Here is a 72,089-nt window from a genome sequence, read left to right as displayed (position 1 = left end):
TTTGTTAAATCTTTTTCTTATTGTACTTTTTTTTTAACTGTGACAATAAATCTTATAATGCTGAATTATTTTGTATTAAACATGTCAATTTTCATAAATGAATTCAATTGTTTTTAGGTTAAATTTTTAATTTAAAAAAAAAAAATTCATGAACGTCAAGTATCATTTTGTCTGTGATTAAGAAAAAAACTATATGACATTAACACAAAGTAAATAAAATTACAATGTTAAAATGACAAACATAGAATACATACTTAAATTATGAAATGAACTTCATAAATTAAAACTTAACAGCCGAAAATAAAAAATAGTTTTATATTATTTATTTTCTGATGTACTCAAGAATTTGTACAGGTGTTTATAAATGTATGCAACATATGTTTAAAATGTCTTATTGACTAAAGATCAATATAATTTTATGGTGCAATAAATTAAACAGTAATTTCTCCATTACATCCCTTAACAGATGTTGAATCTACGCAATTCAGCATTAAAATAACCATAAATTCATTCATTTATGTGCAACGCAACATTATTTAGAATTTCTTTCCACTATTTTTTTTCAACTCCTGCATTGTATGTGGGCCGTTATTGAAAACACTAATAATGTAACTTACACTATTTAACCTACAAATAAAAATCTGATCTAGGGAATATAGAGGTCACAGCTTCATGAGATATTACATGGTCACAAAAAATTCACAGTAGCATGTTACTACTTTGCTTTGAATTCTTGCTCATCAATTACCAACAGTGGAAGTTCATGATAACTTCATGATAATGTATATATGAAAATGTATGTACTTCCTGTTAATATTTCCTAGATAAAAATTCATCCATCTTATAATCAAACAATGTTAATTGAGAAACTGCATATCTTCCATTAATTTTCAGATAATGAAAAGGATTTTCATTATCTGAAAAGGATAAGAGAATATGGTGATTGCTAAAATAAATATTATGTTGCTTAGAAATGTGCCTGAGGAAATGAACAAAAATATCCACACAAAAATACAACAAAATACAAAAAAAAATACAAAGGAAAATATTCAATGATATGTTTATGTCATTTATAATTCAAACTTATCAAAATCAGTAGGTTCTTCAAGTTTGTGCATTACTTGAATTTATAATGCAACTTCAGTTTTTTTTATAGTTTTGTGAACGAAACACAGAGTTTAATTTCACCCTGTTGTGAAATAATTTCAGACTATTGTTGACTTTTGTGAGGGTTGTTAACAAGCACTATTGAATGTTTTGTAACATATAAGACTGATTATCATGAGTACACACACACGCGTGCACACGTAATATTTCACAAAATATATTAATTAAGTAAGAAACAGTTATTTTTATTTGATATTGCATAATCAGTTTAATGATTTTACTATTCTCAATATAACCAGGTTATTAAATAATGCTCTACAATCAAAATACATAATGTATTTATGATTTATCATGTAATTTATGTAACTATCATTTGTACAGTCATATAAAATTGTCTAGCTTTGTCTTGCCTGTAACGGATAAGTAACAAGATTAACTGATCTTCATCAACACTCTGAATATAAATCATTTGTACGTGTGGTACATATCCTCCTAAATAACTGAAAACAAGCAGTTATCTGTTGTTTAATGTGTTTAAGTGTACAGTTAAACATTTTTAAGGTAAAAGCGAACGAACATGAAAATATAGTAGTTGTAATAGTCACAGAAGTACAAAATACTCTGCTTTTAACTGAATCATTTACTGTTTAACTTACCCTTTATTCTTACGCAAGTTTTTGTTATTAATGCTGATAAAAATAATTTTTTAATTATATTTATATTATTTTGTGTAGATTAAAATTGTGTGTAAGGGATTTGCTCTACTTTCTTTGTCAAATAAATATGTAATGAATCTCTTATCTGGTATTTGACCAGTACCTTCTCCTTATCTCTTAGTCGATTAATAAGATAAATATTATTTAGAAGAAGTAAAGTGTTGTGTGAAGAAATACTTTTATCTAATATAACATACCAAACGTTATGGATTTTGTAGTATTCTGCAATCTATAAACAGTTTGTCAGAATTTTTCCACATTGTATAAAATGTTATATATTATTGTAGTAAAAGATACATATCTATTCTGCCATGTAATATATTAATACAAGTGTATGAATTCCAGTGACAAATAAAAATTATCCTAGAAATTCATTTTATTACTGTCTGCTTTTTCACTGATGAATGTACCCTTCATTATAACAAAGTTTGATATCAATAAATAAAAGTAACTGCTCCCTTATTTTTCCATGTACTTTTTGAATTCATAAAAATTCTAGTAGGTTTAATTGGAAAGTCCACATCCGGTTATTTTCATACCATCATTTATCTGCAGTTCCTGCAAAATCATATAATATTATATAATTATTATTCCACATTAAATTAAATATGGATATCTCAATAATAAAGCCATGCTTATTTGTATTGTTTATCCAAGGGCTGCCTTGGATAAGCGAGAAATTAGATAATTTGGAAGTTAGTCTCTCTACAGTTCATGATATTTGTTAATTATTACTTCATGCATATTTTATTTTTAGTGGATTACTAGTATGCTAATTTTATTATTTAGTTCATTTATATTTATTTTTGTGTTATCTGATGTGGTGGTGTTTTTTAAGCGTAGTTGATCCTGCCAGGTTTAAGGGCAAATTGAATGATTCTTCACTATTACCTAAATTCTACTTGCTATAATAGTTTATTCTATAAAATAACTTTTATATATACAAGTACCGCTTTTAAAAAAAATGTATTTTCTATGGGTTTTGTAGTACTTTGTATGTATTTTAGAACAATATTACGGTTTGTTAGAATATTTTTCCACATTGAATCATTTGTAGGAAATTATATATATTATTCTTTTTTTTATAGATTATACTGAATAAGCTGTAATTAGAGGCCTGTATGATTAATATTTATCTTTAGGACTAAAAATATTCAATAATCTTGATTGTGATACTTATTTATATAAAATAATGAAAAATTGATGACAAGGAAAAAATGGATAGATAATCCAGCTCTATGGCAGAGTGGTACCATCTTGACCTTTCATTGGAAGTGTGGTCCAAGATCTGAATCCTGGTTAGGCATGGCATTTTTTTATATACTATAAAATGTCATTTCCATATTTCCATGTACAAGCTTCAATAACTTCTGTGGTGAATGTATTCACCATTCTTCTGTGTAATGTATTCATAATTACCAAAAAAAATTAAGGTTAAGGGTTAAATTATATTTAAAAAAAAAATAAATAATTATCATTATTTGAAAACAAATGTTTAGATAAAAGGAAAGTATCAAATAAATTGAGTTAATATTCTGTGATTTTTTTTTAACGTTGAGTATTTTGTTGTGTTTTTGAGAAAATCAACTGGAAAAATGTTCAACTTGCTGATTTTGAAATAAAAGCCTTGATTGTAGGTGTATGTATCACTAATCAATACAGATGAAATTACTTTTAGTCATATTTATAATTATTAACAAAAAAAAATTCACCATTGAACTATCAAAATAGCAAGCTTAACGAAAACTTACCATTTCATTTGAAAATGAAAAACTCTTTGAATCCATGGATTCATTAACAGCTGCTATTAAATACTAAATCGGCCATAATGGATTGCATGATCAACTGAATCTATGTAATGATGGTACGCATTACACAAGACAATAATTTATAACTGATGATGAATTCATGAATTTAAACAGCTATTTAGATGAATTGGTTAATTTATATTAAGCTTACTATTTTGTAACGTTCATAGATGATTTTTGATAACATATATACTGGACAACATATTTAATAAAACATATATTTGATAATAACTTAAACTGAAATTATAATTATAACTGAAAAAACAAAGAATTACATATCAAAATCTTTTTTCAATGAGTGTTTTATACTACACATATAATGTAAACACTACCTGTTCTTACATTATTTAATGTGTTATACTTAGTTTATTAATATAAGACATTTTATAAATAAGATTTATATATATATATATAATAAGTACCATAAACTTTATCCTGTAACTTATTAAAACTATAGTATGTATTTTTATTATTTATGGTACTATACTGTTTTCATACTACTGTGTTAATGCACTCTGAAGTTTTTCTACTAATACATCTTGTATACTGAAATTTTTTTATAATACCTGATTAAAAATAAAGTTCAGGACATTGTTCCCAAAAACAGAAGCAGTTATGTTCTCATTGATCATTTGATAAGTTAGTAGTATTATGAGGTTTATACTTTAAACCTCATAACACTTATGATGATCTCCATTATCTTTCCATTTATCCCTTTTATAGTTTTACTACATCCACAATCAAAGTCAAATAGTGCAATAACATATTGTTCTGAAAATTTATTTTAAAGTATTCAGCTAAAAACGTTTATTTTCTCCAATTCATTTAAAATTTGTGATTTTATATTCTATTATCCTATTGGAGATCAGAATTTAGAGATATATCACTAACCTACGAACTTAGTAAAATGACCAGGTACAGATATGTACATGATATGTACAGATATGTCATGCCATTCTTAAAATTATAAAAACTTTTTGGAAAATCCATTAGTTATCATCGGCATACAAAATTCACTTTAAAATTTAATTATGAGTCTGGCTATATAAACAGATATTATTAATTCTTTACTATTTTTTTTTACAGTGATTAATTTTGTATTGCAGTTTTGTTATTACGTCATGAAGATTATGTTGATTATTGCATTATGGATTTATTTTATAATCTCTTCACAATGTTTAATTTAGAAATAAAATATACATATATATATATATATATATATATATATATATATATATATATATATATATATATGTTATATTTTTTCCTTAAAATTTCATTAATTTTATTTTACCAGTTTATTTATCATACTACACTGTTTCATAGATGGATAAAATAGTTAGATGTTCAATTTGATACCAAATTTTTTAATCATAATACAGATCTAACTGATAATTTAGATAGTAGTAATAAAAAAAATTAGACACTGGTATAAATTAAAATGTAGTTGTTCTGAAAGCCCTTCTCTAACTACATAAAACTTAAGTCCATACATAGATACACAAATATTTTTTTTAAAGTTTCAGGTATAATTCACTAAAAATTGACTCCATTATCTTATCTTTAAGTTTATCATAAAAATTTTACATGTTTTTGCAGTACAGTTAAAAAAAATTTATGACTAAAAAAAATTTTTTACTGTAGTTCAGTGAAAACCTTTAACCATTATAATATTCCAATTTACTCTTTTTAAAATCCTAAAAACGTTTTATGGGATAAAACAGTTTTTAACTTTAATTTAAAATTGAGTTTATTAAATGTATTTTAAAAATGTATCACATTTTTCTTAAAAGTAATTTGGCTATTACATAGACGCAGGGTAACAGCTTGACTTTTTAAAGAGTTAACTCGTTCATTGTTTCAGTACGTCACGGAACATTTTGTCAAGCTTTACAGAACAATGTTCAGATTATCATTAAATAATCTGAATATTATTATAATCTAAATATATTAAAAATTATTTATAACTCATTCCAGAACAGGATGTAGCTGCATTGCATTTCATCACATGGTAGATTTCTAAGTATTAAGTGATATGAAAAACACGTGGCTTATGGAATGAAAAGAGTCAGGATTTTACTGTAACATAACTTATATGTACATACACATTCAACCATAGAATTTTCAGCATAGGATCAAATTGGTTTTTTTCTTTCCCTCATCAAATGACTCAAAGCAAATCACCAAAAATATCAACTAATTGGACGATACACAATATAAATGAATTGAGGAACTTACGCTGCCCCTTTCAGCCAAATTGATCTTTTCAGTATGATCCGATATCACTGACTTCAGGAAAATTGCTGATAAATTGTCTAACTGTTTACACAGGCAATGTAGTAGGTTTCAGTAATCAGCCAGCAATCACCAAAACAACCTAGATTCCCTTTCCTTCCTACAACTTACAATTAGTAGTTAGTACATGTAATGTCTGTAAGCAATTGCCTACAGACTTCATCTCAGCAAAGTGAATGCATTGAACAAACTCTCCACCAATCTACAATCCCCACCAGACGCATTCCTTCTACATCTGAAGACACTGTCCCCAAAAAGCCTTCAGTAGACGGACTGAAGGGGAATCACTTAGGGAGAACCTAAATATCTTCTTAATCTCACATAGAATAACCTGAATAATATACTTTGACAAACACAATCTAAAAAATCAGACTCAACCTTTGTAAATGATAATAATAAATATATAAACGTCTTTAATAAAAAAGCAGGTCATGTGATTAGAAAGGCATTAGCAACAAGGAATTGGTGTCCACGCACGGCGATGATTAGGTGGGTAAAATATCCCCTGATATTGTTGCGGTCATTCGTTTCCAGTCACCAGAAAGAAATCTTAAAATACTTCATTACAGTCCTTGTCACTTCCGCAGTTGAAATTTTGATTGTTATGATGAAATCGATCCTCTAGATTACCCAATACACATATTAATTTCAGATTTACCTCTCTGACACGGTGAAGCTAATATTTTAATGAACTTTTCTTCCATCACACTACGGATTTCAACCTATACACTTATACTGTCATCCTTTGTTGTACAAGTACACAGTTTTTTATCAGAATTTTTTTTCAAATAAAAAAATTCTATAGCTTATTCTAAGTTCTATACCTTAAAATAACTCATTTGTACATCCCGTGCTATGTTTTTACCAATTTTGACATACTATCTGATGAACGTTGTGTATGGCCCTATTCATTTCGAACTTGTGACATTATAAACAAAAAAAATCCATTTATTAGACTTATACAAAATGAGAAAATAGAATTTTTAAGATAATTTTTTCTGTCAAATATAATTAGTCTTCACTCTTTCCAGACTGAACTCAATTTCAGTTCCCCGAAGGGGAGTCTTATTCTTTAAGACTTTGGGGGTTGGCGTCCCCACGGGCCTAGCCTCTGCAGCTTTTCTTCCCACTACACACTTAGCTGCAGAATATTTTTCACCATACACGTATACTACACCAGGTACGCTACATGAATTACAACATATGCATTTACTCGACTACACAACAACATCCAACACAGTTTTCTCTTTCACTTACACTTGATGGTGTTACGACATCGTACGAAATGCAACAGTACCCAATGTGGGAACTATCGTGCCGATGGGTGAATGGTTCTACATAGTGAGTCTCGAACGATGTCCTCTGGGCACCAGAGCAAACCCAGTTGTATTTAGCTCTAGCTCCAGTACGCGTCCGCTCTGCTGGAGTGGTCTATTGTATCACCGGTTCTCATGGGACCAAAATTTCAGTTCCTACAGCCAATTCTATGATAGTTGGCGGTCCATCTGAAAAAACCACCACTTTAAGTCTGGTGAAAAGACCTCGGTCAGCTTCGTCTGATGAGGATAATTTTGCTACAGCCAATGAAGATGGTGTTAGGTGCAAGAATGTCCGCTTTGTTGTTATTAAGAATAATCAGGAGGGTGGCTCCCTTCAAAAGGTCTCACCTTTCTTGATTAGTAAATGCATCACAGGATGTATTGGTTCTCTGAAGAACATAAAAAAATTACGTGGTAGGACAATTCTGGTGGAGACATATAACGACGAGCAGAGTCGTTCTTTGTTACGTCTGACCAATATGGGCGGCATTATCGTAAGTACGGCATGCCACAAAACACTAAATACCAGCCGAGGGCCTGGACTTGGTGGCATTGCGCCACCCAGGGGAGTGTCTTTAAACTCTAATAGGCCTTCCCGCCTACCGGCTATATACCGGCATGGCAGGTCGGTCTACCGGTGCAGCTCTTTTGAGAGTATCATACTTTAATTATTGCCCAAGTTTTGCCACAACATACTTGGTATGGTGTGGTGTGGTGCCGGGTCTTTTCTTATATCACTTATTTTAATTTACCCTATCTCATACCCTTGGACTCCTCAGCGGCTCATCGGGACCGACACATCTCAGCATGCCGACGCTCACCGCTGAGGCTGTCCACCCAACCCTAACTCTAACTAATAGCCCATTCGTCGCTCATCTTCATTCTTTTTGGAGATAACTCTTTTAACGAAGTCAGTGACTCTTCTCCAGTTTTCTTCGCTAACTAGCATAAATTCCACTATACTAGTTGGTTCCAATCCTGTAAGAGCCGCGTTATACCTTAGCTCCGCCCACCTGTTACAGTCAAAGAAAGTGTGCTCGGCATCATCCAGTTCCCCACAGTACATGCACCCCGGATCTTCTCTTTTTCCAACGTTGTGGAACTAATTATTAAAGCATCCATGTCCTGTGAGGAACTGGGTCAAAGAGTACTCCACTTCGCCGTGTTTGATCCTCAGGATGAGTATCTTAATCCACCGGGCCACTCCATCTTTTGCCCATCTCTCCTGCCATGTATCGGTGATAGCACCTCTTGTCTCTTGATCCGTCCTACCATTTGTCTAATCTACTCGTTGCTTGGCAATCAAGTCAATTGGTGGCACGCCCGCCAGGACACATAGGGCGTCATAAGAGACTGTCCTGTAAGCCACTGCCCCCCCAGAAGAACTCTTCTGTGTGTCCTCGCAAGCTTCTTTCTATTCCTCCTAATAGAAATAGAACTTTAAATTTCAAAAGAAAGTTAAAGTTCGTAGGAAACACTTATAACAGGATCACAACCTCCGTGACTACTCAGCCGTTCACCAGAAAGTTTTCCAGTTCGAATCCCGGTCAGCCATGATATATTTTATAGGCAACAAAATATTCCAGTACCTGTTATAGAATTTTCAAGAAATAAAAAAAAGAATTGATTTAGTTATTATTTTACACTTGTTTTGTTTTCTACTCCCTGTATCTAGAATTGCATTTTGTTTATTGTTTTTATTCGGGACTAACGAATTTTTGCAAAATCAGTTTATTACTTACTCGTAAAGATCTTTTTTATTCAAAATTTAGAATTTCCGATGGATTGCCATTATAAATAAACCATTAAAAATTAGTTAAAAATGAAAACATCATTTACACAGAAAGACAAACATAAATATAATTCGTATTTATACAAAAGTATCGAATCAAACATTTCTGCATGTAGAATTCTTTATAATTCCGATACATTTATTTTTTATTTCGCTACCTACATTTTGTTTACCGTTTATCTTCTATATAATTTTCTTTGTAATGAGATACGTATTCTTAAGCGTTTGGCAAAGAATATGCAAAAATCGGTATTTAAATCCAGAACACTTAGATTGGAAAGTAAAGACTCTAAAACTATGTTTAAATTTTTGATTGAATTTAAAATCAAATTTTGTACTAATTTTTTAATTACTATTATAAATTATATATTATTTTTCATGTTTTTAAGATTGAATAGGCTAACATGCCGCAAGCAAAAAGTCGTTTGAAAAGGCGAAAGAGCGTGAACCCGCTTTTACGTCACAGCTGAGCCGTATAAGTGCATAAAAATTTTTTTATCATGTTATTTGTTACCTATATTATGTTCTCCAATAAATTATTTTGAATTTTTCTTGAATGATATCAAAGAATGTTTGAATGATATCAGGGTATACGTCAAAAGGTATAGAAATCCAATAATAATTTATTATACTGCGAAAAAATAAAAGGTATATTTAAATAATTTTATTAAACATAATTATTTTTAGTTAAAAAAAAAAAAAAAGTTAAAATTTGTAGGAAGCATTTATAATAAAAATTATAACCTCCGTGACTACTCAGCCGTTCACCAGAAAGTTTTCAAGTTCGAATCCCGGTCAGCCATGATATATTTTATAGGCAACAAAATATTCAAACCATATTTGCACGCTGAGGTTTAATCTAATTTACTGACTTATCAATCCTTCCCTCACAAAAATAATAGAGAAGCATTTAAAAAATCAAAAATAATCGGAATAGGTTAATTTGAAGATAGTTCAAACTAGCCGATTGAATTGTGTTTTTTTTTTTTTGGAATACAATTAGTTAAGTTTAAATAGCAAAATAAAATTATTAAAATGTAAAACACTAAAAAAATTTAAATAAAAACATTAAAATACTATTTGACGCAATAGTGGCGGCTTGCAAATAGGAACTGTGGATATATATAGTGCTGTAGCATTCTATATGCGTGTGTGTATTACTTTTTCCAGTTACATGTAACCCTGTAATGTGATTAATTAATTTAATTTTTCAATTAATTGGCCTGCCGCTCTTATTTATGTTATTATTACATTTCCATATTATTATAAATGGTCTAATGGACTGTGCCAAAAATATCTTATGGTGAAATCCCACAAAACTTAAATCTGACAACAGTTAAATTATTTTGATGAAAATGTAAAAAAAATCTTGTTTAGTTTATGTATACAAACTTACGCCCTCTACTAAGACAAAATTAAAGGTATTTCTTATTTTCTTGTAAACAAGAAGAGATGAATGAGAATAAAAGAAAAAGGAAATCCTCTTAAATTTCATATAATTGCGGAGAGCGTAATTATGTGACACACAGCATCAAAAACGGACCATCAGGATGACCAATGTGTTAGTAAAATTGTATTTTTAATTCTGGAGATAAATGACACAGTTCTACGAATACATGATGGACGGTGATGGTTAGCAGATACTGAGCAAATAACTTTACAGAACAATGAAACTTACGTACCCATTTAATATCGTGCAGGACCTAGAACTTTTTTCAAGAATAGTAATCGAGTTTGGATTCCTATAAAAAATATTTTAAGAAAACTACCAGTACTTGAATTTACCACAGCAAATGAGGGGTCTCATTTTATTTCATGTAAACAGTCGAAAGAATTAACCGTATTCAAAAACAGTCATTAAGATTAGAAAAAACCTACGAAGTAATTTCTCTTAATTCTGTAACTTCTATACAGTTTCAGAAAAATAAATCTGTGGTTTTATTTTTAATAGTTTTATTAAAATATCACATTTTTAAAGAGGACCTTTAATTTCTTTAGAAAATCAATCACCACCATGAAAACTAAAAACTGTTTTAAAATTCTACATATTTAATATCTAAGTCTTAAATTTAATTTTTAACTTACATGAAACAATTTGTTAGCGTACGCATTAAGATTAGATAAATATTTTTTTAAGTTGAGATGTAATATTGGATTATAGTTTTTTTTTTTAAATTTAAAGAGGGTTTTCTTGAAATCTTTTGGAATTATTTAGTTAATCCTAATACAATGAGAAAACCTGGCGAGTTTTTTAAGAGCCAAATTAATACTATTTGTGCAAATTTTAAAAATTTATAAATTTGTTCAAAGTAAATAGCAAAGTTGAAATTTTTATCGTAGTTTGCTTTTATGTAGATTTGTATTATATATAAAAATTAAATTACTATCCCAAATCTCATCAGAGAAATGAAGCGGTTAAACATACAAAAAGCCTTTTTATTTTTAAAAATTCATATAAAAGTAAGAAAGCCTTATCAATTTTCCTTCTTAACTATGTTGATTATGATAGCGTATGTATAAAAAAAAACCGTTTTGATAAAAAAATTATCAATTAATTACGTAAGTAGTCAACACCACTTCCCTGCAAATTTAAAATTTATTAAACTTTTATATGACACCTTTGAGGTCATTTCCAATAATTAACCATTCTTAAGGCCATAAATGTAAAGAATGCAAATTAAAGAGGAAAATTTATTGAAAAAGAAATGTTGTATGTTGTAATGTTTTTACTCAATTCAGTGCAAAGATGTTAAAATTTATGCTAATTTCTACAAAGTCAAAAATTAGCAAGCGTCGCTAAGAAAAAATTGTGGCCACTCCCTACCGAGCTGAGATATAAATTAAAAAATATTTGTCGTGGACATATCTAAATAAACTCTTTCGATAATCTACTCGTACAGTCTTACGTACAACTGCTGCATAGACCTGATAAACTATACCGCGTATTTTTCACAATTATTAGTGTGAATAAGCTTTTAGGAGAGTTGTAAAGTAGAACCGAACCGTACTACATATTTTTCATAAATGAAGGCTTGACAAAGATTCTTTATTGCATCACCTTTAACATAAAAATAGAAATGAATATTTCGTTCTGCGTATTGATCGCGAGAAAACGGAACAAATACACGCATGAATTTATAAAGGCAGGGAAACAATATATTTCCCTAGAAATAGATATTCTACCTTTAAAATACATATACAAAGAAGATACAAGAATAGAAAAAAATAAAATATTAAGTATATCTGAAAAAAGAAATAAGTAAAAATGTTTGTATTTCCGTATAATGTTTCATAGCATTTTTTTTAAAAATAAACTTCGTCAGAATATCTTCGTTTTCCGATTCCTTTTTATTCAGCTACAGTTGGACTAGTACGTTGTTTCTATGTTTCTTCGTTGTGAATTTAACAAATTCACTTAAATACATTCATAAAAAGTTCAGTATTCTAAAACTTCAATAAACTTTTTTTTTTTAAAGAAATTAATGAAATCATAAGAAAAAATTATCAATTAATTACGTAAGTAGAATTATATTCGATTCATTGTAAGTATTTAAGATGTTACTTACAATGTTGCAAGTTACAGTTTATTAATTGTATAATTCTTAATTGTTTGTTTACAAGTACCTATTCAATCGTTGTCAAACAATAAAAAATTAAATTTTATTAATAAACAATATTTAAATTGAGCAGACTGGTCGTAAATTTTAATTTTTTTTCGAATGCAGTTTGAAGAAATCTATTTAATATTAGTTACCAATACTTGTTTAATGTGTTACTGTTATAATCCACTTGGATAAAAGGAGTTTTTTTTCCGTTATGGATCAACATTTTTCTTCTTTATTCCTTATATTGTAATACTCATACTTTTGTTTTATTAAAATATTATGCTTTATGTTTTACACAAAAAATTCTTTTAAGAAAAATTATAATTTTTTGAAACGACTATAACAGATTTATTTTAATATATTTAAATTACAAGTATAACAAATAATAAAATCATTTATTTTGTCTGTGACAAATTAATTTTATTTTATGTAATAATCAATTATTTTTTTTTAGTTTCTAAATTATTTATACGGTTAAAAATATATTATTTTTATTAATATTATAATTTTTAATGCCTAAAAAACATTGATAATTTTTGGACTGTATAGATAAAATAAAATAGTAACTGCATTTTTTACAAAAAAAAAAAATGCCGCAAATTAAACAACGAATAAGAACGAAAAGCACTAATTTATTGAAGATTAATATGTATAACTATAATAACAAAAAAAAAAAACGAAAACAATAGTAATAATTGACTTATAATATAATATACCCTCATGTACGTAGACCCGCCTTAATAATTCGATCACCGTCCATTCAATTCGAACATAGCTTCGAGACTGACTAATAAAAATAAAAAAGAGACCAGTGGGGGGAGAACGGCCGGAGACTAACCGGCCGAACATTCCCAGAATTGTGAAGATTCATCGTTCCATACATATATACATCGGTAAACTAGGAAGGGTTCAGAATAATTTTTTCTTCTGGCTGTGGTAAATGTATCTCAGTATCACCGAACTTCATGTGTTCTGTTTTCCTGTTTTAACAGCTAGAATGTACTCCTCTGATCTTTTATTTTATTAATATTTTCATCGACGGAATCCTTCACCTGGTGCTGTTTGCGCGTTCCTCATTCGAATTCTCGCAACACACGTTTCTGCATCTTGCAAAACCAATCGATATAACTTTATGACAGATGTGTTTATCCAGCGACTCATTTATAGAATCGAATTGATTTCTTTTAGCCTCTTATAGAATTTTTCAGAAATAAAAATAAGAATTGAGTCGACTTCAGTACGAAATCAGTGGTTGCAGTGCAAGATTTGTTTCGCCGTAAGTACCCGGATAAATCAGCTCCTAACAAAACATCAGTATTAAGGTTAGTCGCAAAATTTAGAGAGACCGGTTCTGTTAATAACAAGGAACACAAAAGATCTGCGTCAGTGTTGAATACAGATACAGTCGCTGAAATCAAAGACCGATTACTCGCCTCGCCAAATAAATCGATCAGACGTTCGTCTCCTGAAATTAATTTGTCTAAATCGACTGTTCATCGGGCGACCAAACGGTTACAATTACGACCTTATCACATTCAAACGGTTCATCGACTTCTTGAGCCCGACAAAGAAAAACGGCTACAATATTGTCAACGGTTCCGTCGATTTCTGCGTGAGGGAATTAATGTTATAAATTCGTTATTTTTCACAGATGAAGCACGGTTTCATTTGGATGCCTACGTAAACAGCCAAAACAGTAGAATTTGGAGTGCTGAAAATCCCCACGTTTATCACGAAAAACAATTACGCTTGCAGAAGTTGGGCGTGTGGTGCGCGATATCGCGGAAGAAAATAATCGGTCCTATTTTTTTCGAGTACACCATTAATGCAGAACGATATCAGGATATTTTAATTCAGTTCATTGCAGTCTTTGAAGAGAAAGACAGACACTGCTGGCTACAACATGAGGGTGCGACATCGCAATACGCAGGTTCAACTTCTGATTTCGTCGAGGAATTCTTTGGTAATCGTGTTATCGCTCGAGGCTTGTGGCCACCAAGATCTCCAGATTTGACTGCGGCGGATTTTTTTCTACGGGGTAATCCAAAAGAAAAAGCCTACAGCGACAAACCACGAACACTTGAACGATTGAAAGTCAATATTAAACAAGCTGTATTAAATATCCAGCCACAAACTTTGAAAAAAGTTGCAAGAAACGCTGTAAAAAGAATTGAAGCTTGTATTCAAGAAAATGGCGGCCACTTCCAACATTTACTCTAAATGTAAGGTAATGGATGGTAATAATAAAAATTACATTTACATTTAACACATGCCTTTTTATTATTTCAATACATACCAATATAAGGTTGGGTTGCGTTTTATATGTGACACTCTGTAGTTGTAAAAATTTAAAGACGATATTCTTGTAAATTTGTGGAACTGTATCGTTTGGCTTATTAAAACGAGAATACTCGGCGAGTTTTTAAGAGCCAAATTTGAATTTGCCACTATTTGTGCAAATTTTAAAAATTCAAAACTTGTTTCTAGTCAAATAGCAAAGTTGAAATCTTTATTGTAGTTTGCTTTTATATAGATTTGTATTAAATATAAAAATTAAATTTCTATCTCAAACCACATCAGAGATAAGGATCGGTCAAATTTACAGAAAAATCAATACATTTTAATTTTCAAAGTCATAAAAAAGTAAGAAAAACATCATTGTTCGTACATAAAAATACGTTGATTGTAATAGCACATATATAAAAGAATTCACTTCGATATATCACTACTTCATGGCAAATTTAAGTTCTAAAAAGAAAAATTTATTAAATTTTAATATCGCATATTTGAAGTCAACTTTCCACCAATTAGCCATTTTTAATACCTTTAATATAAAAAATCTAAATTAAAGACAAGAATATATTGAAAGAAAAATTTTGTATGTTGTAATGTTTTAGCGTAATACATTTCAAAAATGTTAAAATTTATGCTAATTTCTTCAAAAATTAGCATGCGTTACTAAGAAAAAATTGCCGCCACTCCCTACCGAGCTGGAATATAAATTAAAAAAGATTTGTTACGTTCTGCCATTGTATAAAGGAATAATATATAAAAACTTTTCAATTAAAAATGGTTGAGTAATCCGCATTGGTTCAATTCAAATGAATTTATTCTTATGTAACTATGTGGAAATTGTGTACAACGTAATAATATTATAAGTCGGCCTTTTTTAAAAAAAATATCTGGTGGTACACGAACTGATGGGGCTTTCTTTTGATTCACATATATTTCTTTATAGCATGCTAAGGAACCTACAACCGTTGTTTGCTCATTAAGGAAGTCCGATTAGTTCGTATCCATTTTGTCGAACCGAGGGAAAAATAAACTCGGTCTGAAATGCAATCGTCCTTTCTTTCGTAACAAATCTTTTTAGCTACTTTCCGTTCTGATTCTTCAGTTTTTTCGTTAGCAAATTTTGCAGTTTCCAGCACTATTAAATCAACATTCGATATTCTTTATCATAAGATTCTTTGAGTCATGTACATCCACTTTCATTTCTATTTTACTACCAGTTCCACCATTTCATTTGCTCAATTCCTCGAGCGTCTCATCGGCTTCCAAATGTGAAACAAATCTTCCAAACTTGTTTCACACACGTAGATGTCACATCTTCTAATTTCTATAATACAATCACGCGTTACTTTTGCCAGACACACACGTAAGGCACAGATTGAATGATTGAGCAGGTGCAGTGTATCCCAACGAGTTTGTGGCAAGTTTAGCGTTGCAAAAATTAACACGTAGTTCATGCCTTCCTCATTAGATGGCTCTCAAAAGAGAATTTCGAAATTTAATACTACTTCTTACTTCAAATGTAAATGCCGTTCGTAAATTTTATTCTCCCTGAAATATCTTGCATAAATATTAATTTACGCATGTTGAATTTTCGTAATTCGGGGACTATCTGTGTTTATTTTCAATGAAAAGAGGAGAAGGCAAATTTTTTGTTTTCTAATTTTTCTACCCGTAAAATAAACAAAGATTTGGAATTAAGTTCCAGTTATCGAAATCAACTACTTAAACTTAATTTTACGTAATATTAAATATTTTTAATTAACTCTAAATTTTAATTTTAGTATTATTATTGTTATATATTTTCTTGTTAAAATTTTAGATAAAAAGAGTAAAATGATTAAAAAAAATAAAATTCAAGTGATCGATGCAGTTACTGGATTATTAAAAGTATTAGGTAATACGATATATTCAACAAAAGATAATAATTTTAAAATGACATTACGAGCCAAAGTTGTAATGACAATATCATTGTCATCATTTTTATATGTACTGTAAGTTTATACGTAAACTGGAACGATAATCATCGAAGGTTATTGATTATTCACGATATCGTTGACGGGGGAAATACTATTGTCGCTGTATACGGTTTAATTTATTCGCCTAAAATATTCACCACGTTATTAGATATAATAAAATGTTCAATAAAATTTAAAACAAAACAATATTACCAAACCATTAATCAAAGTATCGTTGATAATATTAATAACGAAACGAGTAGATTATCTTGGAACATAATACGGTAAGTAAAAATTTATTTTGTTTTAAAATTAATTTCAAACAGATTATTTAAAACTTTTTCAAAAATAATACATATTGAAAAACATTAAATATGGAACATATTGTTTCATAATAGAAAGTGTTACTTTATTCTGATACTTCATCTATCTGTTTTTTTCTAATTCATGATATATCGCGGCTGCGATATATCATGAATTATAAAAGGAACTGACCCGAGGTAATAGTGTTCACTAAACAGCCAGTCCCTTCTGTATTGTGGAGTTATCAAAATAAAATGACCATTGTACGCCTCGATGTTAGAAGTTTGCGGGGTGTCTCTTGGGCTGTATGCTGCGCCTGTCTGGGCTAACCGCACGGCTTTTAGGTATTGCGTGGACATTATTCTGCGTTTAGCTGGCTGTTATAGGCGGTTATAGAACAGTCTCGCGGGACAGTCTGTGTTATAGCCGGGGTCAAACCAATAGATATCTTCGCTAATGGGCGTAAGGAACGCTACATTTCCAAGGTAAATAACCTATTGAGTCAGAACGAAAGCAGGAGATTGAAGACCGGGGCCTAGCGTCTTGGCAGGTCAGGTGGGACAAATCCCCCACAAGTGCTACACGCATAGTATATTTCCTACAGTGTCTGATTTAGGTGCGATTGGATGGGTCTCCGACAATCGGTGTACCACACAGTTTCTCTCCGGGAACGGTGCTTTTCAGGTGAGTTTAGCAAGATTTCGTTTGGTGTATTCGAGCCAATGCCCGAATTGTGAAACTGATGACAAGTGGACCACGTCCTCTACGACTGTTCCCGATACGAGGTCGAACGTTCACGAGCTGTTAGGAAACTTGAGAGAATACATTCCTTTCTGGATCTTCGTATTAACTGGATGATTCGCGAGGAGTGGTCTACAGTGGCTGGTTTTCTTCGCGCCCTTGCGGGGTTTGTCCCCGGCTCCTGCGTGGACCGGAATAAAGTTACGTTCCCCTTGTTAGGTGACCTAAATTGGTCGACTTTTTGGGTGTAGTTCTGAATTTCTATTTTACGTAAAATATAATTTTGATCGGTATGAGTGTAGCACTGATTTAACTTTAAACTCGTTCGTTTTCTGAGGCATTCACAGTCATGAACGGTGCTGTCAAATCTGGACTAGGCGCGGGGTTCGCGCTTCCGTGTTTTCGGTCAGTTAGTTTGAGGGAATGTGAGGATGTCCGTTTCAGGCCTACGTGAAGGCGAAATTTTATTTGTATTTTACTGATGCAAATGTCTGCCGAGGCTTTTACATCGGTGGCATCCCGATCGAGGCCTGGCTGATGACTGAGATGTAATCAGTTACAGGGTCTAAAGACGACCTCCGGTAAAGCCCCTGAGGACTCGGGAACGAAGGGCGTGATTTGGCGACCGATAACATCACTAGGTGGGTCCTCTACAGAGTTGTGATGGTGTCTACTGGGTATGTCCAAATAAATATGTGACAGTTTCTTTCTGGAAAAACCAGGCCGAGTGGAGTATAATAAAAGAGTTTATAAAATGTTTGGTTTTGGAGTGAATGCTGAAAGCTTTTTAGAATATACTGAGTCCCGTTTGGGCTTTTTCTCCTATTATATGTTTTTAGTTTATCTGTTTATGATTTTTTCAGTTGTCAGTTATTTTTCCCGTATAGGGTGAAGCCACATCTTCTTATTTGAACCCATATCAAAGAACGCAATAATAATGATTATAGCGTTAATCAAAATAATCATTACTATTAGTGGTAACCAATTTCTAGATTGGGGATCACATTAACAAAAGGCTAAAACTGTGGAGAATTTTTTTGATGTTTTAGGGAATTTATATGAACATATGTTGATTCAAACTAATTTTTTTAGATCATCCTTTTAGCAACGTTTTCATTTTTTTGTTTTTTACAGGTTTATGTTTATAGGAATATTTTCATTATTGATACTTGCATGTATTATTCCTTTTGGTGTATTTTTATTCAATGCTTTTAATAATGCAGAAATAGATATAAATGATTTTGATTCGCCGGTTCCATCGTTTAATACAATTATAAACAAAGATAATAATTCAATTATATTAATAATAAATTTCATAATTCAAATAATAGTTTATACAATTTTGTGTTTATTTGTTGGAACGTGGTTGTTATTATTGTCTTTATCATTGGTACAATTATCTTACGAATTGAAATTACTAAGTTGTATAATTTCAAATATAGATAATTATATCCTGATAATAAATGAAACGGGAACAGATAAATCAACGGTAAAAATTGAGTCGTACGATTTAAAACTGAAAAACTTCATGAGAAATATTTATAAACATCATTTAAGGGCGATAGAGTAAGTGTGAATTTTCATCTTTTTCAAATTTTTATTTCTTTAAGCAACTCAATTTTACGATGCAGTATTTATTTAACTAACAATGAAATGAAATACATTTAAATACATTTATTTATTAAAATTAAATTTAATCATTCTTATTTTTAAATATCTACAATATCGTTTTAATATTTCGAACAACCCTTTAAGTTTACCTCTTCCTATTTCTTAAGTAATCTAAATAATTAAATTAGTGTTTTAAAAATAATCTGAAAAGAATAAAATTTATTTTTTAAAAGAAAGACATCTATCGAAGAATTATTTAGATATTTAACCGACCGTGAGAATTTCTTGAATAAAATCCCCACCAAGAAATCTCTTCCTGTTATTCTTGCTCAATTGCATTAAGCCAAATCTCATTATAAGCTAAGAGATAATTATATTTTACAAGAAAATTTCTTGGTAGTAGAATTTAAAACGGAAATACGCTCAAGAATTTTTCAACGAGAAAGGTGTACCACAATAACCTTATTTGGTAGCAACGATTGCGGGTTTAAATAAATAAGGATCATCATCAAAAAGACTCCACTAACGATCGTTCCAGCTATTAAATAATAATTTTAAAATAACACATATTTTAAAACCAATATTTTTTCTGAGAACATACCAGGTGAACGATTAACAACCGCGACACTTGCATACAACAGTCGACATAATTTACTTTGTAGTATTACAATTTCTTTCTTTGTTTAATCTTTATTCTACCGAAATTTAATTTTTATTCCTTTTTTTTAGTCCTCAATAGAAACTTAGGTTATTCGTTTTATTTTTACCTTATCAATTTTATAATACAATTTCTTTTCTTTTTAATTTTGTAATTTAAACTATTAAATGAGGAAAAACTGACAATAAGACATAAAAAAAAGAAAAAAATAGTTTTTAACTTATCATGGTTTTACGAACGGAGTTTAAGAATATAAAAAACAACAATCAACAGAAGAACCTGAACAGTTAAAACCTAAGATCTCTGAAAAACTTCAAAAAAAAAATTACCGTATTTTAACACCTTAATTTTGTTATATATATATATAGTTATAACAAGATATATTTTATTTAAAAATATCTTAATTAATCTCTTAGGTTAACCAATCAACTATACAAACTTATCCTTTACTCCCCTGGGCCGGTCGTACAATCAGTCCAGGAGAGCGTCCTTCAACTCTAAGTGGGTACTGCCTCACCACCTACCGGCATCGCAGTTCAGCCCCCCCCCCCCCCCAACCAGTGGATCTTTTTTATTGCCTGCCTCTAATCACCGAGAAGAGGTGTACCGGACCCGACTATTTTGTTCCCGGGCCCCTCCCCGGAAAACGTATCTCGGTTTATTCTTTTTAATGCCTCACGCCTTTAAACTCTGAGCAGAGAGAACCGGGCTTGACCAAGTCGTCTCAAGCCCCTCAACCCAGCAGCCAGGTCTGGGTCTTTTATTTAGCCCCATCTCAGCCTAAGGACTCCGGAGTTCCCGGTCGATCATCGTAACCGACACACCTCGGCATGCCTCACAACCGGGGCTATCCGCCCTTCCCTAACTCTAAAATCTACGCCGGCGCCCCACCTCGAATTTGTTGCGTAAATCTTTAGTGGCCAACGAATTGTAATATAATTCTAATTCTAAATAATAATAATTGTAGACACTATTAATCTTCTCTTGGAAGCTCTCGGAGCAGATTGAGTAGAAAGAAGCATGTCAACGACTTAAAAGTCTTCTCAGATCTAGGGCAAAAGTCAAGCATGTGTTGCGTAAACTTACAGGATATATCATTCCTGACACCCAACTATACAAACTTATAAATTAAATTCATTACGTTTCACTCAGAATTCTCTAAGCTTCCTCATATGACAATACATATTCATACACACATCATACAAAATTCTCTTACCCTAAGAGTGAACCAAGTAAGATAATTTAGATGTGCGTATAAATGTGTATTATCACCTGAAAAAGCTTAGATAATTCTAAGTGAAACGTAATGAATTTAATTTATAAGTTTGTGTAGTTGATTGCTTAATCCAAGAGATTAATAAAGATAATATTTTTAAGGAAAATATGTCTTGTGATAATTAATTCCATCCGATCATGAGGAAAATAAACTTAAATAAACTACATTGAAGTTAATTTTTTTTTTTTGTTGCTAAATAACACAAAACATTTTGAGAAACAATGCTTAGGAGAAATATTTTTTACAACTTTAAAAAAAGACGTTTTTTAGTTTAATTTTAGTGGTAAAGGATGCATCTCTTTTCTGGTTCCGTGTTCTACTTAGTGTTTTGAAAAAAATTATTTCGTTTTCACTTAACAAAATAAACCAATGCTTATGGGAGGTTATAACTTTTCGATCTCCACGGCCAAAAAGTAATAGCGATTCTTCAGTCTTTGATTCGGAAAGCTTTGGGTTCGAATTCGGATAAAGTTTGACTATTTTCATAAGCCGACAAAATTAATTCTTCTCATCACACATACACACAAAAAAAAATGTATAAAAAAAAGAAATTTAAACAATAAATAATGGGAAAATTTAAATTAACACACGGGTTTCAAAATTTACATTACACATTCTTTAATGTAGAAATGAATTTAAAATTTTTTGTTGTTTTTATTTAATTTCAGGAAAAGAAATTATACCAATAAGGTCTTGAGCGTTCCCTTATTGGTTTTTAACCAGTTTATATGCTTACATATCAGTGTTACGTTATACTGTATATTCCAGGTAAATGTATGCAACATTATGTATATTACTACTACGTATAATAATCGTTACTGAATATAATGTACGCTAATTCGCTTTTTTGTAGTGGATGATACTTCCTTCAGTAAAATAATGTACGAGAATCATTATTAATTATTAATGAATATTAAATTTTATTTTTTTAAATTATTAAGTTTCTTAAATACAATTTAATTATTTTAAGTAATCGATTGTTCCCGGTAAAATGTTAAACTGCGTCTCCTTCTACCACGTTGGTTTTATTACATCTAAAGTGCGTAGGAGAGTATCTGCCTCAGAATATTGTGCGTTGAAGTAGTGTAAACGGTTGGCCTGGATGAGGGTCTTGAAGTGTACGATGGTGGTAATAAGATGATGATAATTAAACATCAATTAAAGCACATGACAAAGAAATCAAAATCAACAAATCCTGTCCTTTATAGGTAAAGGTGATGACTAGAGACCGACGTGTAAGAACGAGTACATATTCGCTACGGAAAGGAAATCCTCGACTGAAAAATCCTAGTCCTTCAAGACGGGTGTTAGGAGGCGTAATTTTGTCGACTCCATACGGTTAAAAATCTGCAGATCAGGAAATAAACAAGAAGCCTCGGTTCAGGACTGGATTTTACGTGGATTTTTCCATGGTCATCAAAATGGAAATGTAAAAAGAAAAATATTTTGAAAACGGAAATACATAACAGCAAAAACATGGAATGTGCATACAATGTTAAAAGTAAGGAAATTGGCAGAAATTGGTGAAGAAATGAAATAGTAGAGCGTGGTGCTTTAGAAGCTAAGGAGGTGACAGAAGAGATAAAAAAGATTATAACATATTTACAATGATGTTAAGGGAAGATCTGGCCTATATAGGACCGATTTTATGATATGTGCTGATGTAATAAAGGGTATCTTAATCTTTGAACATGTTTCAGAACGTACTTGTAGAATAAGGTTAAAGGGAAGATTTAGTAATACATCTACGATTTCTGTATATGCGCCTACTGAGGATGCCCCAGAAGAAGTTAAAAGTGAATTCTACGACTGTTTTGTCAGGGAATGTGAAAAGATACCAGAATACGATATCCGTGAACTTATGAAAGATTTTAATATAAAAGTGGGATACTAGGCAATTAATTCTATGTGAAGTTTCTTGAACGCGTTCAAGAAATTCGTTTCATTGTATAATGAAACGAATAAAACGGAAGGATGATGGCTGTATTTGCAGGTGAGCATTCTCTAATAATTGCACTTTTTTGTGCTCAAGAATATATAACTGAGTTTTTAAAAAATACCTAAAAGCATTAATGCAAACCAGATTGATCATGTGCTAGTTTCAAAATGACATGTCATTTTAGTGGAGGATGTCAGAGCGGCTACGGGTCCGAACAGTGACTCCGACCACTAAATGGTAAATCTTAAAAAGAACAACATTTTCAGATAGAGGGCATGAACGGAAAAATCCTAGTTGGAATATAGAAGAATTTAAGAAAGTAGGAAATAATTTATAGGATTAAGTATTGACTACTGTAAAGGATGAAGAAGAAGTAGACAGGGATGTAGGCAGTGTGTGGAACGCCATAAAGAAGACAATGATTGAGAAACTGAGAGTATAGAAACGCAGAATTGTTTGTTGGTAAATGCAGGATAGACCCACTCATGTAGAAGTGTTGATCATTAATTTGGTTCTTCACAAAACGGTAGGGGAATTTAATATTAGAGCAAACTTCATGAACAGAATCTTACGAGTGCTCGAACATGCAGACGATATTGTTCTAACTGCTAGGAATAGGTCTTAGGAAGACGTGTCTTATAAGCATATGCTCAGCAAGAAATATTTTATCCATTACAGACAATAGAGCGTAAGATGGGTAACAGGTGAACGAGAGGAAAAATAAGAGAATATGATCTGAAATAAGAATACAGACGAATGTATAACTGCTAAGTTCTTATTTGAAAACGTGCAAAACTTTACGTAACTTGAACAAAAATGACCAAAGATAACAGAATTTCTGAAGGAATAAGATATACGAAAAAGATGGGTAACAGCGCATACGTTCCAAACAGGAAAATTTTACAGGCCTATCGGCCACAAAGGGAGTGTGGAGAAAGAGATGTAACAATGAAATAGAATAAATAGTCTAAAATAAAAACATTATTAGGTATGTTAAATCCAAGAGATCGATTGGTTTGGACATGTGGACAGAATGCTAAGTAACAGATTTGCAAGAAAGACGTTGCATGCCACGTTGTCCAATCAAAAAGAAACAGATGACTAAGGTAGAGTTGGTTGGATGAGGTTCTGGAAGACTTGAGGTAAATGAGAGTGGTAGAATGTAGAGTGAAGAGGTTCACAAAAGGGGGCATTGGAAGCGCGAGAATTGTTGAAGACACCGAGGTTCACATCACACTGCTCCGTCAGGTTAAGTAATTTAAATACGAGCCAAGATGTATAAGTACGTAAGTTTAATATTGAGTACATACGAAGTGAAAAGTTCGATCGATAAATCTGTCTGTAACTCCTACGTTCTCCGGTCCAAGTCTTCCCCTGATCACAAGTCTTTTTAAACATCAGTTCATGACTGTTCATCTGCTTACGGTCTATCTTTCTGTCGCATGATGTTAGCCACGAAATTTTCTATTGTGACGAACCATTCTTCATTGTCCAACATTTTGGAGATTATGTTATTAACTTGCAGCGGGACCACGGACGCTTCATATTCCGGTCTCTCATAGCGCCATCTTCTACATATATAAAATTTATTGTTCTGAACTGATCAAACTGTTCTCTTAAGAAATTCCTCGCCCAGTTACTTTTTATTAAATGAAAGCGCTTTAATTCTTGTTTTATCAATGTAATTCTCACGGGCATGTCGATAATGAACATAATGGTGATCCGAGGAGCCATCCCACCATATAACACCTTGCACACCGTTTTTATCGCAAGACCTTTCGGGCTCTTTCAGAAATTATTTGTTATTCACTCGTTAAAATTCTTATCCTCATTTTCATAATAAACATTTAAATATAAGTAACAAACAAACTTTTCCGAATTTTTAAAAGTTTTCTAGTCCCCGTATCGTCAGTTCTGTATGTTTTCCTTTCTTATTTATTTTTTATATTAAGATGTTTATTGTTCTTTTCTATAAAATATAAACAAGTTTGTTATTATGTTGCTGGCATGGTTACCCAGCTATTTATATTTAATTTTGTTAATATGCAATATGTGAACCAGACCTTTCACCCGGAGGTCCGGATTTCGAATTTCGGTCAGCCATAGCATTTTTACACGCTACTACAAATCATTCTTCTAGTTCTCTTAAGTAATACCTAACGCTGTCCCGGAGGTGAAAAAGAAAAATTAGTATTTTTTTAAGTTGTAAGTGTTTAGAGTTGAAACTGCAACACGAACAGTAACAAATACAAGTATTACACGTACACCAGTAATCAATAATGAAGAATATACAGTATAATACGACTAACTGTGTTCTTAATTAATATCCGTCAACCAGTGCTACGATGTGAATTGATGAAACGAAATTCAATTAAGTGGATTAAACATCGAATCAATGGAACTTTTACTGATTATAATCATAACCAAAATAACATTTAAGTATCAACATTTCTAAATTTCAAATAAAAAATGTTTAATTTTGTGGTTTCCCTTACTCTGTAGATACAATGTAGTAAAACATTTTTTTAAATAAGTAATTCTGTGTAAAAAAATTTAAAAAAAAAATCACATAAACATACTGCAAAAATAAAATATAATATTGATGATACCTATTAAACTTTTATAGCATACTTAATGAGTTATAAATAAATTACTTAAATTCTAATAAAATTGAATTATTTCCCTAGAAAAATGAAGTTTCGAACAAAGGAAAACATATTATAGCTTATTTAACAACACTAATCTGCTATGGAATGTTTTGTATCGTAGGACAACTACTAATTAATAAGGTAAGGAAGACTTTTGTTGTATAAATGAGAAATAATTGAAAACAAAATATTAAATATACTTTACAATGATTAAAAACCGTTTTTTTTTGTTTTTTTTTTTTTATTTTAACAAAATCTTTAATGGTAATTTTTTGCTCTTCACAAATTGAAACGAAAGTAAGTAAAATGAATGTGATTTTAATTAGTGTAATAATAAAAAATATATTCTATATTTCGGACGGAAAAGATTAAAAAATAAATATGGAGATTGTCAGGAAAAATCCAAAATTAAAACAATATATTTTCTTTGGTGGTGATATACAAAAAAAATATAAGTATGTTTTATACGAGGAATATTATATTCGAATTTTGACCGTAGTAAAAGATGAAGGAAAAATCCAGACAGCTGATTGGTAACATAAAGAAGGAATGAAAAATATATATAGTAAAGTAGAAGAAGTACAAAAACATGAATGGATATAATTCAAACTGTTTAAGTTGGCTTAGATAAATAATGAGGCTTTGAATGCGAGGAAACTGAAAGAAATGTAGTCAAGCTGAAAAATGGATGAAGACCATAGGAAGCTTTGCAAGAGTATATGAGGGATGATTCGAAATTATTACAGGAAGTATTACGGAAAGATAAGAATAATCTATTGATTTGTTTCTAAAGGGTACTATACATATAAATATCTAGAAAGTTTTACCTCTGAGATGAAACATGAAACACAGTGAAAGGGTTTGGTTTTAGGAACAAGTCTGGATTTGGGTTGATGTGCAACAATATATTCTATTTAACGAAGATGGCAAAGAACTTCCCTTAGCATGAGATAATGTTGATCGAGAATATAGCAAAGATATGATTAAATGTGTCTTCTATTTGCTACGTGATAACATGTAGCATTCCATAGTTGTAACTAATAGGAATCTAAAAATCAAGCGTTTCATAGGCCAAATATTAAGCATACAACTGGAATATATTCCTATCGGTTTCCGGCTGAAACGCCAGAAACCTGGCCGATTATGAACCCTGAGGATCTTACGAGCTAGGTTTTTAACAAATGAAAAAATGATTTTATTATTAAAGGTTCTATTTTTTCATTAAATTAAACATAATCAACCCAAATTATTACTGTATTTTTAACCCGATAAACTGTTCGATTTGGTGGATAATTGGAAATTACTTGGTACAGGCCTTGAAACTGCTGTTGGTATAACTAAAGTAATCTCATACGGAGTTTTTTTCTTACTAGCTTCTTTTTTCTTTACTTAGGTCCCTTTTTCCTTACTTTGAGTTCTGCAGGTGTACATCTGATTTCCACTCAATGCATATTGAGGATTTGGGGATCTACACAACTGGTGATCCCTGGAATAAATGTTCTCATTGGACACGTGTTTAAAGATTTTTTTTTAGGACTGCCTAATGAGTAAAAGTAATAAATTTCTATTAGAATTGTACTCTTATAGTGCAATGTAACATTATATAATATTATGTAATATTGGAGATTTAATCTGTAATTAATTTTTTTTTTCAACAATCCAAGAGTGAGGATTTATGGAATTCCATAGCACTATGTTCATGGCAAAATAAACCGTTATGGTTTAAACAGAGCATAAAGATGTTTTTAATTGCCACAATGAAACCATTAAAATTGGAACCAGCTGGATTATACGGATTGGATTCAAATTTTTTATTGAAGGTAAGAGAAAGAAGAGTTATTTCTTTAATTAATTAGAAAAAGTAACGTATCAAGTTTCTACGATATATTTTCTGTTTAATTTTTTTACGTGATTATCTAGTAATGTATTGCACAGGGATGTATATTATTCTGCATTTACGGCATTGAAATATTCATCAGAAAAACATTAACGTAAAAATAAATAAAATAGAAATAAAAATAACAATGAGTATAATGCAGTAGTAACATTAAAATAACCTTAATGTTGAGCTCCATAAAAATATTGTAGTTTCTTTAACTTCATAACAAAATGTATGCATATCGTGTATACTTTTATTTTCTCATCTTACATGGCCATTTTTCTTTATCATCTCGCAAAGCGACTTGGAGAATTTCATGCGCTTTTGACGCGGGTCTAAATTTCGTCGTTCCTCCTAAAAATAAGTAGGATGTATTTCATCTTCTTACTGAGGTTGTCCTGCTTAACTGAATAACGAGCTCGGTGGTGATATTCCCGTTAGACTTGATAACCACAGTCCTCGCGGCGTCTTGCACGGCAGTTCCTCCGAATATTTTCGGACTGTCTGTGTCCAGCCTCTCCAAAATATCGCAAACTTTCTGTCCAATAGGTATCACCAAGTATTCTATGAGGCGACGATCAAAAACTTGATCTTCGACTGAGATTCCAACAACGAACATGGCCGTAAACGAAGTATCCATGATCGTGAAAAGCTTCTTATAAACCTCCCTGACGCCCAGTTTCCAGCTCTCTTGGAGTCTACGAAGTATAAATAGAGCGATGCAGTGAGGTCCCGATTGCTTCGCCAGCGAGGAACCAGGCTTCCAGAAGACTTGACGCGGCTTCATCTGATCTCATCAAAAAGGTATCGAAGCCAAGGGAGTCTGGTGAAAGCCATCTGCACGTACGTGTAAAGTATTCGTGCCGGTCGTAACGTGTCCGACGCATCTGAGTTACCAATGGATTTCTTCAGGAGCTCCTACTTTTTGATGCAGCCATCTGTGAAATAAGGGAACTTACTAACTCCTCTCTTCCTAGTTTCCTTGTTGTCGGATGGCAGCTTCCGCTGTTTCTTTGGTCTGACAACATATCCTGATTTTTTGAATGTGGAAGGCGGTCATAAATCATTATGAGGAGGCAAGCGCTGCTTTCATTCATATCCCGCTTGGCATTGGTGTTGTAGGTAACCGTGATTACTCTTTTGTTCCCAGATTTTAATGAATATTTGGTAACTTAATCTTTGTTCATCATTTCTGTACACAGGGCCCAGGAATTTCAGTCCCCTCCTTCTTCTCGCTTCTTCTTATGTATTTTTCGAAAATAGATGTTCTTGGTATATTCGTACAGTTAAATAGTCGATATCTTAATACAGTTTTCGGATCGATTTTAGTCTCTATTCTGTTGTTTTCTTACGGTCAAGGGTTGTTCTCAATCTATTTTTTTAACGGTTCCAGATCGGTAAGGTGTATTTTTTCACTTCCGTATAGTACCGCTCAATAGACTCACTACTGCGGTGTAATGTTTGAGTTATTAATATTTTGTTTAATAAGTTTTTAAGTACAATTTATTAATAAATAAATTTATGTTTCAGCTGTTGCAGGTATCATACTCATATTGTAATTTGATGTTACAATTCAGTAATAAAAAAAAATAACGAATAGATTTCCTTATAACGTTATTTAAATAGTGTATTTTTTTAAATACAAAATTATTAAATGATATTTATTTAGCATGTAAATATTGTAACTTCATTAAGATACCCCAAGATACTTTAGTTTATTCCACTTATTTAAAACTACACGGGTACTAACGCCAGCAGGCTATTCTACGAAGGACAGCAGCACACAATATAAATGACTCTTCCGAGTTAGAAACTCATTAGAGCACACCGACCTATCCACATATTAACGGCATTGTGCGTTGAAGCAGCCGGCTTAAAACTATCTTATTCATAATGGATGCGATTAACTAATAACGCGATTTCAGTTAACTGGATAAAAAAATAAAATGAACAGTAACAAAACACAGTTACAATACAGCGATGATCAGAGGTATAATTCGAACATGGATAATCTATTTAGTGCATCTACAATTCCCATTCATGAAGTACTGTTATTCATTATTTATTCGTATTCGATACAAACTATCACGCATAAATCAGCCTACGAAAAAATATTTTAAAAATTATTATTTAGTATTAAATGTTATTTAATTACCTGTGATTTAAAATGATTACACATAAACACAGAAATTAGATCTAGAATTTTAACATTTTAAGAGCGAAAAGTTAATCAATCTATTCGGCTGTTTTTAATGAAGAAAAACACAAAATAACAGCACATTAGAATATAGAAAAACAGTTTGCAATCCTTTACAGTTTGTAAAGGATTGCTTTTATATGTGTTAAAAAAGTTTGGCTGCAATATCTCAATCAACAGATTACTGATCTTCTTCAGATTCCGTATAATAAATATAGTCTAGGTAACATTTGAAAAGCTACTCAATACCATGTGATCAAACAACTGTTATGATTGTGGGGTTACAATTCAAAACGTATTATCTCTCAAATTTCAAAAATTGGGTTACGCATGGTTTTATATGTTTTTCAGTGTGTAGAATACAATGATAACGTTATTTTAATGCATAATTGACTATATGCTAAGAAAATCGCGTTTGAAAATTGCGATTTTTGTCCAAAAGGAACTATTTCCACCCAAAAATAAAGGGGAATTTTTGGTTAAATGTACTTTTTTCAATTTGAGACAAAATTAACTGTTTCCTTTTCAGTGCCATAATATAACATATATTTATTATCATCATAATTATTATTATTGAATTTTTTTATTTTAATAAACTTTGTGATAAATTTTTGAAGTGTTTACTTCATAAATTTTATAACATTGAAATCAAAAATAAAATTCAGTAAATTATATTGAGTCATATGATTTTTATTCAAGGTTCACTACTTCCTGGAATTAGCTGTTCACATACTTCTTGATATATATAAAGGTGATTCAAAGTAACGGGAAATTAAATAACGTTAATGAAAAACTTTTTTTAGGAAATGAATTTTATTTCATGTAATTGTACAAATGTTGCCATTTTAGGATACATACATTTTCGTTTATTTTTTAAAGATGATATCTTGCAGGTGACCTCCTCTTCTACGTAAACACTAACGAAGTCTCTTCGTTAAATTGTTCATGGTTTGACGTAACATCTCAACTGGAATTTCCGCAATTGCTTCTCGGATAAAGATCCGAGAAGACCTGCAGGTCTACTGTGGAACACTTTGCTTTTAAGGTGACCCCACAAAAAGTAATCGCAAGCTGAGAGATCAGGCGATCTATCTGGGAGGCCATCTAATGTCACCATTTCGTGAAATGACACATTGTCCAAACAATCGGCGTACAGCTGCCATCGAAATTCGTGCAGTATGTGACGTTGCTCCGTCTTGTTGAAACCTGGCTGTGTTAAGAATCGGTGGAAATCTCTTTTGTTGTTCCACAACAAAGGTTTCAACAAGCACGGCTACGTAACGAGCCGACGTCACTGTAATCGCAAGACCGTTGTCATCCTCAAAAAAAAAATAAGGGCCTATAACACCGTAAGGTGACATAGCACACCACACGGTCACTTTCTGGCTGTGCAACGGACGCTGGTGTAGCTGCGTAGGATTTTCTTGTGTCCAGTATCTGAAATTTTGCTTGTTAACAAATCCACTGAGGTGGAAATGCGGTTCGTCTGACATCTATAGTTCGTGAACAAACTCTTCGTTATCATTTATCTTCTGAAGCATTACATTACAGAATTGTGCTCGCACAACTGCATCGTTCGGTTTCAGTTCCTGGACGATCTGCAGCTTGTATGGATGGAATTGCAAGTCCTTCACTAACATTCTTCGAACACTTGACTATGCGATTGTAAAGATGGTGAGAGACGACGGATTGACCGATGTGGACTTCGTGTGACAGCTTGAACATTCTGGAGTGCACGGACGGTTCGCTCACGGCCTGGAGGTTTCTTTTTCATTGCCAGACCAGTTTCCTCAAAATTAGATATCCATGTTTTAATTGCATGTGCTGATGGAACACTGCCGTGCCTTACCAGATTAAAATGACGGCGAAATTCACTACGCACTCTTTCCATACTGTCATTATTTTTGTAAAACGCTTTGATAGCAAATGCACGTTGCGCACCACTCCAAGGATCCATGACAACTAAATGGCAGGTTAGGTTAGAGAGGCTGGCGCCACTTATCAAGTGGTACCAATCGCCCACGGCTACCAACACAACTTTCAAAATTTCCCGTTTCTTTGAATCACCTGTATGTATATATATATATATATATATATATATATATATATGAAGTACTTGCAGTTGTATTCTGTTTCTTATTAGTTCTGAACATATTAAAAAATGAATTTTATTAGAAAGCTTAAAAATTAAGTAAGCTTTTAGCTTCATTTTCAAAGTATTACAGTATACGTATTCGTACAAAAATTCAATTTGGGGTTAGGATATCCCCGTCAAAATAATTTCTCATTCTGTACAGAAATTAAAACCAAAATATACTTACAAAAATGTGATAAAAATTAAATAAAACTTTAATTCATTAAAGGTTTACAAGATGAAAGCTAAAACCTTTTTTGAGCTTTTAAAACCAAATGAGAATGAAATTGTTACAGTTTGTTTCGCCATGATGCAAAACCTAAATCTCCCTAAGTTGAATATTACTGATGTTTTCTACGCTAGACAAGTCTGAATTTATATACTGACGTTTGTGATTTTATCTGAAGCGAACGAGAAACCTGATGATAACTTTATTTATAACGTGCTTGAAACAGAGTCAAGCAGAGGCCCAAATGGTATGTTCTTCGCTGTCACATTTTTTCCAAGTTCTTGAAGATAAATAAAAAAATTATACAAATTTAAATTTACGGCTGTTCTCGGACTCATGCTCAGCCCAAAACAAAAATAAATTCACGGTACTCTTACAAGATGAAGAGGACAAAGAATTTGTACTCAACATTTACATGAAGGGTAGGTAAATTTAAAAAAATAATTTAATGTCCTGATAGTAAGATGCTTTCTGACGATGTTTGGCTTTATTTAAATACAAACAAAGTGGTATCTGATGAAAATCCTGTTTAAAATTTTTTTCTAGTTTCTAGATCCAGTCACATTCTTATACTAATTTGACAATTCAAATATTTGAGTATGTCACTTTGGTTATGGATTTTTGAAATTTCATTTTGGGAAGGGGAAGGGTAATAAGCCTATTTTTTTAAAGATATCTTCAGAATAAATTAATTGATTTTTTGTAAATTATCTGAAAAAAGTTTTTGAAAATCTGGATATCGGTTACTGATACCATTTCATTCTTTGTTACAGTCGGTCAAAGGTGCAAAAGGTTACGGTAGACCATGTGTTCTGTATTTTAAAATATTAGTGTAGAATAATTATTTTACTTACTCTAATGTTCCGCATAATTTTCTTCTGAATAGTAAGTCTTTTGAGAACAATAATCTCGGTAGGCAGAATTTTACAGGCTTTACCAGGTAAGTTAACCAACTCTGTGCAGATTTTTTGAAATCAGCGGAAAGTTAGTTGTAGTAAAGACTTTTTTTTTTACATTTGAACCGTTTAAAAAAATTTAATTTATTTAGTTAAAACTATTTTTTTAAAAACTTTATTCAAACATGACAGGAAAAATTATAGTTACAAATGATGGGGGTCTCTTGCGTAAAATTTTTAAGTTCTTTAACTACAGAACCGCTTCAAAAATTTTTATAAAAATTTTAAACAATTCATTTCTGTTATTTGATATGCATATCTAACAAACTAAACAGACCAATATTTATTTTCAAGCAGATATAGAAAAAATTTTGAAATGGAATTAGATGAGATGTAAAACTGCTTCAATGATTTCAAATGTATAATAAATGAATAAATTGAAATATTAAACTTAAAAATTACATGTACAATTTTTATTTTATCTGTTGTTACAGATAGTTTGTGCTTCAACTTTTTTGGATCGGAACTGACATGTTTATAACTATATTTATACTATCATTATTACAGTATTGTTGTTATTATAATGAAGTCGATCTCCATGGTGGAGTGCTAACATCTCTGAAATTCATTGAGTAGGTTCTAATTTCAAATCCTAGTCAGGCTTGGTATTTTTTTCATTGTGCATAAAATTTATCAACTGTTAGTAACAGTTGCTGGGTGTCATCACTGTCACATCTTCGCCCACGCATCATGGTTACTTGTGTTTCTCATCGCGGACAATTAATTAAATTTTATGTTTTTTAGTCAAGCAAGTTTTTATGTTTTTTAGTCGAGGTTAGTGCAGTCAATCGCGTTGCACATACAATAAGAGTGGCAATGGCTGTATTTGTTAAGCTGCCACGCTGTACACTGCTTTTAATGTTCATATGAGGATTACACACACATAAAAAATCAAGCAGATATCTTCATTTGTAACTGAGAAATTAAAAAAATAGTAAATTTCATTGATACTCAATTTGAACCCTTAAACTCGGAATTTCAAAGAATTCTTTATTAGTGCTCACTTACACTGTAAGAAAAACATGTAAATAAATTTCCATCAATTAATCTTTTAGTAATTTTTGGATGGTAATTATAAATGACTCGCATGTTATTTTATATTTATAGATATATGTGCATACAGTTTTTAATATTTTTATCAATTACATCTAATTTACTCTTAACTTAATGAAAATCTTTCTAACAGAGTCTTAAACTTTTAGTTTTAGTTTGTTACAGATTAATAAGGGGTAGTCTAAAAAGTACTGAACATTTTGCGTACTACATAGTTTAGTATCCCAAATCTCAGGATATATGAATTGTAGTGTGTTAGGCTGAACGTCGTTTGCCAGCTGGCAATTGAAGATAGTCGACATGGAAAAAATGTTGGAATTCTTATACTTGGACGTAAGGTATTGTGTTTGTGTAGATGAGTAGACGTTCCACAAAACTTTACAATTTACAATTTTATTTAAGCTCGACGTTTGGGTGCCACATGATCGGACTTAGAAAACTTTACTTGATCGATATATTCTCTGAACCTCTACTGAAACACAACGAAATTGAACCATTTCTAGAGCCAGATGATCATCAGTGATGAAAAGTGGATAACCTAAGAAAACAATGTGTGAAAAGATTGCGATTGAAGTGAAGAGAAACTCCATAGTCTGTGACAAAGCCCACACTGATGACCAGGAAGATTATGCTGTGTGTTTAGCGAGACTTGAACGGCACTGTGCAACACATGCTGCTGCTGCTGCCAAGCAGTATGACAGACTCAGACCTATACTGATGACAATTAAGTTTTTGCACCTAGCAATTCAAAAGAAACGATGTGAATGGTGTTAGATTAGTTTCAAAAAGGCCTGTAAGAACCATGTGAACAGACACCATAGAAGTTCTATAGTGTAGCGTTTATAGTGTTGATGAAAAAATTGTACAAATTTATCAAAAAAAAATATTGCACGTGGTGTCAAATTGTTAATTTTCAATAACTGTAAATGTATTCACAATTTTGGCCTACAATGGCACCATATTTTTTAGACAACCTGAAATAAAGGAAATATGAATCATTTAATATATAACTTTTTTTTATTAATAGAATTATATGTACATTATATAAATCATTGATCTTATGTGTAAAATAATTAGTTGTAATAATAGTGTAAATACAATGTAAAAAAAAAAAATGGCTACAACAGCAGAGATCCTATAGTAAATAGAGATAATTTATACCACTCTGTCAACGTTGTTTAACTTTTGTGTAAAAGTTTTTACATAAAAATTACATGTGAAATTTTTCTAACCAGTATGAATAGAGAGATGTGTTTTTAAACTACTGCTATGTCTAAAAGTTTTTTTACAAAAACTACAAGTGAACTTCTTCTCACCAGTATGAATAGAGAGGTGTCTTTTTAAACTACTAATATGTCTAAAAGTTTTTTTACAAAAATTACAAGTGAATTTCTTCTCAGCAGTATGAATTGAAAGATGTACTTTTAAATTACCACTTTCATTAAATGTTTTTTTACAAAAATTACAAGTGAATTTCTTCTCACCAGTATGAATAGAGAGATGTTTTTTTAAACTACTGCTATCTCTAAAAGTTTTTTTACAAAAACTACAAGTGAACTTCTTCTCACCAGTATGAATAGAGAGGTGTCTTTTTAAACTACTAATATGTCTAAAAGTTTTTTTACAAAAATTACAAGTGAATTTCTTCTCAGCAGTATGAATAGAAAGATGTACTTTTAGATTACTACTTCGATTAAATGTTTTTTTACAAAAATTACAAGTGAATTTCTTCTCACCAGCATGAATAGAGAGATGTGTTTTTAAACTACCGCTATGTCTAAAAGTTTTTTTACAAATGTTACAAGTGAATTTCTTCTCACCAGTATGAATAGAAAGATGTGTTTTTAAATTACTGCTCTGAATAAAAGTTTTTTTACAAAAATTACAAGTGAATTTCTTCTCACCAGTATGAATAGAGAGATGTGTTTTTAAACTACTGCTATGTCTAAAAGTTTTTTTACAAATATTACAAGTGAATTTTTTCTCACCAGTATGAATAGAGAGATGTCTTTTTAAACTATTGTGTTCACTAAACGTTTTTTTACAAAAATTACATGTAAAGTTTTTTTTAACAAGTAGATCTCTTAAAGTAGATCTCTGAGTGGAAGACTCCTGACAAAAAACATATGTGTGAATAGGAAGATGAGAAGATATGATTTTCCTTTCTTTTACTGTTTTTTCTGTAATTTGCAAGCATTTTTCTTTATAAGAAAAACTGTTGATATCATATTCTTTGCCGATGACATTATCACAAATACAGTTATATTTTATTTTATTGCAAACCACACATTTTGATGCCTGCAATCTACTTTCAGTACTTCTTTCCTCCACATCATCGACAGCTTCTTCACTAAGATCCTAAAAAAATTAACGTTAAGTTAAAAATCTATTTGAAAACTTTGTTATTTTTAATAACGCCAACTACAAATTGACAACTTATACTCTGATATTAAATATCTTATCTTCACATTTAAGCAAGCACAGTATGTTTCTAAGCAGTAAAAATAAAAATTTCTTTAGTATAAGCAGTTAAAAAATAAGGAACTAAATGTAACAATCACCAAACTATGTACTACATAGTACAGAAACTAAAACTGGGCTGATAATAGACAATTTTATAATGGCAAATAAAAAAAAAACAAATATAAAAAAAAATTACTGTAGTTTAGTTCTGACAATAATAACTGCAAATAGAAATCTACCAATAAGTGTAGATATTTTTCAAACTCATCTCCAGATTAAGATATTGGTCATTACATCTCTTCTAAAAAAATCAAACACAGAGAAGAGTAATAAGATCAGTTTATAATTTTTATTAAATTTTAATCCACTGGAAAAATTAAATGAAATGAAAAAAAGAAAACAGGTTTGGTAGTGGATGTGTGAGTCAAATTAATAACGAAAGAATTACATACTGAAAATTCAATATATAAATTGAACATGAAAATATGAAACAATGAATTTTAATTTTTTTTAATCCAATCTGATACAGAAAAATGAGTGCCATGAGAAAAGCATGCTGCAATAAAATTTCAAATAATTATGTTATTTATCTCTAGGATCGTTAATTTCGTTGAACTTATTTTTTATTAATTTGTTAGTGTTTTCAATTTGTTTATTATTATTATTGATTATAACAGGAGTTTTAGTTTGGTCATATCTGACTATAAAAGATTATTTTCTTTTAATTTATTTTTCATATTAAAAAATTGAAATTAAGGATCTTACAAATAAAATTAAAAAAGATATTATTCACAACATTAAAATTGTAAATACATTTTCAAAGATGAATACACTAAGCAAAGCTTTAAATTAACTAATACTAAAGCCCCTATTTTAAAACCACTACCCGAAATTCATAAAATAGATATGCCAATGAGACCTCTAATAAATTTTATTCACCCACTTATCAACTAAGTAAAATTTTATCAAACACTTTAAAAGAATATATCATAATCGATAATAGATATAATTTAAAAAATGCATATGAATTAGTAGATTTAATTAATAAAATTAACATAAACAACACAACTAAACTCATAACATTAGATATAAAAGATATGTGCACTAATATCGATACCAATAAAACAATTGATATAATTAATAATACAAAAATTAACAAAAATTAAAAATAAACAACATAGTACACAAAATAATAAAATTACTAAAATTATGCATCAAATAAGTACTTCGAATTCAATAATAAACATCAACAAGAGTAAGGTCTCAGTATGGGTTCACCACTCTCATCCATATTAGCTAACATTTTCAACGAGTTAGAAAGTAACAATTTACATAATATTTTTAAAAAAACATTAAATTTTATTACATACGAGATATATATATACGATATATTAATTATATGTAATCAACAATACAATGATGAAGAAAACAAAATAATCAATGAAATGAAATCTTTAGATAACATCAAATTTGAGTTTACTCAAGAAACCAACAATAGCATACGTTTTTTGAACCTAAGAATTAAAAAAAAAATATATAATAACAAATTAGATATTGACATTCATAGGAAACCTAACAAACAAAACACAATAATCCATAATAACTCATTTCATCCTTGGAATCATAAAATTGCTACATTTAAATTCATTAATTTATAGAACATTAAAATATTTAAAATACAATAATATAAATTTAAAAAATGACTTAATATTAAATACATTAATATTAAAAAAAAATATATATTTACTAAAAAAAATATTAATATTATGTACAAAATATACATAAAAGAAAGAAAAAGTTAACCAATAATACAAACGGTAATGAATATGCTAAAATCGAATATATATATATATATATATATATATTTTTTTTTTTTTTTTTTATGTTGAATGGGAATATCATTTACGTACACCCCAAAAGGGGCAGTGTTGAACTCGCAACAGGTTCTGCTAGATATTATTACAGAGCGTATGTGGACCTCCGCCCTACTGACTAAACATAAACACCTCACCAATTCCCTGCCCCCGGGGCTAGAGCTGCAGCCCGCATTACTCGGAGCCGAGGAATGCCTTCAAGCTCCAGGAATCTGGAGTCCCTGTGCATCAGCATCATCGCTGCCCATCTGCGCAAGCACAAAGGAACGACGACTTAGCAGATGGCTTCATCATCCCTTCGCTCTCCAGTCTCGCTCTTCACCACAGCAGAGGTGTTTTTCTATTGTTCAGCCAGCGAAGTGAAGCACACTACAAGGAAAGCGGCACACTCCACTCCCCAGCCATCATCAAGAAGACCTGTTCTCTATTCCCGTCTTGTCCGAGCTACATTAGTGATGCTTTGCTCCCTTATCCTTGATAAACTCAACAACGTATCTTTTTGAGTCTCATTCATTAGGTCCAGTGAGCATATGGATCACTATGTTATCAGGACTTATTCAGCCCAGTCTTGAGTCAACTCTGAACTTCATCTAACCTTGGGCAATAGAAAAAAAGTGTGACATGGAGTATCTTCCACCTTGTAGGATATGCATAAAGAGGTGCCTCTGATTCCAAATCTATGAAGATAACTAACTCCCAAACCCTCCATGCACCGTCATGAACTGCAAGGGGTGAAAACCACCTTGCCACGCTTTCTGCTGAGCCATTGCTCTAAACTAGGGATAAGCCACTTCATCCATGCTCCCTTAGGAGTAACATCCCATTTGGCCTGCCAATCGCTCATATGTAACAGATTTGCCTCTAACTTGATCATATTCCTGTAGATCCGTGTTAGCTCGTAGGCCCCCGGATGGATGGGCCTACATCTCAGTTGCTTCTCTCGAAACGGTTTTATATGCATCTATGATTTAAATCATAGTCCTCTGTTGTCGAGAGGCCATCTGTGCCACATTTTATTTTATCTTGAATGCCTCAGCCCAGGCAGGTATGGTATAAAAGAGAATCAACATGGCGGCAGTTATTATTAGCTTTCACTTGCTTGTTCTGGGTCCCCAGGTGGTGCCCATTAGTCTACAGAGAGCATCAATCGCCATTTCTGTTTTTCTCATGGATTCTGTGATGTGATTGTTGAAGAGTCTGGACCTTGCGATCCAGACCCCTAAATACTTGGCATGATCAGTCAAGGGATACCTTCGGGTCTTCCACATAGATGTTAATATCATGGATTTTCCACACACCCCACCCAATCAACACCACCCATGCTGGTTTTCTGTGATGCCAGCTTCAAACCGTGATTCTTAAGCCACTCGCTAATTCGCTTGAGAGGTTCTGTCGCAGTTCACTGCAATTCCAAATCATTGTGTATCGCGACAAGCAGGGCCAGATCGTCTGCATAAGCCACCATGGTTGAGTTCCCAGGGAGATCCAGTCGCAGAAGTCCATTGAAAACCAGGTCCCATAGTATGGAACCCAGTACCAATCCTGAGGTACTCCGCAAACATGTGGAATTCTCAACTCTCATTTCTATGGCTATCTTTAGATTCCTTCTGTGCAAATAACTGTTAAGTACTCACTTATCTCTGGCTTGTCAGGGCCTCCAATACCCCCGGCCAGGGGACGCTGTTAAAAGCGTTTTGTAAATCAATAAAAGGAAGTCAATTAAAAAACATTACAACTGAACTGAATTCACTATCTGGTCTGTCTGCCCTAACACTTAAATCATATACAAGAATTTCCTTCTATTGAACTTTCTGCTACTCTTTTTTACATTGTTGTACCTATAGGCCTATTAACATTTATACGACTATTCAAGAGGAGAAAGTCCCTACCGTTTTCACATGTAAAGAAGAAAAAAGCCTCATCAGTTTAAGAGGGCCTCCATTCATTTATTGCAATGCTATACAGAATTCAAGACCTCAAAAACATCTATTTTTCTTACTGTCGTAGAATAATTGATTTTCACTGAAATAACTCATCTGTGTGAGTGCTTCGATAATAGTATGCAACAGGCTCCATTCAGTATATTATCAGACTTTATAGCATCAGAACACAAATATATTGTAGGCATTGGCATTAATTATACCAATAAAATAATGTTTGTACCTAAGCACAATCTCCATGTTTTGGCAAAAGACACAGGTCTCTGGTGTAACCATAAAAAAAAAAACAAAAAAACAATCTTTTTTGAACACAAAAATGAAGTAACCTAGAATGAGGATTATCGAAAACTATAACAAGCTTCCTCGTAACTGAAACATGCTTCATAAAAGCAAGGAAAGCTTTGGGCTGTTTTAGTACTACCTTCAAAAACAATGTTAAATCAGGGTATAAAATGAATAATGCTTAGGCAGCTTTGTTTATAGCTTGAGTCATCAACTCATCGTATTCTCTTTGTTACATATTGTTGTAAGAAATGTTTATTTACTGTAAAATGTTAGGAACAATCTGTTCATCAAAGCTGTTTACCTCCTTATACTCCATTATAAACTGTTTTTTACACTATAAATCAAAACATGTCATGTCTGACATGAATGCTAAATGATATGTGGGTCATAAACAGTAAATACAAATATCTTGATGAATAGAAAAATTACGAATTCTTATAATAACTGTTTTAAATATTTAACTTAAACCATGATAAATATAAAATAGCTTACTTGTTTAAATATTGTCAGCTCATCATCTGTTTTGGTATGAGGTAGAACCAAATATTCTCCTTGCTCTGTTTCATGGATGTTTTCTTTTTTAATAGGTAAGGACAATGGATCTTCTTCCAAAAATGAATTCCCAGTTTGTACATCCATATTCTGCAAAAAATATAAAGTAAAAAAATATATTTTATTATATTAGTGGAACTTAAAATATACGTGGTTAATGAAATATTACTGAAATGTAGCATATGATTAAGTTAATAGCTTGGATCTAAATATAATTTCAAAGAATTCAAAACATGTTATGGATCAATCAGTGCGTGTTCCAAACAACCAACCTGTGTCGGTTATGGATGGGAAAACTTACTATAAAAATAATATGTTTATAATGAACACCACATGAAAACCTTGTGTAGTAGCCAGAGTGCTAATCTGCAAGTGTCTGGAGCTGTCATGACCTTCGCTTCCGGGGAGCCGTCTGTTACACAAAGGTGGAGACTTGGAAAAAGTGGACCCTCTGAACTTAGCATGATGCAGGCAAGTATCTGCTCCGCTAGGAGAAGATACCAGCGTTGTCCCCTAACGAAGATTATCACTGACAACACTAGTGCTGAGTCTGCGGATCTACCAGTACTTCCGTAGTGAGTACATTCATGCCATCAAGGAACCCAAACACAAGTTTTGGCAAGATTCCATGCATGAGTTGCAGTGCAACACATGGCATCCCGTGAAGCCATGTTACCGGTCAAAACCCATTGCATGTGATGTCCAGTGTTCAATGCGGGTTCGGTGGTCATGACCACACGTTACATCTATGGTGATTTACCAAACATTCTTGGATACTCTGTTTCCAAATGCTTCGGAGGATGAAGTAGAAGTCGGTGTTAGGGCGGGTGACACCATTCCCTGGCATATCGGCTGTGGAACCTGTAGATGTAGACCAAGTGGTTTCTTGAAAGGCACTGAGAAAGGCAACAGGGATTGACCAACTTGACCCGGATATTTTCTATCATCTGTTCCCTTGCCAAGGTGGAAAGGGTAAACTGTAAATATGTTTTGCCAATTTTTATTGACATAGAGGCAGCATTTCCTTTCTTGTGTTGGAGTTCAGTCGTCTATGAGTTGGAATGTCGGAATGTTCCCGTAGTCCTGCAGGCCATAGTATGTGACCACTTGTTTGATCACACAGCTCTGTTTAAGGACGCGCACATAGTTGTGGAAAATGCATCATCAGGGGAAACCCACAGGGCTCCATTATTGGTCTCTTGCTGTAGAATTTGGTATTCAATGAATTTTTGGGACTGATATTTCCACGAAGGCTCATGGCCCAGGCTTTCACTGATGACTGTCTCCTGTGCATTCATGGTATCATCACTGCAGCTAGAAGATGAGTTTTGGCGGCTTTGTCAACGACAGAGGGCTGGATGGACAAACAGCTGAGTTTTGAGTTCATAAGTTTCTTGTTATTTTGTTTGATGAAAAATTGTTATTTAGCAACCACATTAGGCAAGTAGTGGTAGACACTGTCTCTGATGATGCACAAACATAGGAAGATTGCTTGAAAGAATTACAAGCTGTCATTTGTACATGGTGTATTGAGGTGTCTTGGAATGTATCACCTCTTAAGCAGGCACTCCTTAACATTTTAATAAGTGATCGATTTCTTTCCAAACTATGCGCCAAAATGGACGCCAAGAGGTCATACATTCAAAGACACCTCGGTACGCCATGTACAATCGAGCACTTATTCAAAATTTAAGGAGTGCCCAGCTCAGAGCCTTAATTGTATGCACTGGTGTTTTTAAAACAATCTCCTACAAGGCTTCCACTGTATTGGGAAAGGCTCTAACAATCAATGTAGTAATGAAAGTTCGAGCTGCCATGTGGAGATGTGAAGAGGCAGGGAGGCTGAGGTATCTGAGATACCGTTTCAAGCCGGGCCTGTATCAAAGCAGAACGGTGATCTCAATGCATCAGTTCTAAATTTCAAACAGTTGCCCCATCTCCCGCCTACAGAGGAAACATATCTGCCTTGAGATGAGAGCATGGAAGCAAGAATGGCACACCATGACTAAGGGAAGATGAAGATCCTTATATAGTTACAGTATCTGGATGATGATATGCCACTCCCTCATTTTTATGAGCAACAGGAGTCAGAGTGCTCTCCAACCATGTAAATTTAAACCAATATTTGTTTCAGTTTCACCTGGCACTTGATGGGCTGGGCCTCTGCGGGGAGGTCTAGTTGAACAAACACATGATGTTCAACTGCCCAGCTCTTGGGGGAGCCAGAACTTAGGCCACTCTGGAACTTAGAGGTCAACAGGAAAATTGGACACTCACAAGCAGCGAGGAGTCAATGTGGCGATGGCCACATTGTCAGACTATATGGCAGTTCCTTGATGTGGCTGCTTTGTTCAACCAACATCAGTAGTTTACCTAAGGGAAAAGACTCCTACTGCGCTGCTGTAGAAAGCTAACAAAGGGATATGGCTGGTTACCAGCCAGATTAATGCTCCAAGCACTTTAACGGTGGACAGGTACTTGCTGGCATTCAGCGGCCTAGGCGTGGCAGCAAATTGCTGCCTTTGATGAGATAAATTTAATTATTGATAGTCATATATGTTTTAGTAGTTGATAGGGTGCACCAACTTATTTTAGTGATATATGACAAGTGGGTGGTGGACCACGCAAACAAGTGGTGTATGGCACCATGGTTATTCTGCTCACACTTTTAAATTAGCTGTAGGAGCTAGTTAGGAAACTGGTCACTAAATTTTTCGAGGCTCGGTAGCAATTTGTGGCACAGACATTTGGTCTTATGCTTTAGGGTGATTGAATGGGGTGGTGGCAGGTGAAATGCAGAGCAAACCAATACACCATTCTCAACCATTAATAAACACATTACAGATTTTTCACACAAAAATTTCATAACAAATAAGCAGTTAACTAAACATCAAAATTTATAACACTCTTTCTGGCAATGCCAGACTGCATATGTATTGAGTTACACAGAATCCACTCTAAAAGGTTAAAAATTTAACAGAAAAATAAAAGATTATTTCATCTTATAGAACGTTTACAAGAACTGTCTACAACTAACTTACAGAGAATTGTACAACCAGAACCAGTACACAAAATTTATTCAAAAATGTAATTTATACGTAGAATATGATTTCAATTGATAAAACACAAGCAGATGGAAACCTGCCTATTTTTATAAATATGTTTAATCTGGAATACTTCAAACTATTTCGCCTTTAAAATCAATCTGAATATCTGTCTGTTGTTGAATAATTTCCTGTTAGCTAAAAGGGCGAGTCTGACTCAGTCCCGGATGAGGTTCCATTATTTCACAAAAAGTACATAAGGTTTACTTACCTCCTGACGACTCATTTTATATAATTATTAAGAGGTATTTATAGAAATTACAATATTACTATTTTCAAATATATTAATATAGTTATTACACGTGAATAATATACACTTCTTTCACTTTGCAAAAACTGTACACATACATATTGCAGTAAAAAATGTTGTATCTATTGTAAAATGTTAGTAGCAATATATTCAATAAGCTGTTTATCTCCCTTTACTCCATTAACTGTTTTTTTACACTACAAATCACAAAGTTTCATGTCATACATAACATGCCATAAACAGTAAATAAAAATATCCTGATGAATAGAATAATCGAAAATTCTTGCAATAACTAGGTTTTATATTTTTAACTTAAACCAAGATAAAGTAGAAAATAACATACTTGTTTAATAATTCTAAGTTCATCATTATCATCTGTCTTGAAAAGAGGTACAAACAAATATTCTATTTGCCCTATTTCATGTATGTTTTCTTTCTTAATAGGCAAGGATAATGGATCTTCTTCCAAAAATGAATTACCAGTTTGTACATCCATACTCTGCAAAAAATATAAATTAAGAATATTATTTTATTATATTAGTGAAACTTAAAATAAGCGTGGTTAATGAAACGTTACTGAAATGTAACATCTGATGAAGTTAATAGCTTCAATATAAATATAATGTCAAAGAATTCAAAACATGTTATGGATCAGAGCACGTTCCAAACCGCTAACCTGTGTCGGTTATGTATGGAAAAGACTTACTCTAAAAATAATATATGTTTATAACAAACACCATATGAAAACCAGAGTTTTATGGTGTAACTAAATGATAACTGAATTTCTAAATCTCAAAAAAATATATACATGAATTGACAATAAGTAGAGGTCATTGTTTTTTATTACCAAAAAAATAAATTTTTTGGCAAAAGAAAAGTTTTCACTGGGTATATAGACTATGATGCTTAAGTAAACAAGGATTACTACATGTTTTGTAAGTATTAATAGAAAGCAATTTAGTTGTAAAGAAGAAAATAAGTTAATTATTACAGAATCAAAAAATTTACAGTTGAAAAACAATAATCAAAGAGTAAGACCAGTAACATAAAATAAGCAATTTTCCATGAGCTATTAGAAATATGCAAGTTCAAAAGTAGGTGTTCTAACCTGATCCTAGTTACAACTTCCTCACACAACCATTCTGGAGTGATAAATGCCAGCGTTAAAACATGCCAGCATCACATGATATGGCATTTCAATGTTATACTGTGTTTTTAACACAAGCATACTACGTTTTTAACACACTTTTCATTAATCCAATATAACATGTGATGAGAAAACTTGTAAAACTGCAGCCTCTCATACGTAATTATCAACCATTAATAAACACATTACTAATTTTTTGGAGAAGCAAGCAATTTAAAATTCATCTAAATTTATAACAGTGTTTCTGGTAATGCCACACTGCATATATTTTGTGTGGTACACAGAACCCATTGGGAAAAGGTTAAATATTTAACAGAAAAATAAGAGATTATCTCATCTAATAGAAAGTTTACAAGAACCTTCTACAACTATCTTACAGAGAATTGAACAATCAGAACCAGTTCACCAAATTGCAATAAAAAATGTAATTTATATGTAGGTTATGATTTCAACTGCAAAAACACAAGCAGAAGTAAACCTGCCTATTTCCATAATTTGACTCGGTCCCATTATTTCACAGAGAATAAGTAAGATTAACTTACCTCCTGGCTATTCAAAGAAGGTTCAATATTCAATATATTATTATAGTAATACTAAATTATTATTTTCAAATGTTGTATCATAACCGTCAATTAAACGATGTATGTAAACGTTATCCCTCGAATGAAAAAGTAGTAGCAATTCGATTACTGAAATACCTCGAGATATTTCAAATTACCAACTTTTGAATTACGTTCTCGCAATTGATGCTTTCCTCACTGATTTCATATTTCTACTCTATAAATGCAACTAAATATAAAAGTTTCTAACTGCTAAATTATAAACAAGAAAAATGAAACTCAATAAAACTAAAGTTTAACGAAACAGTATCTAAACGAGTAAATTTCAATTAATAACTCTTATAATATTAAAATAAACGAAAAAAATTCTCTAATCTTAATCCAAAAACTAAAGAAACAAAACTCAAAAACGCTATTATTTAACACTGACTGGAACAGTAACAAATTTGACCCACCGAGTTGGTCTAGTGGTGAACCTTGATCAGCTGATTTGGAAGTTGAGAGTTCCAGCCTTCAAGTCCTAGTAAAGGAAGTTACATTTACTCTGATTTGAACACTAGATTGTGAATGCCGGTGTTCTTTGGTGGTTGGGTTTCAATTAACCACACATCTCAGGAATGGTCGAACTGAGACTATTTTCTTTTTTGTCTTCGGTCATTTGACTTGTTTGGTGCAGCTCTCCAAGATACCCATTCTAGTGCTAGTTGTTTCATTTCGGTATATCCCCTACATCCTACATCCCTAACAATTTGTTTTACATATTCCAAACGTTGCCTATCTGCATAATTTTTCCCTTCTACCTGTCCCTACAATATAAAAGCGACTATTCCAGCATGTCTTAATACGTGTCCTATAAGTCTGTCTCTTCTTTTAATTATATTTTTCCAAATGTTTCTTTCTTCAACGATTTGTCGCAACACCTCTTCATTTGTCACTTTATCCACCCATCTGATTTTTAACATTCTCCTATAGTACCACATTTGAAAATCTTCTTATCTTTTCTTCTTAGGCACTCCGATCGTCCAAGTTTCACTTCAATATAAAACTACGCTCCAAACATATACTTTCAAAAATCTTTTCCTGATGTTTAATTTAAATTTCGATGTAAACAAGTTATACTTCTGACAGAAGGCTCGTTTCGCTTATATATTCAGCATTTTATATCGCTGTTGCTTCGTCCATCTTAAATAATTATACTTCCCAAATAACAAAATTCTTCTATCTCCATAAAAGTTTCTATTCCTATTTTTACATTAGTCCATCCTCGTTATTTCTACTAAGTTTCATTACTTTCGTTTTGTTCTTGTTTATTTTCATGAGGTAGTTTTGGCGTAGGAGTATATCCATGCCGTTCATTGTTCCTTCTAAATCGTTTTTACTCTCGGCTAGAATTACTATATCATCAGCAAATCATAGCATCTTTATCTTTTCACCTTGCATTGCTACTCCGGATTTAAATTGTTCTTTAACATCATTAACTGCTAGTTCTATGTAAAGATTATAAAGTAACAGGCATAGGGAACATCCTTGTTGGACTCCCTTTTTTTATTACAGCTTCTTTCATATGTTCTTTAATTATTACTGTTGGAGTTTGGTTCCTGTAAATGTTATATGTTCTGTAAATGTTCCTGTATTTGAACCATAATTTTTGTAAAATGCTGAACATTTTATTCCAGCCTACATTATCGAATGCCTTTTCTAGGTCTATAAATGCCAAGTATTGCCAAGGTTTGTTTTTCTTTAATCTTCCTTCTATTACTACTAAAATGAGGATTACAGAGTATTTACTATTAATCTGACCCCTATAATTGCCTTTGTTGTCCCTATAGTTTTCCTGAAACCAAATTGGTCATCTCCTAACACTTCATCTACTCTCCTCTCAATTCTTCTGTACAGAATTCTAGTTAAGATTTTTGATGCATGACTAGTTAAGCTAATTGTTCTGTATTCTTCACAATTATCTGCTCCTGCTTTCTTTGGTACCATGACTATAACACTCTTTTTGAAGTCTGACGGAACTTCCCCTTTTTCATAAATATTACACACCAGTTTCTATAATCTATCAATCACTTCATAACCTGCACTGCGCAGTAATTCTACAGGTATTCCGTCTATTCCAGGAGCCTTTCTGCCATTTAAATCTTTTAATGCTCTCTTAAATTCAGATCTCAAAATTGTTTCTCCCATTTCATCCTCTTCAACTTCCTCTTCTTCCTCTATAACACCATTTTCTAATTCATTTCCTCCATATAAATCTTCAATATATTCCACCCATCTATCGACTTTACCTTTCGTATTATATATTGGTGTACCACCTTTGTTTAACACATTATTAGATTTTAATTTATGTACCCCAAAATTTTCCTTAACTTTCCTGTATGCTCCGTCTATTTTACCAATGTTCATTTCTCTTTCCACTTCTGAACACTTTTCTTTAATCCACTCTTCTTTCGCTAGTTTGCACTTCCTGTTTATAGCATTTCTTAATTGTCGATAGTTCCTTTTACTTTCTTCATCACTAGCATTCTTATACTTTCTATGTTCATCCATCAGCTGCAATATATTCTCTCCAACCCAAGGTTTTCTACCAGTTCTCTTTGTTCCCCCTAAGTTCGCTTCTGCTGATTTAATAATTTCCTTTTTAACATTCTACCATTCTACTTCTACATTTTCTACCTTTTTTTTTTACACAGACCTCTTGCGATGACCTCCTCAAAAATCTTCTTTACCTCCTCTTCCTCAAGCTTCTCTAAATTCCACAGATTCATCTGACACCTTTTCTTCAGGTTTTTAAACCCCAATCTACATTTCATTATCACCAAAAATGTGGTCGCTATCAATGTCTGCTCCAGGGTAAGTTTTGCAGTCAACGAGTTGATTTCTAAATGTTTGCTTAACCATGATATAATCTGATACCTTGCAGTATCGCCTGGCTTTTTCCAAGTGTATATTCTTCTATTATGATTTTTAAATTGGGTGTTGGCAATTACTAAATTATACATCGTGTAAAACACTATAAGTCATTCCCCTCTTTCATTCCTTTTGCCCAGCCAGTATTCTCCCACTTTATTTCCATCCTTACCTATTCCAATGCTTGCATTCCAATCTCCAACTATTATTAATTTTTCATCCCCTTTTATATGTTTAATTGTTTCGTCAATTTCTTTGTATACACGCTCTACCTCATAATCATCATGGGCACTTGTAGGCATATAGATGTTAACAATCATTGTCGGTTAAGGTTTTGATTTTATCCTTATTACAATATTTCTATCGCTATGCATTTTGAAATACTTTACTCTTATCCCTATCTTTGTGTTCATTACGAAACCTACTCCTGCCTGCCTATTATTTGAAGCTGAATTAATTATTCTAAAATTACCTGACCAAAAGTCGTACGACGAACCTAGCTAATTCCTACTACATCTACATTTATCCTATCCATTTCCCTCTTTAAATTTTCTAACCTACCAACCTTGCTTAGACTTCTAACATATAATGCTCCGACTCGTAGAATGTTATTTTTTAATTTTCTGGTGACCCCTTCCATAGTAGTGTGCCCACCCGGAGATCAGAACGAGGGACTAGTTTACCTCCGGAATATTTTACCAAGGAAGACTGCTTCATCATTGCTATATGAAAATGCAGAGAGCTACATTTTCTTGGAAAAAAAGCAGCTGTAGTTTTCCATTGCTTTCAGCTGCGCAGTACTCAGAGGACTGAGTGATGTTGATATGGCCATTTAAGTCATCCTGACTCATGCCCCTAACAACTACTGAAAGAGCTGCTGCCTCTTTCAGGAATCATTCCTTAGTCTGGCTCTCAACAGATACCTCTCCGATAGGGTTGCACCTTCGGTCCAGCTACTCTGTATCACTGAGCACTCAAGCCCCCTCACCAATGGCAAGGTCTCATGATTCATAGAGGAGGCTAACAACTACAATTACATAAAAATAAAACAATAAATAACTGTACAAAATATTTTTTTAAATTATAAGTCTTTGTTTTTAATTCATGTGGTATTTCACAAAACAAGTTTCAGGATGCAAACCAACATTCTATGCAGTGTAATTTTGTACATTTTCCACAAGAACTGGAACATTGCTGAGTAGTTTCCTTATTGACATGATGATTTATACAGTCAAATCGAGTTTCTTTTGGTACTGAGGATATGTTTTTTGGTTTCACATTATGGCATTTTTCCATATCAGCAGCAGCAAGAAGATATAATGTAATGTGTCTGGTGAATTCCAAAAGGGGGATAGAATTGTGTACTTTTGGGTAAAGAAACCACATGTTCATAATAACTCCATTCAAGCAGAATCTAAAAGTTGCCTGGTACCACTTTCTTGAATGAATTTTTATATGATATAAGCCTCTTTGTTTATCAAAACTGTCTACTTCTCCTGAAACATAAATTTTCTTTTCCTTTTCACTGTATCTCTGACAAAAACCATGAATTAGTAAAATGTCTTCATCGGTCACATTTGTAGCCGTAGCAACTTGGCTGTTATCATGTCACTTCAGTAATGTTGCACGACTCCTTTCACTTTGAATTATGATAAAATCCCCTTGTATGTTTTTTAAATCTTTCAGACGTGCTTTTCCAATCCTGTCTAATCAAATTGTTCCTATAATATTGAAATCATTCAATTCAGAGAGCTACATTTTCTTGGAAAAAAAGCAGTTGTAGTCTTCCATTGCTTTCATCTGCGCAGTACTCGGAAGGCTAAATAATGTTGTAATGGTCATTTAAATCCTCCTGACCTACACCCTTAACAAATACTGAAAGAGCTGCTGCCCTCTTTCAGAAATCACTCCTTAGTATGGCTCTCAACAGATACCTCTCCGATATGGTTGCACCTTCGGTCCACCTAATCTGTATCACTGAGCACTCAAGCCCCCTTACTACCGGTAAGGTGAGACTGAATAAGACTACACTTCATTTTCACTCATACTTATCATCCTCATTCATCCTCTGAAGTAATACCTGAACTGTAATTCCCAGAGACTAAACAGGAAAAAGAAGGAAGTAACAAATAACACCACACGAATTAGCACAAGATTTATAAACAAAAAACAAAGATATCAAAATATTAGCGATTGAGAATGAGATTATAATTCAAATAAAACCACTGCATTGTAGAATATAATTTTTAGGGAGAGATGAATTGCGGCGCCAGTAACCAGTAGACAGTCATAACTTATGAAATGATCTATTACTAAGAGCTATCAAAGTGTAATACACAAAATAATAATTGTTCAGTGTTTGTACTCGTGAAAAAAGATTACTAATATTCATATTTCAAATAAATCTTTCGATTATTTATGTCGTTCCATTACTAATATCTCGGTTATTAAAATCATTCCATTTTCTCCAGTATTATGTACAACCCTCGGAACGCCGCATAAAGTCTGTTTATAATATTTTTATTGATTGCTGTGTTTTATGCAACTTCACTTTTTAATCTTGATACTGGTATATTTTTGTCGCTTACACACACATTCCAGAAACTGGTTGTAAATGTAAATTACATTATTAAATTTTATTAAAATAAAAGCACTCGCTGACTAGATATATTTTCAGAGGCAATTCTTATTATTGAAAAACAGATATAAGACATGTTTAAACTTTTTCATTCATAATTGCCATTCAGGATTACATATAAATCACCCCACTCAAACACCCAGTAATATTTTAAGAAACTTGTCTTCTACAAAAATATTTGTCGTTTTAGAAAGTAAATGTTAAAAAGAAAAAATATATACACATTTTAATTGAATATTTAATTTTTGTAAAAATACATACCAAATCAAAAAGAAAAAACCAAAACTCATTAACCCTTTTTTTATTGTTGACTTTAAAAGTCACAAATAATGGAAAAATTAAACATCTCTTTTTTGACATAACACTGTGAAAAAAAAAACCAATAAATTAAAATTCAAATCGGATTAAAAGTAATTATTCTTTTATTTTAGCCCGTCAGAGGGCAGAAGAATAATAGTGATAAATAATAATTAAAGATTTTAAAAAGCTCTCCTTCCTCCAACGTTTCTCTCATTCTTGATGTAGAAGCTCTGATGTACACTGCTGCCGTAGACGAAGCTGCAGCTCGACTACGGGCGCTACGATCTCAGTCAGCATCTAACCCACTTCATCTATTTAAGAGGACATAAAGAGAAAGGTTACTTCTCTTTCTTGAAGGTATATATTTTTTTATTTTTGACAATCCATTATTGATAGCCAAAATAAACAAACTAAACCCTTAAACGTTCGCTAAATGTATTAATTTAAGCTAATTGCAATAATAATAATAAAATTTTAATAATACTTTAAAAGTATGTAGATTTAAAAACGGTTACATACTTTTATGCCTTGTCATTCTATTGCTTATTATTATTTTAAAATTCCAGATTTGTTCTGCACATTATGTTCCTTTTTTGAACTCGCCTTATTGTTCTCCCACTTGTTTGTATATAATCGGTTCCATTTATTTGGGAGTGGTTTTAAGAGGATTTTTTATATCACAGGTAAGAGGGAAATCCCTTTATAGCTGTTTACAACTGTATAATACAGCAACTATATATATATATATATATATATACATTTTATTTTTTCATGTTACAGCGCTTTGATAATTTAGTCACATACTTGCTGTTCCCAATACAGGTAGAGAATGAATTTTTCTAAGGAATTAGCTTGTAAAAATAAAATTCAAATAATATTCAAACATTCTACAACTTAAATTCAACTCTGAAAACAATTGAACACAAATCTTGTTGACTGTAATCTGTTTCTGATTAAATGTTTTCTATTCATTTTGTTTTTATTTTCTTTTTAATCATGTTTATAATAAATATTTTTTAACACTTTTTTTAATTAAGAAAAGGTTTACAAATTTTGGAATAATGAAAGTGATAAATTAGTATACCATATAGTTAAAAAGGGTATAAAAACAAAGAGTAATAAGCAAAAAGAAAGAAAGAAAGTTAACATTTAAAGTCTTTTAATTTAATTGCTTCTTCTGCAGCTTAAATTATTGAATATTTTTGTTTTATTTAACTATTGTAATTACATTTCTATTTTACTGCATTGTTATTGTACAAACGGTATACTTGATCAACTGAGCTTTTTTAATAGCATTGATAAACGTACAGTATGAAATAACTATTTTATCACTTTACACTTTACATTTCTGGAATCAAACTCATTAAATCTAGGTGTTCTTAATCAATGGCATGCTGACCTTGTCTTTCTTTTTACAAAACTCTGCCATAACGTTTTTCTTTATCAATGAATTTTGAAATCTCTTTATTTCATATTCTACCGACTTAGTTTTCAACATTCTCATTTAATAACGCATTTCAAAAGCCTTTGTTGTTTGTTTTTCTTGCTTTACTTTTGACCATTCATGAATCCGGACAAGTAGAATTTCACGTTCTTATCAGCAAAAAACTGAACAGAGTGTGATTTCAGGACATTATCTTAGTGAAAGTTTTAATATTCAACAATTTTGCAAACTGCAATTAATAGTGGTACAAGATCAGTCCGGTGTAAGGGATAAGACTACTCTTCCCGCCCAACCTTCAGTAATTTTTCATGAGTTATCAAAGACTTGTGAGGTCTTGTATCAACTTGGTGGAACACAATTCCTTTGCAATATACCACTTCTGAGCAAGTTTTTTTTAACCCATTCTGACATGTGCATTTGTTTAGATGATAAACATAAACTTTACATATCTCTTTGTGAGGCTAAGCAGGTTTCTTGCCTTTGCGGAAATATAAAAGAAGTTATCTATATATTAAAAAAAAATTGGTAAACAAAGTAAAAAACTCATTATATGCGGCTACAGATAATCACAATCAAATTAACATGGCTTTTATTTTGCTCTTGGAACAGAAATCAGGGTGACATTTTTCGCATTCTGTAACCCAAAAATGAAGCGTTTCCAGATCCTTGTGTATGAGAACATTTTTCTTTATATTCAATGTAAGACATCTCAAATTTTTTTGCTTTTTCCTGAGAGACTATATATTACTGTTAAGTTAATTTTCCCATAAAATTTATATTAATTATCTTTCTCATTCATATCATTGACTGAATAAAATGTCACCTATTAAATACTGATAATTTATTAAGGAATAGTACAAACATAATTAATTTATAAAGTAAATAGAAATGGATATTGTACTACAGTAAAATTATTTTCCAATCCAATCAAACAGTACTCATTTATAGTACTGGTAGAAGAGTAAAATAATATAATATATATTTTTTTAGAGATAGAGAATAGATTTTTGGAAAACTTTTCTAAAAGTATTCTCTTTTTTTTCTTGTATTGTAAACCTACTTTTTCTTTTTTTTTTTTTGGACTGATCTGAATGAAAATTCATGCGATGATTTCTGTATGCGGGTCATTAATACCATTTAAATTTGGTGCTCTTAAAAGATGAAAAGGGCAAAGAATTTGTACGTCAACATTTACATGAAAGGTAGGTAAATTTAAAAAAATAATTTAATGTCCTGATAGTAAGATGCTTTCTGACGATGTTTGGTTTTATTTAAATACAAAGTGGTATCTGATGAAAATCCTTTTCAAATTTTTTTTCTAGTTTCTAGATCCGGTCACATTCTTATACTAATTAGCCGATTCAAATATTTAGGTGTCACTTTGGTTATGGATTTTTGAAATTTCATTTTGGGAAGCGGAATGGTAATAAGCCTATTTTTTTTTTTTTATGATATCTTCAGAATAAATTATTTGATTTTTTGTAACTTTTCTGAAAAATGTTTATGAAAATCTGAATATGGGTCACTGATACCATTTCATTCTTTGTTACAGTCGGTCAAAGGTGCAAAAAGTTACGGTCGACCATGTGTTCTGTATTTTAAAATATTAGTGTAGAATAATTATTTTACTTACTGTAATGTCCCGCATATTTTTCTTCTGAATAGTAAGTCTTTTGAGAGCAATAATCTCGGTAGGCAGAATTTTACAGGCTTTACCCGGTAAGTTAACCAATTCTGTGCAGATTTTTTGAAATCAGCGCAAAGTTAGTTGTAGTAAAGATTTTTTTTACATTTGAACTGTTTAAAAAAATTTAATTTATTTAGTTAAAACTATTTTTTTAAAACTTTATTCAAACATGACAGGAAAAATTATAGTTACAAATGATGGGAGTCTCTTGCGTAAAATTTTTAATTCTTTAACTACAGAACCGCTTCACAAATTTTTATAAAAATTTTAAACAATTCATTTCTGTTATTTTATATACATATCTAACAAACTAAACGACAGACCAATATTTATTTCAAACAGATATAGAAAAAATTTTGAAATGGAATAGATGAAATGTAAAACTGCTTCAATGATTTCAAATGTATAATAAATGAATAAATTGAAATATTAAGCTAAAAAATTACATGTACAATTTTTAATTTTATCTGTTGTTACAGATAGTTTGTGCTTCAACTTTGTTGGATCGGAACTGACATGTTTATAACTATATTTATACTATCATTATTACAGTATTGTTGTTATTATAATGAAGTCGATCTCCATGGTGGAGTGCTAACATCTCTGAAATTCATTGAGTAGGTTCTAATTTCAAATCCTAGTCAGGCTTGGTATTTTTTTCATTGTGCATAAAATTTATCAACTGTTAGTAACAGTTGCTGGGTGTCATCACTGTCACATCTTCGCCCACGCATCATGGTTACTTGTGTTTCCCATCGCGGACAATTTTTTTAAATTTTATGTTTTTTAGTCAAGCAAGTTTTTATGTTTTTTAGTCGAGGTTAGTGCAGCCAATCGCGTTGCACATACAATACGAGTGGCAATGGCTGTATTTGTTAAGCTGCCACGCTGTACACTGCTTTTTATGTTCATATGAGGATTACACACACATAATTTCATTGATACTCAATTTGACCCCTTAAACTCGGAATTTCAAAGAATTCTTTATTGCTCACTTATACTGTAAGAAAAACGTGTAAATAAATTTCCATAAATTAATTTTTTAGTAATTTTTGGATGGAATTGTTGGGTAAAGTTAACAAAAATAAAAGAACACACAGCTCGTATTTGCCGAAAGACATTGGACTTTAATTGGAAAGAAAACAACTGAACTTATGTTAAATCATAACCTTAAAAAATTAAAAGAAATTATGAAATAAACATAACTTAATTCTATATAAGAAATAACAGCTGAATCAACAAATGAATAATGATATTAAATGAGAAAGTACATGAATATACATTTTTCAAATACACATTTTGAAATCTACAATTAACAAAGCTTGAAAACAAGAGAACATAAAACATGTTATATACAATTATTTACTTAGAAAAACAAAACTTCAATAAACATAGCATGACTGGAAAACTACTGCATTACTGACATATGCTGTAAATTGAAAAATTAGCAATGAACAAATGTCATTAGCTTAGAAAAATAAATTACATTAAATCTTAATTATTGGCACTGGCCTTTCCTGATTTATGAACAACAAACTTATCATTACATAATTAAAACATGTAATTCTAGTTTAGTATAGAAAAAAGGCCACACTAATATTCTAGAAAAAAGGAATTACAATAATCAAATTGAAATAAGTAAACATATAAATAGAGTTCATTTTAGTAGTAAGCTTTCTTGAAAATATAAAATTACAAAGAAGTACTAAAACATAACTGCACATCAGGAGTAATTTGCTTTAGATTAATTTAAGAGAAGTAATATGAATACAGTTCATGAGTAGATAAGAATTAATCTCGGCGATTAACAAGTTAAATTAGATTAAATTATAGAGTTAATTGCAATAAAAACAAATTGTAATAAATAAGCACATAAAATATGTTGCACCTTATATGTTGTACCTTATCTAAGCAACCTGTCGTGACTGCACTTAAGTGAATAAATGGTTTTTTAAACCAAACTTGAAATTGAAATGCATCATGTACGATTAACTGTTTGGTTCACAAATTTTACTGATAAAATAACTGTTTAATGTAATAAATAATGAAAAATTGAACTTGCCTACAGCACACAAATATTAGCAAGAGACGAACTCGTGAATGAAGGTAAATGAATACATACAGTAATCCTGGGCGTAGTCCGCAGTGGTGTATCAGGAATACAGGAGTGAGATGTTGTTTAGAGGTTAAACAGGATGTGGCATCTCAAATATGTTGCAATGAGTTTGGAGAGATTCTGCATCTATGAAAATGTAATCAGCAGCTGGTGAAGATTCGGCGTCAATAGAATTGGCAGTTTATTGGCACACATTTAACAGAGACGTAATATACTGAATTGGAAGATTAACTTAACAAAGAAACGAGGCAAAACAAAACATAGAGATCGGTGAAGTCACAAAACACTGGCGAGTAGAACTAGAGAATATTTCAACAGAGAAATACCGCAACGTTTATAAGAGGATGAAGACGACAAAAGTATTAACATTATACAAGAGAGAGAGAACATCGAAGCCTGGTCCTCCAAGGCTGTAGGACCAGGATCCGCACAACGTGAAAGTCAGGACTAGAATGAACAAAGCTGGCGTGGTGAGAAGTAGGGGAAGCGAACAAAGCAATGGCCAGAAGAGTATGTGTGTGTGTGTGTGTTGACAACAAGAGTAGTGTCTAAGTGTTAGTATGAGAACGATTAGAGAAAACGTGTGGAATTCGGGAACGAAGACATAACAAAAATAATTTACAAGCAAGCAGACCACTAAAGAATTACGTAAGGCAGATAAAAATAATTTCTGAATACGCAAGTTGAAGACATGACATCAGGGCAGACAAAGAGAAATAGACTTCTAGGAACTATGACAATATTGAAATTGGTGGGAACAAAAACACTTAAGAAAAAATATATATATTAAGACTAAACAGCAATAAATAATGCGAGATATGAAATAAGCAAACACCAATATGATGATGCAACAGTCAGTCAAGCTGGAGCCTGAGAGAAATGATATCGAAAACAAACTCAAACAACCTATTTTAAAAATACACGTAGATAAACCTTACAAAAATGCAAAATAAAATTACCAAGCCTGTAAACTACAAGACTCGACCATAACCTTGAATTCATTGGAATAAAACAACTTTACGCATCGGCGTAAACAGTAATTATAAATGACTTGCATGTTATTTTATATTTATAGATATATGTACATACAGTTTTTAATATTTTTAACAATTACTTCTAATTTACTCTTAACTTAATGAAAATCTTTCTAACAGAGTCTTAAACTTTTAGTTTTAGTTTGCTACAGATTAATAATGGGTAGTCTAAAAAGTACTGAGCGTTTTGCGTACTACATAGTTTAGTATCCCAAATCTCAGGATATATGAATTGCAGTGTGTTAGGCTGAACGTCGTTTGCCAGCTGGCAATTGAAGATAGTCGACATGGAAAAAATGTTGGTATTCTTATACTTGGACGTAAGGTATTGTGGTGTGTAGATGAGTAGACGTTCCACAAAACTTTACAATTTACAATTTTATTTAAGCTTGACGTTTGGTTGCCACATGATCGGACTTAGAAAACTTTACTTGATCGTTATATTCTGCGAACCTCTACTGAAACACAATGAAATTTAACAATTTCTGAAGCCAGATGATCATCAGTGATGAAAAGTGGATAACCTAAGAAAACAATGTGTGAAAAAGATTGTGATTGAAGTGAAGAGAAACTGCATAGCCTGTGACAAAGCCCATACTGATGACCAGGAAGATTATGCTGTGTGTTTAGTGAGACTTGAACGGCACTGTGCATCACAAGCTGCTGCTGCTGCTGCCAAGCAGTATGACAGACTCAGACCTATACTGTTGACAATTAAGTTATTGCACCTAGCAATTCAAAAGAAACGACCTGAATGGTGTTAGATTAGTTTCAAAAAAGGCCTGTGAAAACCATGTGAACAGAAACCCTCAATAGGGTAGGGTTTATAGTGTTGATGGAAAAATTGTAGAAATTTATCAAAAAAAAATATTGCATGTGGTCTCAAAATGTTAATTTTCAATAACGATAAATGTATTCACAATTTTTGCCTACAATGGCACCATATTTTTTAGACAAATAAAGGAAATATGAATCATTTAATATATAACTTTTTTTTATTAATATATGTTGTTTATTAATAGAATTATACGTACATTATATAAATCATTCCAAATGGTCTTATGTATAAAATAATTAGTTTTAATCATAGTGTATATACAATGTAAAAAAAAAAAATGGCTACAATTGCAAAGATCCTATAGTAAATAGAGATAATTTATACCACTCTGTCAACCTTATTTAACTTTTGTGTAAACGTTTTTAGATAAAAATTACATGTGAAATTTTTCTAACCAGTATGAATAGAGAGATGTGTTTTTAAACTACTGCTATGTCTAAAAGTTTTTTTACAAATATTACAAGTGAATTTCTTCTCACCAGTATGAATAGAAAGATGTGTTTTTAAACTACTGCTCTGATTAAAAGTTTTTTTACAAATATTACAAGTGAATTTCTTCTCACCAGCATGAATAGAGAGATGTGTTTTTAAACTACTGCTATGTCTAAAAGTTTTTTTACAAATATTACAAGTAAATTTCTTCTCACCAGTATGAATAGAGAAATGTCTTTTTAAACTACTGTGTTCACTAAAAGTTTTTTTACAAAAATTACAAGTGAATTTCTTCTCGCCAGTATGAATAGAGAGATGTCTTTTTAAACTACTGCTTTGTCTAAATGTTTTCTTACAAAAATTACAAGTGAATTTCTTCTCACCAGTATGAATAGAGAGATGTGTTTTTAAACTACTGCTATGTCTAAAAGTTTTTTTACAAAAATTACAAGTGAATTTCTTCTCACCAGTATGAATAGAGAGATGTGTTTTTAAATTCCTGCTTTGAGTAAAAGTTTTGTTACAAATATTACAAGTGAATTTCTCACCAGTGTGAATAGAGAGATGTGTTTTTAAATACCTGCTTTGACTAAAAGTTTTTTTACAAAAATTACAAGTGAATTTCTCGTCACCAGTATGAATAGAGAGATGTCTTTTTAAACTACTGCTTTCAGTAAAAGTTTTTTTACAAAAATTGCATGCAAATTTTTTTTTAACAAGTAGATCTCTTAAAGTAGATCTCTGAGTGGGAGACTCCTGACAAAAAACATATGTGTGAATAGGAAGATGAGAAGATATGATTTTCCTTTCTTTTACTGTTTTTTCTGTAAATTGCAAGCATTTTTCTTCATAAGAAAAACTGTTGAAATTATATTCTTTGCCGATGTCATTATTGCCGATTGTGACATTATCACAAATACAGTTATATTTTAATTTATTGCAAACTATACATTTTGATGTCTCTAAACTACTTTCAGTACGTTTTTCCTCCACATCATCGACAGCTTCTTCACTAAGATCCTAAAAAAATTAACGTAACTGTTAAGTTAAAAATCTATTTGAAAACTTTGTTATTTTTAATAATGCCAACTATAAATTGACAACTTACACTCTGATATTAAATATCTTATCTTCACACTTAAGCAAGCACAGTATGTTTCTAGGATCCTTAATTTATTTTAACTTATCTTTTATTAATTTGTTAGTGTTTTCAATTTGTTTATTATTATTACTGATTATAACAGGAGTTTTAGTTTGGTCATATCTGACTATAAAAGAATTATTTTGTTTTAATTTATTTTTCATATTAAAAAATTAAAATTAAGGATCCTACAAATAAAATTAAAAAAGATATTATTCACAACATTAAAAATGTAAATACATTTTCAAAGATGAATACACTAAGCAAAGCTTTAAATTAACTAATACTAAAGCCCCTATTTTAAAATCACTACCCGAAATTCATAAAATAAATATGCCAATGAGACCTCTAATAAATATTATTAATTCAGCCACATATCAACTAAGTAAAATTTTATCGAACACTTTAAAAGAATATATCATAATCGATAAGATATAATTTAAAAAATGCATATGAATTAGTAGATTTAATTAATAAAATTAACATAAACAACACAACTAAACTCATAACATTAGATATAAAAGATATGTGCACTAATATAGATACCAATAAAACAATTGATATAATTAATAATACAAAATTTAACAAAAATTAAAAAATAAACATCATAGTACACAAAATAATAAAATTACAAAAATTATGCATCTAATATAACTACTTTGAATTCAATAATAAACATTAACAGAAGAAAGGTCTCAGTATGGGTTCACCACTCTCAGCCATATTAACTAACATTTTCAACGAGTTAGAAAGTAATAATTTACATAATATTTTTAAAAAACATTAAATTTTATTATACGAGATACGTATACGACATATTAATTATATGTAATCAACAATACAATGATGAAGATAACAAAATAATCAATGAAATGAAATCTTTAGATAACATCAAATTTGAGTTTACTCAAGAAACCAACAATAGCATACGTTTTTTGAACCGAAGAATTAAAAAAAAATTATAATAACAAATTAGATATTGACATTTATAGGAAACCTAACAAACAAGACACAATAATCCATAATAACTCATTTCATCCTTGGAATCATAAAATTGCTACATTTAAATTCATTAATTTATAGAACATTAAAATATTTAAAATACAATAATATAAATTTAAAAAATGACTTAATATTAAATGCATTGCTATAATCAGTGTATATAATGAAAATATAATAAATAAATAAATTATGTACTAAAATAAAAAAAATATTAATATTATGTACAAAATATGCATAAAAGAAAGAAAAAGTTAACCAATAATATAAACGGTAATGAATATGCTAAACCGAATATATATATATTTTTTTTTTATGATTAAAAAATCGGGAATATCATTTACGTACACCCCAAAAGGGGCAGTGTTGAACTCGCAACAGGATCTGCTATATGTTATTACAGAGCGTATATGGACCTGCGCCCTACTGACTAAACATAAACACCTCACCAATTCCCTGCCCCCGTGGCTAGACCTGCAGCCAAGCATTACTCGGCCCCGAGGAATGCCTTCAAGCTCCAGGAATCCGGAGTCCCTGTGCATCAACATCAACACTACCTATCTGTGCAAGCACAAAGGAACGATGACTTAGCAGATGGCTTCATCATCCCTTTGCTCTCCAGTCTCGCTTTTCACCACAACAGAGGTGCTTTTTTATTGTTCAGCCAGAAAAGTGAAGCACACTACAACACTACAAGAAAAGCGGCACACTCCACACCACAACCATCAAGGTCTGTTCTCTATTCCCATTCAGTCCGAGCTTTATTAGCGATGCTTTGTTCCCTTATCCTTGATAAACTCTACGACGTATCTTTCTGAGTCTGATTCATTAGCTTCAGTGAGGATACTGATCACTATGTTTTCAGGACTTATCCAGCCCAGTCCTGAGTCAACTCTGAACTTCATCCAACCTTGTGCAACAGAAAAAAAGGTGTGACATAGAATACCTTCCTCCCGGCAATATATGCATAAAGAGGAGTCCCTGATTCCAAATCTATGGAGATAACTCCCAAACCGTTCATGCACCGTCATGAACAGCAAGAGGTGGAAACCACCTCGCCATGCTTTCTGCTGAGCAATGGTTCCAAACTAGGGATAAGCCACATCATCCAAGCTCCCTTAGGAGTAACATCCCATTTGGCCTGCCAATCACTCATACGTAACAGATTTGCCTCTAACTTGATCATATTCCTGTGGATCCTAGTTAGCTGATAGGCCCTCAGATGGATGGGTGGGACACCTGCCAACATCTCAGTTGCTTCTCTCGAAAAGGTTTTATATGCATCTATGATTTAAATCATAGTCCTCTGTTGTCGAGAGGTCATCCGTGCCACATTCCCTTTTATCTTCAATGCCTCAGCCCAGGCAGGTATGGCATAAAAGAGAATCAACATGGCGGCAGTTATTATCAGCTTTCTCTTGCTCGTTCTGGGACCCCAGGTGGTGCCCAGATGATGCAGAGAGCATCAATCACCATTTCTGTTTTTCTCATGGATCTGTAATGCGCTTATTAGAGTCTGGACCGCGTGATCCAGACCCCTAAATACTTGGCATGATCAGTCAGGAATACCTTCGGGTCTTCCACATAGATGTTAATATCATGGATTTTTCGCCCCCCCCCCCTTAACACCACCCATGCTAGTTTTCTGTGATGCCAGCTTCAACCGTGATTCTTAAGCCACTTGCTAATTCGCTTGAGAGGTTCTGTCGCAGTTCGCTGCAATTCTAAATCAGAGTGTCTTGCGACAAGCAGGGCCAGATCGTCCGCATAAGCCACCATGGTTGAGTTTCCAGAGAGATCCAGTCGCAGAAGTCCATTGTAAGAAAGGTCCCAGAGTATGGAACCTGGTGCCAATCCCTGAGGTACTGCACAAACATATGGAATTCCTCAACTCTCGTTTCCATGGTTATCTTTGGATACCTTTCGTGCAAATAACTGTTAAGTACTCACTTATCCCTGGCTTCTCACGGCCTCCAATAACAGTGGCCAGGGGACACTGTTCAAAGCGTATTGTAAATCTAAAAGTATGGATTGGGATTTTTCTTGTATGCCATGTACCCGCAGCTCTTTCCACGGCCCAGGTAGTCACTCGCTGAATGGCATCAACTGCAGACCTACCCCTAATAAATCCATATTAATTGGAGGGCAGGATCCTCCCCTTATCAAGATCTCTTCCCAAAGACTCTCGGTCAGCATTCGTTCATATATCCTAGCTATGACATCAAGCAAGCATACAGGTCAATATTGTTTGCCCTGTTCCCCTGATCTGGTCTTCGGTATTAAGACCAGTCTGGCCTCCTTCCATGACTTGGGGAAGCTGCCCCTGCTTAAAGCTGTATTCAGCACATCCAGGACATAAACTCTACCAACCTCTTCATCAACAAACTCAACACCCCATCCAGGCCAGGGCACTTCCTGGGGTTAATTCTATCTGTTCCGTTCCTAGTTTGAGCCAACTAGTGCTGCACTCTAGTTTCTATTAGCACTGGCATGCAAGTCACTTTTATACATTCATTCGAGTAAAAAATCCTGTCTCGGTCATGTATTTCTTGGTCTAATGTGACTAGTGTGTTATTTAGTATTTTAGGAAATAAATTCAACTGTCCTAGAAGAATGTGGTTTAATTTCATTTCAATTCAATCGACGATCAATACATTCCATCGTAGCTCTAAAGACTTAACACTGTCTGCAGCCCATTTGAGCTCACCAATGGTAAACCTTCTCTCCTCCTGAGCAATCATATTTCAGTGCTCCATTTGAATCAGCGGGAATAGGTCCAACACATTTCTCAATGCCTAAGCCCTTGGAAGGAGTGGAAGAGGTACCTATAAATGTTTTGATAACACACCTATAGGCTCTACCCCAAGGTTCCACCTCCAGGTCCTCAACAAGTCTTCGTCAGGCGGCATTTTTTGCTAACTTAATCTCTACAGTTAATCTGCTTCTGGCAGCCTTGTACGTAGATTCTGCCTCTTCAGTCTGTATTGAATTTCTGTACCTGAGCCTCTGCAGTCACCATCTAACTTGCTGGACTGCAGCTCTTACAGAAGCATTTAATGTTCCCATTTCACCAGTAAATTTTCCTGAGGTCAAAGCCGCAGCTTCTGTGCAGCTTATCACACTCTGCAAACATAATAGCAGAGAACTCATCCAGGTCTATGGATTGTATAGTCGAGATACTTTCAGCCACAGAATCAGCAAAGACCGCGTAGCCTGAGCCTCAGAAGACTTCCATTTTTGAGATGACTTCACTCTCGGCCATCTATCCCCCAATAACTTAAATACTATGGCCTGATGGTCATTGTTGAGAACATGCCAATCTGCCACTCATTCAGTCAGCCAACCTGGAATCACCAATATCCACAACGAACCTCTGTTCCTCTTCCAATAAAAGTTGTTAGAATATAACGAAGTATTGATGACAACCAGATCCACCTAGCCCAGCATGGTAGCCAATTTGTATCCATGATTTATAGACCTCGTACCAGCAAGCTCAATACATTCTGCATTCAGATCTCATCAAAATAACTGGGTTCGCAAATCAAAGGATTCCAGCTCATCCATCATTACATCAAATATATATATATTACAATTCAGAGATGTAAGAGTTCACTAATGTATATTATGACAAAACCACAACCACATAACCATCTTTGCAATCAATGTCAGAGATAGCATATCTCCCCAAACCATTTATGATGGCAGCATCTCCTATATGATCAACAATCCAGTTTCTCGATGTCATCATTGCAACTGCACATTGATTGCAACGAACACACCTAGTTCGCTCGAGATAGTCTGCCCTCTTATGCCCAGCACTCCCACAATTGTACAAGTATTCCTCCTGTCAACACCTTTGCATGCAGCAGCAACATGTCCGATCTGGGCTTCTAACTTAGAGCAAGAGTGAGTGGTAGCCAATGACCATTCACCCTGTAGCTAAGAGCAAACCAGCCTCCTTGATTGGTATAATTATAGTAACATTTTCACAGCTGCCAAAGAGCAGCCTAATTGATGTGACTCTAACTTCAATCATTTGATTCAGCATCTTCCTGACAGCTTCCACCATCTATCTCTTAGTGGTGTCCCTAACCAAATCTTTAATATGGTCCACAGACATTTTAGATATTAGAGTTTTGTCCGTCATTGATACACCTGATGCCACAATGGCCATCTTGTCCTTGAGGTTATCTGGCACTGTATTCCCTTTAAGTCTAGCTTCAAGCTCTTCTCTTTTACCTTTTCTCACCGAAAGTATGTCGGAAGCCCTCTCACTATCAACGGTCTCCTTAACTTGTTTTAGGAGAAAACTTATAAAACTGTAGCCTTCCATACACCATTATCACATAGGCATGTAACCTTTGAGATCACTTATGGTGGCAGTCCAAGAGCTCCAGATTCAGGATGCTATAACCTAAGGGATCTGGATCTGGACAGATGCAGCACAAGTGTGCGCCTGCCTTACAGGGTTTGGAATGGTGCATGGAGCACAGGGAAGAAGTGGAATTGTTGGCTGAACAACTTGGCTGGACCATCAAGAATGGTTGCGAAAGGGTCCTATGGTGGCCTCTGCTGATCTACCGGTACTTCCGTAGTGAGTACATTCATGCTATCAAGGAACCCAAACACTAGTTTTTGCAAACCTCCATGCGTGAGTTGCAGCGCAACCCCTGGCAGATAGTGAAGCCATGTTACGGGCCAAAGCCATTGCAAGTGCTTTCCAGTGTTCGATGCAGGTTTGGTGGTCGTGACCACTCTTCAGCATCTGTGACGACTTACCAGGCATTCCTGGATACACTTTTTCCAGGTGCTCAACAGGGTGAAGTAGAAGTTGGCGTTAAGGCGGATGAGACACCATTCCCTGGCGTATCAGCTGTGGAACCCGTAGATATAGGCTGAGTGGTTTATCAAATAGCACTGAGAAAGACACCGGGGCTTGACCAACTTGACCTGGATATTTTCTAACATCTGCTCCCTTGCCAAGGTGGAAAGCAACGATTGTAAATATGTTTTGGCAATTATTATATTGATATAGAGGCAGCATTTTCTTCCTAGTGTTTGAGTACTTTCGTCTATGAGTTGGAAAGCTGCAATGTTCCCATAGCCCTGCAGGCCGTAGTATGTGACTACTTGTCTGATCGCACAGTTTGATTTATGGATGTGCACCTAGTTCTGGAAAAATCCATCACTAGGGGAAGCCCATAGAGCTCTGTTGCTCTATGAGCTCCCCTCCATTGCTCTATGAGCCCTATTAGCTCCGTCGCTTGCTGGGGAACCTGGTATTCGACAGATTTTTGGGACTGATATTCCCAGAAGTGGTCACGCCCAGGCTTTTGCTGATGACTGTCTTCTGTTAGTTCGTGGTAATTCATGACTGCAAGCTAGAAGATAAGAGTGCAATCGGCTTTGTCAACCACAGAGGGCTGGATGAACATTCAAAATTTAAAGATTTCTGTGTCCAAGAAGAAGTTTATGCTTCTCAAGGGTGCAGACAAATTATCATACAGTCATAACCGCCATATGAAATATAAAGTCTGTGTAATCAGGTGAGTTTGAGTTCATAAGTACCTACCTAGGTGTTTTGTTTGATGAGAAATTGCTATGTAGCAACAACATTAGGCATGTAGCACTGAACGCCATCTCTGTGATGCACAAGATTAGGAGGATTGCACAAAAGAATTACGGGCTCTCAGGCCGCCATTTGTACAAGGTGTACAAAGGTGTCTTCAAAAGTATGACTTCTTATACAGCGTCCATTTGGGCGCATAGGTTGGAAAGAAATCAAGCACTTATTCAAAATTTAAGGAGTGCCTAGTGCAGAGCCTTAATTGTATGCACTGGTGTTTTTAAAACAACCGTCTATGAGGCGATCACTGTATTGGAAAAGGCTCCAATAATCGATTTATTGGTGAATATTCAGGCGGCCATGTGGAGATTGCGAAGAGGAAGGAGACTGAAGTATCTGGGATGCGGTTCCGAGCCCTGTACCAAAGAGGAACAGTGATCTCAATGCACTGGTTCTAAATTTTGAACAGTTGCCCATCTCCTGCCTGTGGAGGAGGCTTTAGAGCCTCGTGATGGAAGCATGGCAGAAAGAATGGCACCTCATGACTAAGAGAAGATCTTTGTATAGATTTATACAGTATCTAGGGGGGAGCCTCTCCTTCATTTTTAAGAGCAACAGGAGTTCGAGTCCTCTCCAACTATGTAAATTTAAACCAATATTTGTTTTGGTTCTGTCTGGCACCTGATGAGCTGTGCGTTTGCAGGTGGTCCAGTCAAATGAACACATGATGTTCAACTGCCCAGCTCTTGGGAGGGGACCAGAACTCAGGCCACCCTAGAACTTTGAGGTCAATGGGAAAATTGGACACTCACAAGCAGCGAGTCAATGTGGTGAGAGCTGCATTGTCGGACTGTATAGGAGTTCCTTGATGCGATTGCTTTGTTCAACCGACATCAGTAGTTTACGTAAGGGAAAAGACTCCTACCATGCTGCTGTAGGAAGCTAACCAAGGAATATGGCTGGCTGCCATATCAAATCAAAATAACGCATGTCTGACATGAATGCTAAATGATATGTGGGTCACAAACGGTAAATACAAACATCTTGATGAATAGAAAAATTAAGAATTCTGATAATTACTAGGTTTTAAACTTTTAACTTAAACCATGATAAATAGAAAATAGCTTACTTCTTTAAATATTATCGGTTCATCATCTATCTTGGCATGAGGTACAAATAAACATTCTCTTTGCTCTGTTTCATAGATGTTTTCTTTTTTAATAGGCAAGAACAATGGATCTTCTTCCAAAAGTGAATTCCCAGTTTGTACATCCATATTCTGCAAAAAATATAAATAAAAAATATTATATTAGTGGAACTTAAAATAAGCGTGGTTAATGAAACGTTACTGAAATGTAACATAAGATGAAGTTAATACCTTGAATATAAATATAATGTCAAAGAATTCAAAACATGTTATGGATCAGAGGAACAGAGGATCCGTACAAAGGAAAGCTTTTTACGGTTTTACTACTATCTAGGTAAACAATGCTGAATCTGGGTATAAAATGAGTAATTTTTAGGTAGCTTTGTTTATAACTTAAGGCATCAGCTCACTGTATTTTCTTTGCTACGTATTGCTGTAAAAATGTTTGTCTATCGTAAAATGTTAGTAGCAATATGTTCATCTAAGCTATTTACCTCCCTTTACTCCATTAACTGTTTTTTTACACTACAAATCACAATATCTCATGTCAGACATGAATGCTAAATAATATGTAAGCCATAAACAGCACATAAAAATATCCTAATGAATAGAAGAATTGAAAATTCGGTACTTACGTATTAATGCCGCTGCAGCTACAGCTTTAGGTTATGTTGAGTACGTGTACTGACAAATCGTACGTATTACAAAATAACCTAACTAAATCTAACCTATGCTTGCTTTGCTCGCTAACCTCGGTACTTACGTATTAACGCCACCGCAGCTACAGCTTTATTTAAAAACAAAGTAGTCAATCGGATTTCAGTGGATTAACATTAATTGGATTTCGGTGCTATAACATTAAGGTTATATTATTAATAAGTTGTATATATTATGCATATTTAATGTTAATTATAAGAGGTTAGCGAGCGAAACAAGCGTAGGTTATATTTAGTTAGGTTATTTTGTCAGTACACGAAGTCAACATAACCTAAAGCTATGGCTGCGGTGGCGTTAATACGTAAGCACCGAAAATTCTTACAATAACTAGGTTTTATATTTTTAACTTAAACCAAGATAAAATAGAAAATAACATACTTGTTTAATAATTGTAAGTTCATCATCATCTGTCTTTAAAACAGGTACAAACAAATATTCTGTTTGCCCTAATTCATGTATGTTTTCTTTCTTAATAGGCATGGATAATGGATCTTCTTCCAAAAATGAATTACCAGTTTGTGCATCCATACTCTGCAAAAAATATAAAATAATAATAATAATGAAATATTATTGAAATTTAATATCTGATGAAGTCAAGAGCTTGGAGCTAAATATAATGTCAAAGATAACTTAAGACATGTTATGGATCAGAGCATGTTCCAAAGCACCACCTGCGTCAGGTATGTATGGAAATGACTTACTACAAAAATAATCTATGTTTATAACAAAACTACATAAAAACACAGTTTTATGGTGTAACTGAATGATCACTGAATTTCTAAATCTGAAAACAATATACATGAGTTCGCAACAACAGTACAGATCATTGTTTTTTATAACCTTAAAAGATACAATTTTTGGAAAAAGAAAAGTTCCCACTGGGTATATAGACTTTCAGGCTTAAATAAACAAAGATTATTTACACATTTTGTAACGATTAATGGAAGGCAAAAATTTACAGTTGAAAAACAATAATCAAAGAGTAAGACACCAGTAACATAAAATAAGCAATTTTCCATGAGCTATTAGAAGTACGCAAGTCAAAAGGAGGTGTTCTAACCTGACCCTAGTTACAACTTCCTTACACAACCATCTTGGACAGATAAATGCCAGCGTTAACACTAATTGATCAGCGTAAATGACATGACATTCAATGTTATAAAGTGTTTTTAACACAAGCATACTACGTTTTAACACACTTTTCATTAATTTAACATGGTAACATGTGATGTGAAAACCTGAAAACTGCAGCCTCTTATATGCCATTATCAACCATAAATAAACACATTACTAATTTTTTGGATTTAAGATTTGAGAAGAAGCAAGCGATTTACAAAACAACTAAATTTATTACAGTTTCTAGTAATGGCACGCTGCATATATTTTGTGTGGTACACAGAAGCCACTGTGAAAAGGTTAAAATTTAACAGAAAAATAAGAGATTATCTCATCTGATAGAAAGTTTACAAGAACCTTCTACTACAACTATCTTACAGAGAATTTAACAATCAGAACCAATACACCAAATTGCAATCAAAAATGTAATTTATACATAGTATAAGATTTCAATTGTAAAAACACAAGCAGATGGAAACCTGCCTATTTCCATAAATAGGTTTAATGTTTTTATTATACTTGACTGAGAATATTTCAAATTAATTCACCTTCAAAATCATTCTTAATATCTGTGTGTTGTTCACGACTAATTTCCTAGTTGTTAACAGGGCTTGTTTAACTTGGTCCCATTATTTTACAAAAAATAAGTAAGATTTACTTACCTCCTGGCTAATGGTTCAATATTAAATACGTTATTATAGTATTACTAAATTGTTATTTTCAAGTGTCGTAGCACAACGTTCCATTTACCGATGTATGTTGACTATCAAGTACTGATGTGATCTCTCGAGGGAAAAAGTAGTAATGATTCGATTACTGAAATATTTCGAGATATCTCGAATTACCAACTGCGTCTTTGAATGTGTTTTTGCTTGGAATATTTTAAGCAAATATACTAATTTTACGAATGATGAAAAAATTTTACTACTTTTAATTCGTCACTCGCTCGGATTTGGAAGATGAATAGGCCGAATACTATTTTATATGAATATAATAGGAATATGAATGATGAGAGAATCTGAACTACTACTTTCCATTCTCAGTCTAGTGAATATTTTAATACATAATTGCTAATTCCAGCAGACATATATTTCTGTTCTGACGTCATTTCTCTCTACTTCATTCACTATGCTATACAACTTCTACTATTAATTTGAAAAAATATATTTAAATTCCTATTCCCTTTGGCTTTTTGTTATATATAAGACTGTATATGACTACACTTTATTTACACTAATGCATTCCATCCTCATACATATTCATCCTCTGAAGTAATACCTGAACTGTAATTCCCGGAGACTAAACAGGAAAAA

The 72,089-nt window shown here is 32.6% G+C and overlaps 1 protein-coding gene across 1 annotated transcript; it reads right to left on the bottom strand.

Moving 5' to 3' along the window:
* Positions 1–35,588: 35,588 nt before the first annotated feature.
* On the bottom strand, positions 35,589–71,551 carry LOC142333160 (uncharacterized). Its single transcript, XM_075380105.1, has 6 exons — positions 71,439–71,551; positions 70,039–70,191; positions 68,926–69,075; positions 45,328–45,483; positions 41,571–41,720; positions 35,589–36,874 (listed from the first exon to the last, which is right to left on the bottom strand). Exons 2-6 carry the CDS (start codon positions 70,186–70,188, stop codon positions 35,744–35,746), a joined length of 1,737 nt encoding a protein of 578 aa, XP_075236220.1. The 5' UTR covers positions 70,189–70,191; positions 71,439–71,551; the 3' UTR covers positions 35,589–35,743.
* Positions 71,552–72,089: the final 538 nt, after the last annotated feature.

Source organism: Lycorma delicatula, chromosome 12 (genome assembly GCF_047948215.1).
Source record: "Lycorma delicatula isolate Av1 chromosome 12, ASM4794821v1, whole genome shotgun sequence".
Lineage (NCBI taxonomy): Eukaryota > Metazoa > Arthropoda > Insecta > Hemiptera > Fulgoridae > Lycorma > Lycorma delicatula.
This window is presented reverse-complemented; position numbering and strand designations above follow the sequence as displayed.

Bases quoted from the DNA above. Each gene is read 5' to 3' on its own strand.
- LOC142333160 (XM_075380105.1), bottom strand. From the start codon at position 70,188: ATGGATGCACAAACTGGTAATTCATTTTTGGAAGAAGATCCATTATCC. The intron at 45,484-68,925 runs GTAAGCTATTTT...TATTTTTTGCAG, and splicing joins AACCGATAATATTTAAAGAA to AGTATGGATGTACAAACTGG. The intron at 41,721-45,327 runs GTATGTTATTTT...TATTTTTTGCAG, and splicing joins AACTTAGAATTATTAAACAA to AATATGGATGTACAAACTGG.